Here is a 72,089-nt window from a genome sequence, read left to right as displayed (position 1 = left end):
CCAAGTAGCTGGAATTACAGGCGCCCACCACCACACCTGGCTAATTTTTGTATTTTTAGTAGAGATGGGGTTTCATTATCTTGGCCAGGCTGATCTCAAACTCCTGACTTCAGGTAATCTGCCTGCCTCGGCCTCCCAAAGTACTAGGATTACAGGTGTGAGCCACCATGCCTGGCCGACCTTCCTTCTTTTAAGTGGCTGCTTTACTTTATTGCTCCTTTATGTTCAGGTGCCAGAGTGCAAGTGTTGTTGAGTGCAAAGTGTTGTTGCTGTGGTCATTAGCTTCAGCATAGGAAATGGCATGTGCTCTTCCAGTAGCCCATGTTAGACTTTATCTAGAGAGAGATTTGACATTTATGAAACTGAAAAAAACGGTTAAATCTGTAAGAGATCCTTCAAATGTTTGCTCTGGGTCTCTCCTCCCCTTTCTCCCTCTTTCTCTTTCCCTCTCTTAATCTATAACTCTATCTACTAATGTCTCTGTCTTTCTTAGAATGGAGACCTCAAATACCTGCCATAATACTTTGCCCTGGGTAAGCTCAGAATCTGAAAAGAGTCTTTTTCATAGGTTATGACTCAAAACAGTATTATTTGTTATTATATGAATCAAAACCAAAGAACATGCCCATGTAGGGATATGCCTCAAATTCAAGTTATTAATTAATTAATTAGCTGGGTTAATGTTGTGTATTTTTAATTCTCAGTTTTTCATGCCTCTGTGCATGCCCACAGGATATGCTGCCTTTTCACTGGACTGTTCCTTGTGCAACCTCCTCCTCAATTTTTGGCTCATCTTATATCTATGTTTAGACGCCTGAGCTCATCACTATACTCTCCTTTCTCCAACTGTTGTTGGGTGCATTCCCATGCTCCTGACTGCAAGCTGGACAGTTACGGAGCTGGATTCTCACTAAATTAGGATGGTATCTAAATAGCAAAAGGGCTCTTCTCAGCCAGAACAAAATAATATCTTCTATTTTCAGCCATCATGAGGGAAGTTCTGGAGGATTGTAGCTAAATGTGAGATGATGCTTTATTAGGCTGATGGTCTAATACTATCTTCCATATATTATACTGTTCCCTTTTGAGATGTATTTTTTTTTCTGTATAACACTAAGTATCACATCTCAGCTTTCATATGCCATAACTTCAGGGGGCACATTCAAGCAGACTGCAATGAGAATGGTGCCCCCTGGAAGTTTGCAGGGCATACCCAAACAGCCATATGTGTGGCACATATTCCTAAAGTCATAGTACGTTAGCCCTAAAATGGGAAGTATAAATAATCTACTTCAAATTCTACCTTTCACGGATAGAAACTGAGGTCCAGCAATGGAGGTTCTTATATATTTTTATACAGTTATTTATCCAGTGGCTGTATGAGTTCATGTGTAGACCACACATTGCCTAACAGTTATTCACTTTTCACACATAATAGCATTTGATGGGGGCTAAACCTTTATTTACCATATAAAGTTATTCAAAAATATTTTCACTTTCATAAACTTATAAGATCTCCACTTCATCCGGGCGCAGTGGCTCACGCCTGTAATCCCAGCACTTTGGGAGGCCAAGGTGGGCGGATCACGAGGTCAAGAGACTGAGACCATCCTGGCCAACATGGTGAAACCCCATCTCTACTAAAAATACAAAAATTAGCTGGGTGTGGTGGCGTGTGCCTGTAGTCCCAGCTACGAGGCAGGCTGAGGCAGGAGAATCTCTTGAACCTGGCAGGCAGAGGTTGCAGTGAGCCGAGATCATGCCACTACACTCCAGCCTGGCGACAGAGCGAGACTCTGCCTCAAAAAAAAAAAAAAAAAAAAGATCCCCACTTCCAGCCCCACTAACACAGAAGTTTTCATACTTTAAAAGCCATTAATAATTGAAATAAAATCAAAATTTTATTCCAAAATTTTTTGCGTGAAAACATAAATACTCTTCCTGAGAAAGAGTTTGGGGTAGCATGAAATATACAAGTATAGACTTTAAAAAATTTCCTAAAAGAACACTCACGATTTTTTTTTTTTTTTAACAGAGGATGCACTCTTGGGCGAAACCTACTTTTTGGTCCCTGTCTACTAAACAGCATAAGCTTTATCTTTGATGCTTAGCTTATCCAGCAAAAGAGAGGCCCATAGCCCCCTGTGCTAGAAAGAGCATGGGCTGGGAATTAAAAGGCAGGTTTCCCTAGACTTGACTGTCTTGAGTTTCACTGTTTGACGCAGTCCATTTTATTTCCTTCCCTGGCCCATAGTTTACCAGTTTATAAAAACAGGCTAGACTAGCTGATCCCTAAGGGTTCTTTTCATCTTTAGTATCTTATAATTTATTTTTCTTGAATTAGGTAGAAGGTAAAGACAAATAATTATAATAGCACAGGATTCTGTGAAGATTAAATGATACCTACTGTAGGACGTCTAGTTTTCAACCTTGCTGCCTATATTTCCTTTCAATGGGATCATTTTGCTATACTATTCATAGCTAATATATGACTTCGTCTTTACAATCAACTAGCTTGATCTACAGTGAAATCTCCTGGTTCCACCCTATCACTACCACCCCCACTTTCTAAATCTTGGAACTTCTTAGCCTTGAAGCAGCTTCTTGACTCCGAGCTGGGTATTTGTTTACTTGGTGTTTTCTATCATCTTGGAATTCTCATTCAGGACCCTCTGTTCTGTATTCATCCTCTCTCTGGTCTCTGTGCTCTTGGCCTCCTCGCTGATTATTCTCTTGCATGGTTTCTTTCCCTTTATGGCTCCGTTTTTTTTTCATTTGTTTCATGTTGTTTGTGTCAGTATATTTAAGCTTGGGGTTGGTTTTTTTGGATCCTTTCTAACAAAACTTTGTTTATGTTTTCCTTTCTTTTTCTCCTTGCTAGATTATCTGTGCCTTTCCTGTAGTTTTATTCTATCAGCAACTGCAGAGAATTTGTTAGTGCAGTTGAAGGTTTTCCCATTTGTTTACTGGAAACTTCGTTCTCACTCCAAGTCTTCTTATTCTGAGGAGGTGTCACCTTCTATGTAATATCACTTGGATACTGAAACTTCTCCCTGAACTGGAAGAATGTATGCTTCAGTGTGGTAAGCAGAATTTCTAAAATGACCTCTTCCTTTCTGAGATATCCTGGCATAATCCCCTAAATTTGTAAATATGATGAAATATCATTCTTGTGATTTTGTGTTATGCTATATGGTACATGTATTAGTCAGGGGGTTCCAGAAAAAGGAACCTATAGGAGATATATATGTATATATATACACACCTATTCTTACACAGATAGGAAGAGAGAGAGAGAGAGAGAGACAGAGAGAGAGTCTTTATTGATTTCCTTGAAGCAAATAAGGAGGTTTTTCTAAACCACATGGAGTGTTGGATAAACAAACCACCTGAGGGAAGACAAAAAATATTATGCATACATGGGACAACCATACCTTAAAAGAGATGTTTTCCCAATGTATGCAATACATATGTTCCGTATTACAGTATTCATACCTAAGTTTATATCTCTAAATGAAAAACAGAAATATATATTTTTTTCAGTTGGAGATGGCTTAAAGATATACTTATTTAAAGGATTTCAAACTGACCACTCACAGACTAAATACTGTTTGGCCTATACAAACTTTTAAAAATAGGAAAATGTACAAAAAGCCTGCACATAAACCCTTTAATCTATAATACAAGTTGAAATTATTTTTTTAAAAAAGAGATATTGCTTACAGCAAAATTTACACTAAGAAATTTGGTGGTGTGGCATGGGTTAGGAGACTTGTCCTTGCTGTCTGAACATACTATTTAATCTCTCTGTTACTCAGCTTTCTTATCGGTAAAATGAGTTCGTTAAACAGGATCAAGGGGTGCCAGCCCAAAAGCCTTCAAGGAGCAGGCAAGTGACATGAGAGAGTGAATAGACCAGGTGCAACACAACACCTGGAACTACAACAATTGGAGACTGCACAAGCTGCTTCAAGGAGGCACCAGCCTGTTATTGTCATGGGGAGAAATGGGCACAGTGTTGCCGATCTTTTGACTTTTCAAAAGAAGTTGGTATCTGTTTATTATAAAGAATTTGCTGCTCAAGTAATTGCAGAGGCTGAGAAGTCCCACGATCTGCTGCCTGCAAGCTGGAAACACAGGGAATTGGTGCTGTTATTCTGAGAACTGGAGGGTCAATGGCATAATTTCTAGTCAAGGGCAGAGGAGTGATGTCTCAGCACAAGCTGTCAGGCAGAGAGAGAATAAATTCTCCCTTCCTCCACCTTTTTGTTCTATTCAGGCCCTCAGTGGATTGGATGAAGCTCACTCACACTGGGCAGGGTCACCTACTTTACCTAGTCCACCAATTTAAATTTTGGTATCATCTGGAAACACTCTCAAAGACACACACAGAAATAATGTTTAATCTGGGAACCGTGTTTCCCAGTTCAGTGGAAACCATCACAATACATTTGCTTTTATAAATAATGCGTTATCCAAGTGGGTCTGATATAATCATGTGAGTCCTTAACAGCAGAGAGCTTTATCCAGCTGGAGGCTGAAAGAGAAGTTGGAGGGATTTGAAGTGTGAGTTCTGAATAAACCCTGGCTGCTACAAAGATGAAGGGCCCTATAGAAAGCATGAAGGGGAATATGCGCAGCCTATAGGAGCAGAGAGAACCCCTGACTGGCAGCCAGCAGGGAAATGGGGACCTTATTCCAACAACCAGCAATCTAAAGTAACTAATTTGGCAACAACCTGGGTGAGTTTGGGAGTAATTTCTTCCCCAGAGTCCCTAGATGAGATCCCTGCCTGGCCAACAAGACCCACTTTCTCCCATGAGACCCTAAGCAGAGAACCTAGTTACAATGTACTAGGACTCCGACCTACAGACACTGCGAGATAACAGATTTGTTACTTAAACTTGTAAGTTTATGGTAATTCATTACACAACAACAGACAACTAATATTCCCTGCTGTTGTGCTTCTTTGGTGCCCCTGCCCTTCTCCAAGCACTGAGGGCAGCCAAAACTCCCAAGTAATCTATTAAAGTATTCTAATTTAGAATTGCAATGTTGCTTTACTTGAAGAGAATGGAGAAGAGTCTATCACAGAGTTTTCCATAATCAGTTACCAGTACCTGAACTCCCTAAATCAGCAAATTATGCCCTAAACTCACTCAATGACACAGTAGATTGTTGGGTTGATGGATAAATTCTGAAAATTTGATTCGAACTCACACCTTTCTGAGTTAAATTGTCCATTTCTTTTCTCTTAGGGTATCTTCAAAACAGCTTATTGAGATAAGCAAGGCAGGAGTTTATTACCCCAATATTAAAGATGAGGAAATTGAGGTCCTGAGGGAACCTGGAGGCTCTCCCACAGTCGATCACTGAGAATCTGACACAAGCTGCACTCAAAAATGCTGCTATGAAAGGTTACGAGTGCCAGTTACATGCCTTTTACAAATTGTTATGGATGTTTTTGTACATGTTAATTTGTTTCATTATCAGGTATTATTATTAAGATAATTTCTATTTGGAAATAAGGAAGCAATGTTAGAGAGTTTATATAATTTATCCAAAATCACAGCAGCTAGTAACTATGAGAGCTCACCTTAAAAATCTGTCCAACGCCTAGCCTTCCCTTTACCTGAAATAGCGAAAGACCTATTAGGGTGTTAGATCAGGCCCCAAATAATTTGTATCCTTCTTGAGTTAAGTTGGCCAGGCAGGCAAATCAAGACAGCTTAATTCTGTTTGATGGTAGGCTTCCTTCCCACTTTACCATGTCTGATATTAAAAGCAGCTTATGATTTTCACTGTGGCAAAGACCAAGTTATTCTCACATCTGTCTTATGTATATGTTTCAATGGTTGAACAGTCATGGGCCAATATTTGCTCATAGAATATCAAATCTACACGTACTTAGTGTGTCAAAAGACAGTTCTTTCAAAATTTTTAGGGTTAGGGAAGATAAAAGAAATGGGGGAAGGCTTGACAGATGATAGGAGAGGTGGGGGAGGGACAGAGTGGGATGATGGTTCCAGGAATATGGAGAAACTTGGAGAAATGCCCAGAATTGGGAGTGGGAGCTAGGGAATGAGACCCAGAGAAAATAAGGGAGGTGATAGAGACAGACTCAAAGTGTAAGGAGGCCTTGAATGTCAAGGCAGGAAGTTTGAAATTGATGATGGAGGGACAGAGGAGACAGACATGTAGGGAAGTGGGGAGTAGTGTTGTCACGGGAGCCCTGGGGGCCTGTCATGGGCATTGGGAGTCTGAGCAGGCTTGCAGGGGAAAGGAGAATTGGAAATTCTCCTGTTCCTCACAGATATATAAATAAAGCACAATAAGGACTGTAATGAGGAAATAAATGTCATAAAATGTTTGATAGCAGATGGAACATACAAACACAAAAAGATGCCAATAGCCTCCAGCCAAGAGAAATAAAGGAAGGAGCTCGGTCTAGGTGACCCTGAAGCTCTGTTTCAGGTTGCATATTCTGTAATTTCTATGCTTTGATTTATTGAATTTCACAGTGTTTGCCAGCTACTGCCTATGTAGAAAGCACTATGCTGCACAGTAGAGAGTGAGGAGTGAGAGGAAATGTGAGGTTGAATATAATCTAGTTCCCTGCTTGGAAGACGATTTCTGTATATTGAGGGAGAAGACCCTGCAAACTGTATCACATTTCAGAGTGAGCAAGTGCCCTAAGAGGATTATACATATAATGGAAACCTCAATGGGAGGATGGGTGGACTTCAAGTCATCTATGAAGGTGATGGTTTTAGACATAGGCAAACCCTATGTCTAGTAGTTCCCTACTAGACAGAGGAAAACCCATATCTAAAGGGGTAAGAAAAATGCTCTGGGTATAATAATTATGGTAAGCAGAATTCCAATTTGATCCCCAGTGAATCCCATCCTTGTATAAGCCCCCCCTCTTGACTGCAGTTGGAACTCTAGGCTTGCTTTGTCAGAGGTGATGGATGTCATTCACATAATTACGTTATGTTATATGGCAAAGGCACGGCAATATTCACTTCTGTGTTTGTGTTTCTTTATGTAAGACTCCATCTTAGCATAGTGGAGAGAGATTTCCTGCCACCTTTGAAGAAATCAGTTGCCATTTGTGAGAATTCCACTTGGCAAGGAAGTATGGGACCCTCTAGGAGTCGAGAGCATTCCCCAGCTGAAGACAACACAAAATAAAGACCTCAATCTTACAACTCCAAGGAACTACATTGTGGTTTTGTCATGAAAAGTATGTCAAAAACCGCAATAACTTTTTTTTTTTTTTTTTGAGACAGAGTCTTGCTCTGTCGCCCAGGCTGGAGTGCAGTGGCGTGATCTCAGCTCACTGCAAGCTCCGTCTCCCAGGTTCACGCCATTCTCCTGCCTCAGCCTCCCGAGTAGCTGGGACTACAGGAGTCCACCACCATGCCCGGCTAATTTTTTTGTGTTTTTAGTAGAGACAGGGTTTCACCGTGTTAGCCAGGATAGTCTCGATCTCCTGACCTCATGATCTGCCCGCCTTGGCCTCCCAAAGTGCTGGAATTACAGGCGTGAGCCACCCAAATCACAATTACTTTTGCACCAACCTAATACCAACAAGCAGATGAGCTTGGAAAACACCGCTGAACTCCAGAAAGGAAAGTAGCTCAGGGCATACCTAGAGTGTAGTCTTGCAAGACCCTGAGCAGAGGATCCAGCTAACACATGCCTGGACTCTAGACCAGTAGACAGTGAGATAGTAAAGGGTTGTTTCTCAAGCCACCAAATTTGTGGTAATTTGTTGCACAGCAATAGAAATATAATACTATAAGCTATCAGGTTAAGTTTGAGCTCTGAGTACATATTGGGGATTGGTGGGATGGAAGGCTGAAAAGATTGGGAAGAGACAATTTAGTCTAGTCCAAATTAGAATCTATGCACTGAATGTAGTCTTATTCAAATTAGAACTAAATGAAATTCAGTTTCATTTAGAAACTGAATGTTGGGAATGTTGGGAAACACCATGTGGACTACCATGTTCTGTGGTAATGGTCGTGGCATAGTTTGGGCAGTAAGAGGGAGACTGAATATTCACAAGCTGGTAGGAGTTGTCCCCATACTATCTTTCTGGCACTTGCCTGGCTTGTGCAAGTTTACAGCCATTGCCAGGATTTCCTATGGGGCTCCTCCACTTTCTTTGAAGCTGTTAAAAAGTCTCATAGCACAAGGTAGTGGAGAAGCACAAGGCAGGAATGAATTATGGCTAGACAGAAGTACCACAGAATTCTGGAAGTTTGAGGTGGGTAGAAGCCTTAAAGGCATTTCTCCTGTTTCTTTCTACAATGCATGGCCCTTCTCTATAAAGTTTCCCATACATGTATATCCTCCCAAATTACTAACCGATGGCTCACTGCTGTGGAAAGACGGGATTGTTAAAGCACGTCAATCATGAGAAGCTTTATTAATCTGAGCTGTAATTTAATTAAATGGCAATTGTCAGAGGTGAGAGGTGCCTTTAAGATGATCAATTTAAAAGAGGGGAAAACGGCCGGGCGCAGTGGCTCACGCTTGTAATCCCAGCACTTTGGGAGGCCGAGGCAGGCAGATCACGAGGTCAGGAGATCGAGACCACGGTGAAACCCCGTCTCTACTAAAAATACAAAAAAAAATTAGCCGGGCGTGGTGGCGGGCGCCTGTAGTCCCAGCTACTCGGAAAGGCTGAGGCAGGAGAATGGCGTGAACCCGGGAGGCAGAGCTTGCAGTGAGCCGAGATTGCTCCACTGCACTCCAGCCTGGGCGACAGAGCGAGACTCCGTCTCAAAAAAAAAAAAAAAGGGGGAAAACAAGACCCGTATAGGAGAAGGTAATTATACAGAGTCCCATAGTCACTTGATAACAGGGCCAGATATAACCAGCAGCCCCTCATGTATGGAACTGACAAATCAAGGAGGAAGGATTTATTTAGACATTCTATTAGGTACAAAATATGGCTGACTTTGCCTTTTGAAATTTATATCCAAACCCAACAATTATCCAAGCACTGCCATGACTTACTAGAGAGGGCACTGTCAAGTTTGTTATGAGTACATATCTTTTGGCCATCTGTTCTCCTTGACTATTTCTACTTCCCTTTCTTTGTTTAGTATATATTTACTGCATAAATGTGCATCTTTTCTTTTAGGAAAGCAAGGCTAGTAGTAGGTTCATGTTTACTTCCAGGGTTGTCCTCTTAATATTACGGGGTGACTGACGTCCCTTCTTATTTATAAGACATGCTTTTCTCTCTCTGGGCACAGTCCTCATCGGCTTCCTTTCAATTTCAAGTAGATGCTGAAAATAAAAATCTGCCAAGCACTTCAATTATAATTGCTCTCCAGAACCAGAGCAGCAGAATTGCACCACTAGAATGACACATGAATGTTGGAATGACAGTTGAGGAAATGATGCAGCTCAGAATCACCCAACATAGGCACCCTTAACCGCAAAGCAAGTTCTTTATTTCCTCTGAAATTCTCCCACAGGGAAGACAGACAGGAAGGGACAGGAAAGAGAAAAAGAGGAAAAAGGAGCATAGGAGGAAGGAAAATTGAGGAAGAGAGACACAGTAGAGTATTGAAAGAAGAGAAAAGAAAGGGAACATATAATGTTAGATTTTTTTTCCTGACTCAAAACATTAAAAGCAATTTATCAAGCTGTGTGCACCCAGACATACTTCCTTTGATTGGAATGCTGTAGCTACTTCAGTCTCACAACCAGCCACCCATTAAACACAGATTGATATCCTGGAAATTTGGGTGGAGGTTAGTGACTATCTTAAAATGAAGTGAAATTCCTGTAGCCAGGATGGCTGAGTGAAGCCCCTTGCATCCTGCTGTAGGGTCTGTCCAAGGCTTCATCTGATAGGAAATGACAAATAGCCACTCTCCAATAGCAGAATTGCCCCCCTGAGAAGCATTCCTGGGAAAGAGCATAAAACCACAATCAAATGACCATGCTGCTTCCCATATTAAGTACACAGTGAGTGGTTCATGTGTGGGCTTTGGACAGAAGTCTAAATCTCCAGACAGACACTTAGACGGCTGTTGTTCCTAATGACTCCACTGGCCTTGACATGTGAGCAAGCAGGACATGTACCCATTAGAGGCAAGTTTTTATTAGAGTGGCCATTCCAGGGATTATTAGGAACTTGTAAAGAATGTAATTACCACTTAAGCTGTATTCAGTTGAATATATTTTAACTATAATTGAAAACAAATGAATGCTTAACTGTATGGTTGGTTAAGCCTCCATAACCACTGTTATCTTATTATTTACATTAATTAAAACAACATGTGCTGGGATTTATTTGCAAGTGTGCAGTTACAATTCAATAAAGGCTTAAAACAGATTTCTTTATTTAGCGTTTGCTCTTGCAGCATTGGCTCAGTGTTGGCCAGTATGATTTTTGCCACAAACTCTTCTGATCCACTGAAATGAGAAAAGAGAGATGTGTATTTCTTTTCATTAAAATAAAATGAATCCTTTCAAAAAAGCATTTAAACTCATCAAGTTCTTTCTTTTCTTTAGTGTAACAGGAAGACTATGAATGTTTGTGGCCACCTGACCACTTTAATCTTGATGATTTTCAAAAGAAATCAGCTTTCAGCTTTTGTTGATCATTACAAGTATTTGGGGCTTTGAACTGCTGAGAGTATTGTATCTGTTTTTAAGCAAATGCAATCATCAAGAATCTCCTAGTATTTTTTGCCTCATATTTGATGTTTTTTCCCAACATACTAGGAAAAAGTAATTTTAGGGGAGTTTTCTGTAATAATTTAACTTGCCTTCTGAGGAAACCTCTAAGAGCCTATATTGGAAATACTGGAGCTGACTCTAGCTCCCTTGTTTAATGCAATATTGGGACATGACTTTGTGTCCCTGGACTTTAATTTTGCAATCTGTAAAAATGGGGATGAAAACGGTCTTATCTACCCTAGCAGGGTTATGTTGAGACTGCAGAAGATAGCACTGGAAGGGTGTTGAAATCTATCATGAATATCCCAGAGGTCAGGATCATGACCCATGGTCATCGCAGACCCATGAAGTTGGTCTTCATTGAAGGCAGCAAGAGTCTGACACTTAGCAAATGCTCAATTAGTGTTTCTTGAATGGTTTTTATGGTATGCATCTTTACTGGTTATCAAGATACATTTAGGACAGGCAGAAATGAACCTCAACCTCAGCTGTGAGGATTTAGTAGTTTGAAAGAAGAGTGCATGTGTTTGCCACAGTGAGCTACAGGAATGCCTCCTGAAGAGCATTCTGCAAGTGTCTTTTCCACTTGTTCTTCCACCAGTTTTCCTTGATCTTTTTGTCACAGCTAGCTAACTGATTCTTTGGAAGCATTGCCCTGTTTCATTTTGCTTGTGGTCATCAACCTTATTGTCAGTTTAAGGGACATCTTTGCTTTGCTAAATACAAACATCCATACATTATTACATCTTCCGGCGACCATACGATGTGGCAGTGAGAAATGTGAACCTGAGGGCAGTGCCTGGAAGAAGAAGATGTGCCACAGAGAGGACAGGAGCTCAGGATTTGAAATTCTTTAAAAGACTTTGTCATAAGATCCTGACAGAGATAGGGCAAAAGGGTATTTAATTTCAAGGAACCAAATTCTAGGAAATCAAAACTAGTTACAGATGAAGTTCTGGTAAATTATCCTTTATAAAACAACTACCAAATGGACATGGCAGACAAGATTTCATCAAACCCGATCCTTGTCTACTCTCCCACCTTGGTCAGTCATCACTCTCACCACCTCTTTACTCATGAGACACATAATCTACGTGTGAACAGGCAGCAATGTCCCCTTCTCTGAACATGTCATATTTTTATTCTTCTGTACCTTTGTACCTACTGTTATCTCTGCCTGGAATACCTAATTCCTGTCTCCCTTGGAAGCTCAGAGTTTTATGATGGTATTATTTCATGTCTGCCTCCTCCACAACCCATGAGCTTCTCGAGGGTAGAGTCTCATCTCAATCATGATTACACTTTCGAATCTCAGTCAAGTGCTGGCAGGGAATGTTTATTTACTGAAGGCATATATGTCATTGGTGTCTGATACAACTTTCTGTGAAGATGTGAATGTTCTAGATGTGTGCTGTCTGGTCCAACAGCCACTAGCCCTATGTGACTATTGAGCACTTGAAGTGTGGCTAGTGCAACTGAGGAGCTAAAGTTCTGATTTTAATAAATTAAATAGTCACGTGACTGGTGGCTGCTGCACTGGACAGCACAGCTATAGATAATGATAAAAGAATGGCCAAAAGAGATTCTAAGAAATGCTGCTCACGTTCTATGACAAGGGGACTGGCATAAACCCAAATGAGTGAGACCAGAGATCAGAAAGGGCATACTACTCAACTCCCACATTTCTCCCTCACGCGATGTTGATCATGTAGTTCTGCAGCTGGCTTGGAAGCCAGAAGATGCCGGTATGCATAGCTGTGCTTTCTGTCCCTGACTTGACTCCACTCCTGAATGGTCAACACACTCTGTTTGGTTGGTGCCTGTAAAAAGAATCCTTTCCATAAAGTATGAAGAGGGCTTTGGAAAGGGAATCAAATTCAGTGGCGAGGGAGGGAATGAACTTACAGTCCACTGAAGGAGCCCTTGTAATACAAGGCAGTGCTGTAAGACCCTTCTCAGAGTGGAGTTGCCTTGTCTTTGGCACACCATTCCTGAAAGGCTAGGAAGGGCCCAGCTCAGACAGGGAGACAGAGAATGTCTGGGTTGGGAAAGAGAAAGAGCACTGCAGGGTCACCAGTTGGAACAGACTGAAACCAAACTCAGCTGGAGGTCAGGCGACATGCTTTCCAGATGTCTCCCAGGGACTGGCTCCCATTACTTTCTGAAAAAGAGGTGCTTGAAATAAAAGTGAAATCACCACAGCTCCATAGTCATGTCCTTGACTCCCTAACACTGCCCCGTCCTTGCTGGGGAGCATTTAAATGTTCATCAGCTCGAGGGTTTCTGACCGTGGCTTCAGAAGATCCATGAGTCCCCAGAATGGTAGGTCAATTTTGTTTATATAAGTATTTTCCAGAAAAATGACTCAAAGCATTTGTAAAAAGTTCAAGATTTATAAATCAAAAGATTTAGAACTGCTGTTCTATTTTACATCCCACCTGCCATGTCTCATATGAAGAACCAAAGGCTAAGAGAGCAAAAATGACATTTCCCAGGCCATACGCTCAGTGGCAGAACAAGAATGGAAGAGGAGAGACCAAAGGGTACAGCTCATAGCTCCTCATCAGAGATCCCATCCTCTCTTCCCCAGCAATCATCAGCACTTTTGGAAGTAGTTAGTCTACCTAATATGCACCCATCATGTCAACGTCAGCCTTTATTTCTCCAGTCTTCATAATATATTGTGAGAAACTTAGTTGTGTTTGGGTGAAGTCCAGAGTGAAAGTCAGGTCTTCATGACTCCCAGTGGTCTCTGGGAACTGCAGAATTAACACAAATAATCTGTTCATTCTCAAAGCAACCAAATATTATCTGTAGTCTGAATAAACTACATTTTCCACATACAAATGAGTTCCTTAAAATGAATGCAGATGCTATTGAGATAAAACAAAATGCTAATTTATCTAAAGTTAATTTATTTCAAACAAAGCACTAAAAGTTAAACGACCACAATTGGAGCTACAAGCTTTGAAATATTTTGATACCATAAAGGAATCCTCACACTCACAAAAGTATGAACCATTAAAGTACGTCTACTACATTTTCCTGATTTGGCAATGAATAAATAAAGTAAGTTCAAGTTTATTTCTCTATAACTAGTGTTTCAAATGTTTTTTCTATTCATTAAATCAAAAAAAGCCGTTGACATATCTCAAGTGACGGTGCCGTATCTCATAACCAGGGTCCCTAATGCTGCCAGACATTCTCCATTTCATGGAGGCTGCTGCCACTTAGAAGAAGCACACAGGTTTCTTATTTTTAGGAATAGGATGTAGGTACCCCTAGGTATCATTCCTAGGGATATTGGCCTTATCTGTGTGTAGATGGGTTGAGATTATAATATCTTTTTCAAAATTGAGGACAAGTGGTACAGCTATGGATTGTAATGGGAAGGTGGCTCTGGGGTTGACTGGATCCCATTCTGCCAACTGCTTGATGGGCAGACTGTCTCATCCTAGGTCCTAGAAGGAAACAAATGGCCAGTGCAATCTTCCTGGTTTCTTTATAATAAAGACACCATTTATTATGCTCTCTGCTTTGTTTATTCTCACTGAGATTTTTCATAAATAAAAACAAACTTGTGGATTATACAGTTATGAATATGTAAAACATACTTGTTGGGACCCTCCAGTTGTCTCACATCATTGTTTTTTCCCGGAAGTCCTTAATTAAATTCTAGGCCAAATAAACCCAAAGGAATAAGACCACACATAGTACTTTAAACTGTGCTTTAGGAGATGATGGATTATGCCCTCACAGTAGCAGGTTCTTAAAGACATTTCAACTCAGGGTTATTTGTTTAGACATCTAGAGACAGGCACCCCATTCTGCAACTAGAGCACAGAGGACCTCCTTCTGCCTGAGTTTTTGGAAGTGGACAGACAAGTGGCCCTGGTCCTGCTATAGGAGGCACACATGATATCTCTCCAAGAAGGCCATTGGGTTGCTTGCCAAAAGGAAGTGAACACCAGCAGGGACTGCAGGAGCAGCAGGAATTCTGTTATAAGAAAGCAGGCTCACTAGGAAAACACATGCAGGTCTTGCTGAGTTTATTTATAGAACTGAGTGGCTCACATGCACCAGACCTACTCCTTGCCCAATGTTGGCAGACATGACTCTCTAGTGTTTTATGTCCTCCAGAGTTAGCATAGGCTTTGGTGCTCTATGTCCTTTTTTCCAGCCAATAGCCACCATCTTGTAATGTCACCGTTCCTTCCACTTAATGGTTTTTTCTCTACTATGATGCCACTACTCCTGTACCTCATGATGATTCCTTCAGTCATCTATTCCTCATCATAATGGATTTTCAGACTTTTTTCTCCAGAAAGTAGTTTTGACAGTGATCTGTGGGGCATAACCATGAATAGTTTGATTGCTAATGAGAAGGCCAAGAATATCACGTCATCAAGGTGAGTGAAGATGATGGGAGATGAAAAAACCTGCTCCTGAATGACTACTGGGTACATAATGAAATGAAGGCAGAAATAAAGATGTTCTTTGAAACCAACAAGAACAAAGACACAACATACCAGAATCTCTGGGACACATTCAAAGCAGTGTGTAGAGGGAAATTTATAGCACTAAATGCCCACAAGAGAAAGCAGGAAAGATCCAAAATTGACACCCTAACATCACAATTAAAAGAACTAGAAAAGCAAGAGCAAACACATTCAAAAGCTAGCAGAAGGCTAGAAAAAACTAAAATCAGAGCAGAACTGAAGGAAATAGAGACACAAAAAACCCTTCAAAAAATTAATGAATCCAGGAGCTGGTTTTTTGAAAAGATCAACAAAATTGATAGACTGCTAGCAAGATTAATAAAGAAGAAAAGAGAGAAGAATCAAATAGATGCAATAAAAAATGAAAAAGGGGATATCACCACCAATCCCACAGAAATACAATCTACCATCAGAGAATACTACAAACACCTCTACGCAAATAAACTAGAAAATCTAGAAGAAATGGATAAATTCCTCGACAAATACACCCTCCCAAGACTAAACCAGGAAGAAGTTGAATCTCTGAATAGACCAATAACAGGCTCTGAAATTGTGGCAATAATCAATAGCTTACCAACAAAAAGAGTTCAGGACCTGATGGATTCACAGCCGAATTCTACCAGAGGTACAAGAAGGAACTGGTACCATACCTTCTGAAACTATTCCAATCAATAGAAAAAGAGGGAATCCTCCCTAACACATTTTATGAGGCCAGTATCATCCTGATACCAAAGCCTGGTAGAGACACAACCAAAAAAGAGAATTTCAGACCAATATCCTTGATGAACATTGATGCAAAAATCCTCAATAAAATACTGGCAAACCGAATCCAGCAACACATCAAAAAGCTTATCCACCATGATCAAGTGGGCTTCATCCCTGGGATGCAAGGCTGGTTCAACATACGCAAATCAATAAATGTAATCCAGCATATAAACAGAACCAAAGACAAAAACCACATGATTATCTCAATAGATGCAGAAAAGGCCTTTGACAAAATTCAACAACCTTTCATGCTAAAAACTCTCAATAAATTAGGTATTGATGAGACGTATCTCAAAATAATAAGAGCTATCTTTGACAAACCCACAGCCAATATCATACTGAATGGGCAAAAACTGGAAGCATTCCCTTTGAAAACTGGCACAAGACAGGGATGCCCTCTCTCACCACTCCTATTCAACATAGTGCTGGAAGTTCTGGCCAGGGCAATCAGGCAGGAGAAGGAAATAAAGGGTATTCAATTAGGAAAAGAGGAAGTCAAATTGTCCCTGTTTGCAGAGGACATGATTGTATATCTAGAAAACCCCATTGTCTCAGCCCAAAATCTCCTTAAGCTGATTGGCAACTTCAGCAAAGTCTCAGGATACAAAATCAATGTACAAAAATCACAAGCATTCTTGTACACCAATCACAGACAAACAGAGAGCCAAATCATGAGTGAACTCCCATTCACAATTGCTTCAAAGAGAATAAAACACCTAGGAATCCATCTTACAAGGGATGTGAAGGACCTCTTCAAGGAGAACTACAAACCACTGCTCAATGAAATAAAAGAGGATACAAACAAATGGAAGAACATTCCATGCTCATGGGTTGGAAGAATCAATATTGTGAAAATGGCCATACTGCCCAAGGTAATTTATAGATTCAATGCCATCCCCATCAAGCTACCAATGACTTTCTTCACAGAATTGGAAAAAACTACTTTAAAGTTCATATGGAACCAAAAAAGAGCCCGCATCGCCAAGTCAATCCTAAGCCAAAAGAACAAAGCTGGAGGCATCACGCTACCTGACTTCAAACTATACTACAAGGCTAAAGTAACCAAAACAGCATGGTACTGGTACCACAACAGAGACATAGATCAATGGAACAGAACAGAGCCCTCAGAAATAATGCCGCATATCTACAACTATCTGATCTTTGGCAAACCTGACAAAAACAAGAAATGGGGAAAGGATTCCCTATTTAATAAATGGTGCTGGGAAAACTGGCTAGCCATATGTAGAAAGCTGAAACTGGATCCCTTCCCTACACCTTATACAAAAATTAATTCAAGATGGATTAAAGACTTACATGTTAGACCTAAAACCATAAAAACCCTAGAAGAAAACCTAGGCAATACCATTCAGGACATAGGCATGGGCAAGCACTTCATGTCTAAAACACCAAAAGCAATGGCAACAAAAGCCAAAATTGACAAATGGGATCTAATTAAACTAAAGAGCTTCTGCACAGCAAAAGAAACTACCATCACAGTGAACAGGCAACCTACAAAATGGGAGAAAATTTTTGCAACCTACTCATCTGACAAAGGGCTAATATCCAGAATCTACAATGAACTCAAGCAAATTTACAAGAAATAAACAAACAACCCCATCAAAAATTGGGCGAAGGACATGAACAGACACTTCTCAAAAGAAGACATTTATGCAGCCAAAAAACACATGCAAAAATGCTCATCATCACTGGCCATCAGAGAAATGCAAATCAAAACCACAATGAGATACCATCTCACACCAGTTAGAATGGCCATCATTAAAAAGTCAGGAAACAACAGGTGCTGGAGAGGATGTGGAGAAATAGGAACACTTTTACACTGTTGGAGGGACTGTAAACTAGTTCAGCCATGTGGAAGTCAGTGTGGCGATTCCTCAGGGACTTAGAACCTGAAATACCATTTGACCCGGCCATCCCATTACTGGGTATATACCCAAAGGACTATAAATCCTGCTGCTATAAAGACATGCACACGTATGTTTATTGCAGCACTATTCACAATAGCAAAGACTTGGAACCAACCCAAATGTCCAACAACGATAGACTGGATTAAGAAAATGTGGCACATATACACCATGGAATACTATGCAGCCATAAAAAATGATGAGTTCATGTCCTTTGTAGGGACATGGATGAAACTGGAAACGATCATTCTCAGTAAACTATCGCAAGGATAAAAAACCAAACACCGCATGTTCTCACTCATAGGTGGAAACTGAACAATGAGAACTCATGGACACAAGAAGGGGAACATTACACTCCAGGGACTGTTGTGGGGTGGGGGGAGGGGGGAGGGACAGCATTAGGAGATATACCTAATGCTAAATGACGAGTTAATGGGTGCAGCAAACCAACATAGCACATGGATACATATGTAATAAACCTGCACATTGTGCACATGTACCCTAAAACCTAAAGTATAACAATAAAAAAAATAGAAAAATAATTAGTGCCATATAAAAGACAGTCCTGTTAAGTGTAAGCTCATCCCTGCTGCCCTCCCTAGCTCCCAATACAATAAATGCAATGTATATTTCTGTTGGCTCCTAAAAAAAAAAAAAAAGAAAAAGGGAACTCTATATCAGCCTACTTTAATGGACCAAATACCTATATGTGTTTTGGGAGTTGAGTTCCAGGTGTAAGAAGTTACCAGGGCCATATATGATTAGAGTTGGAAATAAGTTCTTCAAAAAGCACTTCACATCATGGGCTTTTCTGCCAATTTATCTTGCTTTTTTCAACTACTAATCAAAGCCAGTAGGGATAGATAACTACTGACTCCGTCCCTATCCAAAGCAGGATTTCATAATACCTGATTACAAATATACCCTGTACTTGATATGCCCTTGGGATTTTTGCATTCCCAGAAATAGAGGAAAGAAGCTTACAATAGCCACCCAATTTACTAAGAAAGAGACTAGTTTTGGAGGTTTAGAATGATGTGATTTGGACCAAAAGATATGATTGGTAAGTGTCATAAAAGCCATGTAAATCTGGAAGATGGTACTTTTACAGATGCCCGAAATAGTCCCAGCCCAGCAAACGCGGTTGATAATGAGTATTTTTTTGTCAACAGAGGAGGCCTCCTGGAACTAATTCATAAAAAATAATTCACAGTGGACCAGATGCTTTCAACCACAGGATGTTGAGGATTTTTCACTACAGGTTGAACTTTTAGAAATAACATTTGTCAATGTTGTTTTTATAAGATGATTGATTATTTTAGTTAGCAAGTATTTAATGAACACCTACACTAGATGGATCAGTAACACAAACATGAAAACAGACTTAGTTTTGGGTATAAGGCCCACCCAGATTCATATGGCTTCTAGGGAGCAAACTTGGTCATTGGTTGAAAGTTAATCCAACACGAAAATATCTTTCTGAACAAAATTTCTGTAAATAAGAAAAAATATAAACCCAGAATTATAGCAATGGAAACACAAATTTCGGTTTCTACAAAAATAGTTTTTTAAAGATCATAGAAGATGAGAAAATAAAAAAATACTTGCATATTAGAATTGTATGGCTAGTTGTTCTTATTTTATATTTAAAGAAACTTAGGCTCAGATAGAGAAGGGACTTTTTTGAAGTAACAGAGTAAAAAATTGAGTAAAATTCCAACTTTTAAACTCCAAGTCTAGTATGTTGCTCCTTTCTCTCCTAATCTTCATTCTTTTCCTATTGCCTTCCTGAGCTACTGGTAACAGTTTTGAGTTTCTTTGTACTGAGGCACTGATGAGGCCAGGAGAAAGTGCACAGGAAGTTATCATTTGCCTGCACCAGAGCAACTAGGCTTTTTATTCCCTCAGTTGGAAATGCAGGCTGTTTTTTGGTTGGGTGACATAGCAATTAAAAAATTCTATATGACTAAACATTCTGGTCACCTCTACAGAGGGTTATATTTCCCACATGTACTTTCCCACAGAAGCCATCATAGAGCTGTGGTGTGATTCTTTCTTCCCTTCCCTCCAGGTGTCTGTGTCTTTCCCACACATTGTAAGGAACAGGACAGTCCCTCGATGTGCTGGTACCTGGCCGCCATGCAGATCATGAGGGGAGAGAAGCAGGCTGCTTCGGGGCATCCTGCCATAGAGGCTGGGTGGAAGAGAACAGGAGCTCAGATGTGAAGAACAGGGACAAGGGAGCAAGGTATAGCAGCACCAGCATTTTCAGAATCAAGGCAAGAAACTGTGAGAAGCCCATCTTAGAAACCCTCTTCTCTGAGCTATCCCAGTAATGCGATTTTATTATACTATTGGGCCCTAAGATAACATTCTTCTACCAGGAAGAGGGAGATTGACTATTTTATCAGTCATTAATTTTGGTAAGTATTTTTGAGTTTTATTCGTATAATAAAAACTAGATGGAAAAACAGCTGGCAAATTGTGTGTGTGTCTGTGTGTGTGTATGATTTATCATATATATCACACGTATGATATATATGTGATATATATTATATGTATGTATTATGTATATCAGCAGATTTATACATGCTTATTGGTTCTGTTCAGCTTTCTGTTCCCACATTAGTACAGAATTTATGTTGGGTTCTGCAAAAGACAAACCTCCTCACTCAAAGCTTTTGCTCATTCTGGGTTTCGAGAGAATTATAAACCACCAATGCAAGGCAAGGTTGGACAAATGGGCAAATGAAGAGTGCTGATAGAGACAGATCCTTGGGAGACTTTGCTATTGATGATTCCTGGACTGAGAGTCCCACCAGGGAACTCTTGCAGTGGCTGGTTTCAAACACCTCTGGTAGCTCCCACAATGACATGCACCTCTGTACTCTCACCCTGGTCTCAGCATTGAGGCCTGAAAATACTTGCATTTTCTTTTCCTTAAGAACAAAGATAATCAGTCCTGTTTTTATTCACGTGTTTCTTCTTATTTTATCCCTTGCCAGGACCCCCTGAGGCAGATCCCAGGTAATTCTGGCAGTTGCAGGCTACCTCGGAATAGGGCTGTTTTTTGTTTGCTGTCTGGGTCAGGTCCCAACCAGCTTTATGGAGGACCCTTTATATTCTCGTCCTGGGTTATCATGGAGTTCACAAAGGAAGAATACCTGGTGTTCTAACAAAGTTATTCAGGAAAAGAAAGAACAGCATTGGTATTCATTTGCCAGATATATATTTATTAAAATAGGGCTCAGTGTTGGAAATAGAAAGAAATAGATAATCTGTGGAGAAGCCCACATTGTGGTGGGAAAGTAGACATGGAAACAGGCAATCACAAAGTGGTGTGCTGCAAGCAGACAGGTATGCATGCAGTATAATAGTAGCATAGAGAATAAAATCATCTCCTATGTGAGAAGGAGTCATACAAGAGGTGAGAACTGAGTTGAGCTTTAAGGAATAATCTAGGGTTTACCAATCTAGGAAAGGGTAAAAAAAAATAAACAGACAAAAGACACAGCATATGCAATACTGCAGAATACATATTATAGTTAATCTATTACTCTAACTTAAGTGGGATAAGGTGTAGTTTATATTTCCCTCTGAAGCCATTGCAATTTTCCCTTCACCTATTGGATTTGTTGCTTGTTTTGAGAAATTAATAAATACATAAGGAGGAAAGAATTAAGGGCAGAGTGGGATAGGGAGATAAATAATAATAAAAGTAAATTTGCTAGACCCTTGCTTACATTATTACCACACTAAAAGACAGATGGGAAAAATCTCCTTCAAAGTCACTGATTCATTTGTGCCAACCCCTAGTAACACCTAGCAACTTCCTATTATTGAAATTGTGAAACTAAGCCTGGAATGGAACATTCTATATCAGCCTTAGTCATTGATCCCATTGATTCAGTATGGTGCTTCATGGGATCCAAGAGATTGCCTAGAGCAGGATTCATTCTTTCTGTTTCCTCCAAAGTGCCAGCAAAGCGTCTTCAAGTGGAGCCAGCTGATCTGAACAGCATTTGAGCATGCAGTGCTCCCATGAGTTACAAGTACGTGAATTATAGGCAAGATGTGCACACAGGGATAGACACCACTGACTCCAGGAGGCCCCCAAGGGAGGAAGACTTCTTGGTCCAGCAAGTTTGGTAATACACCTGGATCCTTCAGCAATGGTATACAAAAGAACTCTCCCTGAAGCATAGGATCCTGAATGCAACATTATTTATGGAAAGTGAAGCAGTACAACGAAGGACCTGGCCTCTTCCTTTCTCCTGGGCTCTGAGTAACTCCCTTGGGAAGGCTGTCCAATCATGGCAGTCAGAGGTTATGTCCAAGTGTTGTTTGAGGGGAGCAGCAAAGAGCCGACTGCAGGTGTGGGCATGCTCCCTCCTCCATCTTGGGCCTTCTGGAGAAGACTGCGCTTTCTGAGAAAGGCCTAATGAAAAGGATCAAGCTCACACAGAGGCCCTGCTGTGCAGGAAGATTGCTTCCAAGAAGCGATTCATTTTTAGTTTAACAACTGTGCGTTTGGTCCCCACACAATTTATCTTCATGCAAAATCACATACCTGTGTGCCAGATGTGCACAGCTGTATATGAGCAACTGCTGATCTATCTGTATCACATGCCAAGTGCCTGTTTCTTTAAATTAGGGTGGGTTGGGATTTGGGCCATGTGAAAATTTCATTTTGAAACCAGAAACCAAGCAAGCCCTGACTATGGAGGGGTGGGGGGTGGGGCGGGCGTTGAGCATAGCATGATGATGAACCAAGGTTGACTTAGTCTTTTCCAGGACCCCCCAGAAACTCCCCCTTTCTCGACCCCTAAAATTCAGCTGCATTCTAGGTCTGGAGAAGTTAGGCTATCTGGAGATTTAGTTCTGCCAAAGTGTGCGGCCCTTGTAAATGCCTGTGGTGAAACTGCAAAACCTCTGCCCAGCCCTCAGGAGCTCTTGAAGCAAAATAGAACTTGACATTTTTAGATGGTGTTTGAGTTTTTGCCCTCTGGATTCAGAAGAAGCAAGACCACAGTACACGAAATGAAGGCTACTACCCCAGTAGCGGGGCATTGCGATCCACCTAAGAGCAGGAAACTGAAGTGATGAGGGGACCGTTCCTCTGGAAACCCACATCTTTGCGTGCACTGAGGGATCCACAGCAGAACACGTGGACGTTTCTCCTCTGGTCTTGCCTATTTGCAGTTTCATAGCCAAAGAAAGCCAACAGGAAAAGGAAACTCATCCATCATTTTGTCAGTTTATGACTTATTTTTGAGTATCCACTAATGCTAGGTGTCCAGGTAGATATCAACAGGAGGTAAAGGAGTATAGTGCTTGACCCATAATAAATATTCAATATATGTTAATTGCTGATGAGGTGATTGCAGATGTACTTGTTTTTTTCAATTTTTGAGGACCTACCAGATGTCAGATACTATGCATAAAGTCCCCTGTTAATTCTTACATCACAACAAAGCAGGCAATATTACTCCTATTTCGCCAGTAGGAAAACTGAGGCTGAGAGGTTACAAAACTTAATTTAAAAAGTCATATATCTCATACATGGTGGAGTTAGGCTTAAGATTTAACTGTGTTTGATTTCAAATTCTGTCTTCGTTCCACCATGCTGCTGTTGTTTCTTCTCTAGCAGTTCTCAGAGCCTCAAGAGAAGGCTTTTCCCTCTGGGAGTGTACTGCATTTGCTCCTTCTGGCCTGGAGACCTGCCCCTTTAATAGGTAAGCTGGATGAAAGACCCCAGAGTGACCTCCCCACAGTTACACCTCCTATTTCCTTTCTGGTTCTCACATGGGCAGGCACTGATAAATCAGCTCACAGTACACAGGCTCAGTTTGAATTTCAACAAAATTTTCTAAAAACAGTAACCAGATGCAATTCAAATCACATTTTGTCCACATAAGGAATCCATTCCAAGAAAAGTCAGAGGATGCGTCTCAGTCAGATGAGTGGCTTCTAATCTTCCCTGGCCTTGTTTTAGAACTCCAAGAAGAAATAATATCCAGATTAATTTTAGAGTTCAGTCATTGAATTTGGTCTCAGGAAAATTGCATATATAATTTAGTCTTATAACGATAACCCCAAGATCAAAGATCACTCAAGGGTAGTGATCCCTCTAGACACCTGTCACACTCAAAACAATTTCCTCTTTTCAGTTTAAATAATTATTTCAGACTTTGTTTTCTCACAGGCTACTTTGAAGAAACAGGCCACCATCCTGGGAGTAAAACAGAGTTCTTCACGAATTACATCATTTATTTTTCAACAAATATTAATTTAATTTGGTTTAGTTTAACAAAAGCACATGATCACAGATTTGATAACCAAATGGATTCCTTGACGTAAACTTCAGTCCTGGTTTAGCTCTCTTCCAGGAAGAAAAACAAAGTCTCTCAAAGGTAATTGGTATATCACTCTTCCAAAGTGGAAAAAAAAGAAAGGGTAGGCTTTCAATTTTCTTAAACATAAAACTCAAAATCCACATATAATAATAAACAAATGGTTTAAGGCATTTTATGTCATAAATGTCCTGCCATTATTTAGTTATGAATTTTCAGGTTGAGGAATTATGCTAAAACCCAAGAGTCATTATGGAATGTCTGTATATTTGATTTCCAAAGCTCCAGATAGGTTTTAATGTGTTCAATATTATACCAGCGTACTCCCCAAACTATTTCTGTATCCTCAGAGACATGTCCTAATAGCAGGCCTCTGTGTCTTCTGCTTAGTGAAAAGTGTGAATAATAGCTCCAAAAAGAATATATATGTAATATACAGTATTTTTTTTTTTTTTACTTTAACATATGTTCCCACATAGCCAAATGATTCAACTCAGTACAGTTAACAACTTAGAAAGGGATTCATTGAATTTTCCAGGTCTCTTCATGGCCAGAGTTGCTTTGTAAGGAGACCCTAAATGTGGAATAATCAACATGTTAAAGTAATCTAGATGTTTATGATTTGATAACTCTTTAGTGCATTGTTTAACAACATGTTTTCAATTTACTTTTCCTTCAAATAGCTCCAAATAACCCTGTGATTTTGGATGATTGATTATGGGAATGCTGCTTTCACTGTACATCCAAGGTAATTTAAAAATTACATCTTCTTTTCATTGTTAAGGGGTAAAATCATTTGCAGGTCTTGACATGATTTATCAGAGACAGAGGGACAAAGGGTGAGTCCTGGTCTCACTCTATTAGGACATTATTATTATGTAATCCCAGAAGGAAAGCACGCAGCTCTGTGGAAGCTGGGTTCTAGTTCCAACATGTCAATAATCAGTTCTGTGGCCCTAGAAAAGTCATCAACTTACCGGGCCTCACTTTCCTTCCATTTGGAAACCAACAAAACAATTCAAATCAACACTTCTTCCCTAGAGATTGTGATTCATTGTAAGTGGAGATGGGCCCAGAAATCTGTATTTTCTGCTTAAGAACCTGTTGTTTATAACCAGACTGTTTGGAAAATACTAGATTAAATAGTTTCTAAGTCCAAGTCTAAAACTGTACAACTCTAGAACCAAGATTTTCTGTTCTCCATACATTTTTTCTTTCAATATAACTATTGGATTTTGTAAAATTATTTATCCATCTTAATGACAATCTTACTTCACAGTGACTGATGTCACAGTGTCTCTCAGACACTGTGCTCATGCTTGTATGGAAATAACCTGTTTAATCCTACTAAGAACTTCGCACTCTCAGTATGTTAGTATAATTATTAATCCTAGACGCTGCAACAGACAAACTCCCCAATCTCAGGGGCTTAACAAAGTAAAGACGTATTTCCTGCATATGTAAAATCCTCCTTCACCTTGTAACTATACCATCTCAAACACACGTTCTTTATGGGAAGAGAAAGACTGGGACACTCTGAATGATACCTATCTTGACACTTCTGTTCACAGTTCATTGCTTAAAATATCATATAACCTGATGTAATTGAAAGGCAGGGAAATATAAAGGAACATATACACATCTGGTAACCCAAATCATCCACAGTAGAGAAGCTAGATTTCACAGTTTAAGAAACTGCAGCTCAGGAGGGCCAATTAAGAGTAGGGTGGGACCGGCCGGGAGCGGTGGCTCACACCTGTAATCCCAGCACATTGGGAGGCTGAGGTGGGTGGATCAGGAGGTCAGGAGATCGAGACCAACCTGGCTAACACAGTGAAACCCCGTCTCTACTAAAAATACAAAAAATTAGTCAGGCATGGGGGGCAGGCACCTGTAGTCCCAGCTACTTTGGAGACTGAGGCAGAAGAATGGCGTGAACCCAGGAGGCGGAGCTTGCAGTGAGCCGAGATTGTGCCACTGCACTCAAGCCTGGACAACAGAGTGAGACTCAGTCTCAAAAAAAAAAAAAAAAAAAAAAAGTAGGGTGGGACCATACTTGAATGTCACCTGGCATTTCATACAAAAAAAGAAGGCAGAGTTTCCAAGAATAGAATGTATATTTTTCCTTAGAGAGAAGATTTATTTTCCAAATACGTAACTAGAGAAATGATATTGTTAAAGTTGTCCTTGCTACTGTGTCTTTGCATGCTGAAATCAAAAGACATCTCTCTCCTTCAAGTGGGCAGATATTCCTAATAAGGGGCCATGGGGTCTAAGGAGATTGACTTTGCTGTGGTCTACTGTGAGTGTGGCTCACTCATGACAATGAAATAGGGATCTCCAGATGTCAAAAATCATTCTTTCACCTTAGCTTTCTCAAATGGTTCTCATCACAGATCATTTCTTCACAACTGAACCTGTGAAATAACAGCTTTGCCCATTCAGAGCACACCTGTCATAAATAGATACTGTTTTCTTTCTGTCAATATTTTGATGCTGCGAAACCTCTCAATAATTCAATGATGAATTTTAAGGGTGTGGAGGGACCCCGAGATCTGTGGCAACAGAATTCGGGATGATAGGTCTTGTGTTGGAGGAGCCTCTAGTCTGCAGCAAAACAAAAATATCACAACAACAAAGACACAGGGTGGTGCCATCGTCAGTGTACGTCTGAATTAATGAGGCCTAGAGAAGGAAACAGGTACTTCCTCTGGCTTGAGGAGTCAGGAAGGGCAGGGGAGAGAGAGAGAAAGAGAGAGAGGATAATGATTGATAAAGGTCTGCATGGATGAGGCATCATCGGTCAGATATATGGAGTGGGGCAGGAGTTGGAATGCATTCCAGGGGAGGGGAGAACTTGAGCAGGAACGTTTAGGTAGCAGAGAGTCTTAGCATTTGGGAGAATGCAGTGGGCAAGTGATGGGTAGAAATATGGCTTGAGCTAAATGTTCAAAAATCTAAATGTCGTACAAACGAGTTTGGTCTTTACCCTATGTGCATTGGAGGCATCTGAGGTTTTTAACCAGGGGATAAAATATGTGCTGTGGAAAGATTGTTTGTGTGTTCTGGAGAGATGGAACACTGCACTTGCACAGCATCTCTGGATAAATCTAAACAACAGTGTAACACTGACAGATAGTTAACTATGCCCCAATATCTATGTTATTCTACTTATATATAATAATAGACATTTAAGCCAGGCATGTGACTATTCAGAAGGAAGATGAATTTCTCAGGTTTTCTTACAGTTGGTATGGCCATGAAACTAAATTCCAGCCAATGAGACTTCAGCTTAAAGATTGTGGCTGCTCCTGGATGTTTTTCTTAAAAGACCTCTGGCATGCGTGGAGGCATCTCTTGTCTTCTTGCTGCTACTTAGAATGCAAATGAGAGGTCTACCCATTTGGGCCACTTTTTGACAAGGCCAAGTTGAATTGAAAAGGCTAATTGATTTCTTCTTCATTGAATTGCTTTCCCACTTCTGTTAAAAGTCAGTTGGGCTTATATATGGGGGTCTATTTTTGAGTTCTCTATTCTGTTCCATTGATCAATGTGTCTATCTCTCTGCCAAGAACACATTGTGTTAAACACTGTGATTATATAGTCCGCTTTTATGTCAGGTAGAGTAATTCCTCCCAATTTATTATTCTATCTCAAAACTCATGATCCATTTGAAGAAACACATTTTACTTCATAACCTAAAATACACATACATGTGTATGCACATATATGTGAAACGTGTTTGATGAAAAACTTACATTGATTAGTTGTGATATGGCCTAATTTTTTTCTAACTATACTATTGTATTCTATTTCATTCTATTTTTTCATTCAAACATACTGGTCATGATACACTAAAATGACTTCAATATCATCTAATGGATCTCTCGATCCACAGTTTAAAAAACACTCCACTGGAAGGAGAGGGTAGTGCATATTGACCATAAATCCACCATATCCCCCATAGATGAAACCTATAGTGAAAGCCTCATTGGAGGTGGAACAAACAATGAAGTTGTCCCGCTGCACATCAGGTTTCTTTCCACTTGGGAGAAGGGCTTGTAGGGGACATAAAGCCCATTTTTTGAGGATGTTCTCACCAGGAAAAAAATCACCAGTCTCTAAATATGGGATTGGTTTTCTTTAAAAATAAAAAAAAATGCTCGATAAGAAACCTAAAAACTGTAAAATGATATTCATTTTCATGCTAATCAGAAGACCAATTTTTATTTACATATTGTCTTTTATCCTTATACTATACTGCTCTAGGAGTTATACATTATAATTTAAATTTTCCATATGATGAAAATATAGATGCATAGAAGTTTAGTGATTTGCCCAGATTTGCAGCACAATAGGCAGCACAGCTCAGACTCAAATATGTGCCATGACCCTGAATCTTATGAATGAAACTAAACTGAGACCCTCCATGTGGTCAAAAGTCAGGAGCCTGTAAAGGAGGGAGATGGACTCTTCCAGAGGGTTTGTAAGATTGTTCTGAAGATGACATAATAACTGCCGATATGGACCGTGAAGCTGAGGGTGACACCCTGAGCTGCTTTCTTTTGGGTCTCCGAGAAAGCCTTCATGGAGTGGAGCCACCACACTAGCCCAGGACAGCTACAGCTGTTCTTCTACATGAGCAGAAAGAAAAACTTTTATCAGGTTTAAGCCACTGTTATTTTGGGTTTATGTTATTCACAGTTGAATCTAATCCTAACTGATACAACCATTATCCTGCAAAAACGGTGGCAAAAAATATATATCACATATCCATCACATAAATCCACTTTTATAAGGAAATGAAGTCAAATTATTACCCCCAATAAAAAGGCGTTTCACAACATGACCCAGGAATTTAGAAGTACCATTTGTTGACTATTTCTCCCCGTCTCACAGCTCTCCTGGCCTCAGTGGATAAATATATGAGAGCACAGTTTTCCTGGTGTCAGGATATGAAGATCCAGAGAACAAAGAACCTCAAAGAACAACACCTGGATCGTCAAGGTTTGGCCAGCAGTGCACTTTCTCCAACCTTACAGTCATACGCAAGGTGAAAAACTCTCTTGTTTTCTCTTTTCCTAAGTTTTCTAAAAGAAGAAAGAAAAGGGACAAAGACAGATAAGTGGAATTTAAGAAAAATGAAATATAAACAAACTACACTTTTCACTGAACAGAAAAGCTCAATTAAGCAAAGACAGAGAGAAGAGACATGTAGGATGCTAATTTGAACCATAGCCCCATGTCTAATGCTTTTAGCCAAGGAAAGAAGAGAAAAGCAAAAAAGAAATCTGAGTCAGAGGGAAGATGTCATGGTGAGTTTCAATGGGAAGAATTCCTTATTAATTCTAAAGAACACGATGCAACATGGATTTAATTATACAAGTCAACCCACCCACATTCCTCCGCTGCCTTTCACACACATGGGCTTCTGAGGATGATGAAAGGTGGGTGGGGAGAAAGGGAAAAGGAGGCAGAGCACAGGATGGCTAGCGCCACTGAGAAGACAGCTCTACCCTAGAGCTCTGTGGCTGTGGCTTCACACTTTCTAAACATGAGCGCCTCATTGCCCAACTCCAGTTGCTGCAATAGCGCCTGACCATGGCCTAGCAAATTCATTCACCTTGGGTCCGGGACACTTCTCTGTTGTTCTATTTACTATGAGGGGAATTTCTTAAGCCTTTGAGAAATGGAGAGGAGGATAGATAGGAGCTTAAAAAAAATCTCTCAGCTGCTTTTAATTTCCTATGGGAAACACAATGCAATCTCACCAAGTTTTTCACTAAGAGCAAGTCTCCATTAAAACTCCAAAGGATTTAAATGTATTAGAAATTTGAAATACTGTTCAGGTTTTCCTAAAGTTTCCTTGGGACTTTTAACCTATACTATCATGAATACCCCAATCTCTGCAGCAGCAAAATCACTAAAAATGTCCCATAACCAAGACCCCATTGTTTCTTCCCGCTTTTTCTTTTACTTTCAGACAATACCTGTGAGGGTCCTAGCTGAGAGAGGCCCACTGACCATTCTGTGCTTTAGCTAACTATCTCTGGACAGTTTTAGACTTTTAAACTGAGGACATCCCACTTAAGATAGAAAGCTGTGATGGAACTATGAAGTAACAGGGCATCAGCATGAGGGTTCAGTTGCAGATAACAAAAACAAACACCCACTCTAGCTGTCTCAAGCAAAAGGAATGTGATGCAGGGAACTGTGTGCTTAGAAAACCTTTGAAAGGCTCTAGGCAGACTTCCATGAAAGACTCTCAGAACAGCACCATCGAACTGGTCTGTCAAAGTGGCTACTTCATCTCAACCAATTTTTGAAAGGTGATTTTCAAAAATTTTTCAATGACTCATTTGTAAAAACTAAAATTATTTTGAGATAATTTTAGATTTGCATGCAAGTAAGTATTAAGAAATAATATGGATTGCTGGCAAGATGGCTGAATAGGAACAGGTCCACTCTGCAGCTCCCAGTGCGATTGACACAGAAGGCAGGTGATTTCTGCATTTCCAACGGAGGTAACCAGTTCATCTCATTGGGACTGGTTGGACAGTGGGTGTAGCCCATGGAGGGTCAGCTAAAGCAGGGTGGGGCATCCCCTCACCTTGGAAGCACAAGGGGTTGGGGAGTTCTCTCCCCTACCCAAGGGAAGCTGTGATGGACTGTGCCTGAGGCATGGAGCACTCCAGCTCAGATACTGCACTTTTCCCACAGTCTTCACCACCTGCAGACCGGGAGATTCCCTCTGGTGTCTACACCACCAGAGTCCTGGGTTTCAAGCACAAAACTGGGCAACTGTTCCCAGCAGACACTGAACTAGCTGCAGGAGGTTTTTTTTTTGCCCCCCATACCCCAGTGGTGCCTGGAATGCCAGAGAGACAGAATAGTTCACTCCCCTGGAAAGGGGGCTGAAGCCAGGGAGCCAAGTGGTCTGGTTTGGCAGGTCCCACCCCCACAGAGCCCAGCAAACTAAGATCCACTGACTTGAAATTCTCGTAGCCAGCACAACAGTCTGAGCTTGACCTGGGACACTCCAGCTTGGTGTGGGGAGGGGTGTCTGCCATTGCTGAGGCTTGAGTAGGTGGTTTTACCCTCATAATGTAAACAAAGACAACTAGAAGTTTGAACCAGGCGGAGCCCACTGCAGCTCAGCAAGGCCACTGCGGCCAGACTGCCTCTCTGGGCAGGGCATCTCTGAAAAAACGGCAGCATCCCCAGACAGGGACTTATAGATAAAACCCCCATCTCCCTGGGATAGAGCTCCTGGGAGAAGGGGCGGCTATGGCTGCAGCTTCAGCAGACTTAAATGTTTCTGCCTGCCGGCTCTGAAGAGAGCAGTGGATCTCCCAGCACAGCTTTTGAGCTCTGCTAAGGGTCAGACTGCCTCCTCAAGTGGGTCCCTGACCCCCGTGTATCCTAACTGGGAGACAACTCCCAGTAGGGGCTGACAGACACCTCATACAGGAGAGCTCTGGCTGACATCTGGCAGGTGTGCCTCTGGGACAAAGCTTTCAGAGGAAAGAACAGGCAGCAATCTTTGCTATTCTGCAGCCTCTGCTTGTGACACCCAGGCAAACAGGGTTTGGAGTGGACCTCCAGAAAACTGTAGCAGACTTGCAGCAGAGGAGCCTGACTGTTAGAGACCCCATACGAAGGTCGCCAACATCAAAGACCAAAGGTAGATAAATCCACGACGATGGGGAGAAACCAGCACCAAAAGGCGGAAAATTCAAAAAACCAGCTTCTTCTCCAAAAGATCACAACTCCTTGCCAGCAAGGGAACAAAACTGGACAGAGAATGAGTTTGACGAATTGACAGAAGTGGGCTTCAGAAGATGGGTAATAACAAACTCCTCCGAGTTAAAGGAGCATGTTCTAACCCAATGCAATGAAGCTAAGAACTCTGAAAAAAGGTCAGACGAATTGCTAAGTAGAATAACCAGTTTAGAGAAGAACATAAATGACCTGATGGAGCTGAAAAACACAGAACAAGAACTTCGTGAAGCATTCACAAGTATCAGTAGCTAAATCGATCAGGCAGAAGAAAGGATAACAGAGATTGAAGATCAACAATGAAATAAAGCAAGAAGACAAGATTAGAGAAAAAAGAATGAAAAGGAATGAACAAAGACTCCAAGAAATATGGGACTATGTGAAAAGACCAAATCTACATTTGATTGGTGTACCTGAAAGTGACAGGGAGAATGGAACCAGGTCGGAAAACACTCTTCATGATATTATCCAGGAAAACTTCCCCAACCCAGCAGGATAGGCCAACATTCAAATTCAGGAAGCACAGAGAACACTACAAAGATAACTCCTCGATAAGAGCAACCCCAAGACACATAATTGTCAGATTCACAAAGGTTGAAATGAAGGAAAAAAATGTTAAGGGCAGCCAGAGAGAAACATCAGATTACCCACAAAGGGAAGCCCATCAGAATAACAGTGGATCTCTCAGCAGAAACCCTACAAGCCAAAAGAGAGTGGGGGCCAATATTCAACATTCTTAAAGAAAAGAATTTTCAAACCAGAATTTCATATCCAACCAAACTAAGCTTCATAAGCTAAAGAGAAATAAAATCCTTTACAGACAAGTGAATGCTGAGACTTTTGTCACTACCAGGCCTGCCTTACAAGAGCTCCTGAAGGAAGCACTAAACATAGAAAGGAACAACCGGTACCAACCACTGCAAAAACATACCAAATTGTAAAGAAACTGCATAACTAATGGACAAAATAACCAGCTAGCATAATAATGATAGGATCAAATTCAGACATAACAATATTAACATTAAATTTAAATGGGCTAAATGCCCCAATTAAAAGACACAGACTGGCAAATTGGATAATGAGCCAAGACCCATCGGTGTGCTGTATTCAGGAGGCCCATCTCACATGCAAAGATACACATAGGCTCAAAATAAAGGGATGGAGGAATATTTACCAAGCAAGTGGAAAGCAAAACAAGCAAACAAAACAAACAAACAAAAACAAAAACAGGAGTTGCAATCCTGCTCTCTGATAAAACAGACTTTAAACAAACAAAGATCAAAAGAGACAAAGAAGGGCATTATGTAATGGTAAAGGGATCAATGCAATAAGAAGAGCTAACTATCCTAAATATATATGCACCCAATACAGGAGCACCCAGATTCATAAAGCAAGTTATTAGAGACCTACAAAGAGACTTAGACTCCCACACAATAATAATGGGAGACCTTAACACTTACTGTCAATATTAGATAGATCAATGAGACAGGAAATTAACAAAGATATTCAGGACTTGAACTCAGCTCTGGATCAAGTGGACCTAATAGACATCTACAGAACTCTCCACCCCAAATCAACAGAACATACATTCTTCTCAGCACCTCATTGCACTTATTCTAAAATTGACCACATAATTGGAAATAAAACACTCCTCAGCAAATGCCAAAGAATGGAAATCATAACAAACAGTCTCTCAGACCACAGTGCAATCAAATTAGGACTCAGGGTTAAGAAACTCACTCAAAACTGCACAACTACACAGAAACTGAATAACGAGCTCCTGAATGAATACTGGGTAAATAATGAAATGAAGGCAGAAATAAAGATGTTCTTTGAAATCAGTGAGAACAAAGACACAATGTAACAGAATGTCTGGGACATATTTGAAGCAGTGTGTAGAGGGAAATTTATAGCACTAAATGCCCACAAGAGAAAGCAGGAAAGATCGAAAATCAACACCCTAACATCACAATTAAAAGAACTAGAGAAGCAAGAGCAAACAGATTCAAAAGCTAGCAGAAGACAAGAAATAACTAAGATCAGAGCAGAACTGAAGGAGATAGAGACACTAAAAAAGCCTTCAAAAAAATCAATTAATCCAAGAGCTGTTTTGAAAAGATCAACAAAATATAGACCACTAGCAAGACTAATAAAGAAGAAAAGAGAGAAGAATCAAATAGATGCAATAAAAAACGATGAAGGGGATATCACCACTGATCCCACAGAAATACAAACTACCAACAGAGAATACTATAAACACGTCTACACAAATAAACTAGAAAATCTAGAAGAAATGGGTAAATTCCAGGACACATACACCCTCCCAAGTCTAAACCATGAAGAAGTCTAATCCCTGAGTAGACCAATAAAAAGTTCTGAAATTGAGGCAGTAATTAGTAGCCTACCAACCATAAAAAGTCCAGGACTAGACGGATTCACAGATGAATTCTATCAGAGATACAAAGAGGAACTGGTACCATTCCTTCTGAAACTATTCCAAACAACGGCAAAAGAGGGACTCCGCCCTAACTCATTTTATGAGGCCAGCATCATCCTGATAGCAAAACATGGCAGAGACAAAACAAAAAAAGAAAATTTCAGGCCAATATCCCTCACGAACATCGATACAAAAATCCTTAATAAAATACTGGCAAAGAGAATCCAGCAGCATATCAAAAAGCTTATCCACCAGGATCCAGTCAGCTTCATCCCTGGGATGAAAGGCTGGTTCAGCATACACAAATCAATAAATATAATCCATCACATAAACAGAACCAATGACAAAAACCACATGATTATCTCAATAGATGCAGAAAAGTCCTTTGACAAAATTCAACAGCCCTTCATGCTAAAAACTCTCAAAAGACTAGGTATTGATGGAATGCATCTCAAAATGATAGGAGCTATTTATGAAAAATCCACAGCCAATATCATACTGAATAGGCAAAAGCTGTAGGGATTCCCTTTGAAAACCAGCACAAGACAAGGATGCCCTCTCTCACTACTCCTATTCAACATAGTATTGGAAGTTCTGGCCAGAGCAATTAGGCAAGAGAAAGAAATAAAGAGTATTCAAATAGGAAAAGAGGAAGTCAAATTGTCTCTGTTTGCAGATACATGATTGTATATCTAGAAAACCCCATTGTCTGAGCCCAAAATCTCCTTAAGCTGATAAGCAACTTCAGCAAAGTCTCAGGATACAAAATCAGTGTACAAAAATCACAAGCATTCCTATACACCAATAACAGACAAACAGAGAGCCAAATCATGAGTGAACTCCCATTCACAATTGCTACAAAGAGAATAAAATACCTAGGAATCCATCTTACAAGGGATGTGAAGGACTTCTTCAAGGAGAACTATACACAACTGCTCATCGAAATAAAAGAGGACACAAACAAATGGAAGAACATTCCATGCTCATGAATAGGAAGAATCAATATCATGAAAATGGCCATACTGCCCAAGGCAATTTACAGGTTCAACGCCATCCCCATCAAGCTACCAATGACTTTCTTCACAGAATTGGAAAAAACTATTTTAAACTTCACATGGAACCAAAAAATAGCCCGCATAGCCAAGACAATCCTAAGCAACAAGAACAAAGCTGGAGCCATCATGCTACCTGACTTCAAACTATACTACAAGGCTACAGTAACCAAAACAGCATGGTACTGGTACCAAAACAGATCTATAGACCAATGGAACAGAACAGAGGCCTCAGAAATAACACCACACATCTATAAGCATCTGATCTTTGACAAATCTGACAAAAACAGGCACTGGGGAAAGGATTCCCTATTCAATAAATGATGTTGGGAAAACTGGCTATCCATATGCAGAAAACTGAAACTGGACCCCTTCCTTACACCTTAAAGAAAAATTAACTCAAGATGGATTAAAGACTTAAACATAAGACCTAAAAGCACAAAAATCCTAGAAGAAAACCTAGGCAATGCCATTGAGGACATAGGCATGGGCAAAGACTTCATGTCTAAAACACCAAAAGCAATGGCAACAAAAGCCAAAATTGACAAATGGGATCTAATTAAACTGAAGAGCTTCTGCACAGCAAAAGAAACTATCATCAGAGTGAACAGGCAACCTACAGAATGGGAGAAAATTTTTGCAATCTATCCATCTGACAAAGGGCTAATATCCAGAATTTACCAAGAACTTAAACAAATTTACAAGAAAAAAACAAACAACCCCATCAAAAAGTGGGCAAAGGATATGAACAGACACTTCTGAAAAGAAGACATTTATGCAGCCAACAAACATAAGAAAAGAAGCTCATCATCACTAGTCATTAGAGAAATGCAAATCAAAACCACAGTGAGATATCATCTCATGCCAGTTAGAATGGCAATCATTAAAAATTCAGGAAATAACAGATGCTGGAGAGGATGTGGAGAAATAGGGATGCTTTTACACTGTTGATGAGAGTGTAAAGTAGTTCAACCATTGTGGAAGACAGTGTGGTGATTCCTTTAGGATCTAGAACTAGAAATACCATTTGGCCCAGCAATCTCATTACTGGGTATATACCCAAAGGATTATAAATCATGCTACTATAAAGACACATGTGCACATATGTTTATTGTGGCACTATTCACAATAGCAAAGACTTGGAACCAACCCAAATATCCGTCAATGATAGACTGGATAAAGAAAATGTGGCACATATACACCATGGAATACTACGCAGCCATAAAAAAGGATAAGTTCATGTCCTTTTCAGGGACATGGATGAAGCTGGAGAGCATCATTGTCAGCAAACTAACACAAGAACAGAAAATCAAGGACTGCATGTTCTCACTCATAAGTGGGAGCTGAACAATGAGAGAACACATGGACACAGGGAGGGGAACATCACACACTGGGGCCTCTCAGGGTGTGGGGTGTGGGGAGCTAGGGGAGGGATAGCATTAGGAAAAACCTAATGTAGGTGATGGGTTGATGGGTGCAGCAAACCACCATGGCACATGTATACCTATGTAACAAAACTGCACATTCTGCACATGCACCCCAGAACTTAAAGTATAATAAATAAAATAAAACAAAGAAATAATACAAGCTGGGTATGGTGGCTCACGCCTGTAATCCCAACATTTTGGGAGGCCGAGGCAGGCTGATCACCTGAAGTTGGGAGTTCGAGACCAGCCTGACCAACATGGAGAAACCCTGTCTCTACTAAAAATACAAAATTAGCCAGGCATGGTGGCGCATGCCTGTAATCCTAGCTACTCTGGAGGCAGAAGAATCGCTTGAACCTGGGAGGCGGAGGTTGCGGTGAGCCGAGATTGTGCCATTGCACTCCAGCCTGGGGGACAAGAGCGAAACTCTGTCTCATAAAAAAAAAAAAAAAAAAAAGAAAAAAGAAAAGAAAGAAAAAAAAGAATACAGAAATTCTAGGCACTTTTTACTCTGTTTTCCCCAATGACAATGTCTTACAAAACCATAATACACTATCACAACCAGGATATTGACATTGGTACGATCCACTTGTCTAATTCAAACTCCCCTGGTTTTATTTGTACTTATGTGCATGTGTGTGTGTGTGTGTGTGTGTGTGTTTAGTTATTTGTAATTTTATCACTTGTTACCACAGTCAAGACATAGACCAGGCACCACGTTGGGCTCAAAAGCCAGGGATGACTATAAAGAATGGTAGTTCATAAGATGGCTCGGGAGATGATTTCTACTGGAATCCTGAAAGAGTTTTTGCTGTGGCACTTTTTTTGTGATAATTATATAGCCGCCTTTCATAGCAATTTAGACTGAACTTCTGCCATGATTTTGGTGTCTGTATGTTTAAGATAAAGCTAATATTTAGTTATTTCTCCTGGTTTTATTTCATTTCTGGACTAAGAATTATTGGCCCTTGTGCTTGGGTGCCAAGGACTGTGACAGTGGAGACAGAGTTCCTGCTCTGAATGGCTCATAGTAGGAAGAATCATTGTCATAGAACCCACTTTCTTTTTATTTTTACCCCCATGAAAGTATCAAATTTTGCTCATCTTGGCTCTCACCTGCTCCCTTGCTCCAGCCTCCCCAGAGTCTTGGTCCCATTGAATCCTCTGGGCTCATTCCTTCTCCAACAGGTTTTCCATTCCCATCCACCTTCATGGAGCTTCAGAGTTCATTTTATTTTCATAAAGAAATAACATATTCCAGCCCCAGCCAATCTTATTTTCTACCTCTTTCCAAGAGTCATGTATGAAAACTGCAAACTCTGCTAAGAGTGTCCACGCCATGCCCTAAGAGTAGACATGACCATAGCAAGAGTGAGGAACATTGGAACAAAGAAGACACTGCAAAAGAACAACTACAATTACTATGCCTGCCGTAGAAAACTTCTCTCCCCCAGTCACCACTGTCTCTTAAATTCAGTTATATCTTTCTTCAAGAGTAAGGTCAAAACGGCATTATCTAAGAATCTTTATTTATCCCACCCAATTTAGACTCTTATTTCATCTTGGATAATCACTATTTTATAAAGTTCCCTTCTGATTCCTAGATTCCTCACATCACTGTCTTGCTGAAAACCTATTAAGTCCTCACTGCTGAAAAGACTCTACCTCATTATTATGGTACTCAAGGCCCTCTTCAATCTGTATTCAACTATTATTTGTAAGCTCATCTCAATAACTTTTCTGCAAACATCCTATGCTCCTTCATTACAAAAATACTTGCCATTTCCTATAATGTGCCATGCAATTTTGAATTATGGCTTTGTGCATTTTGATCCCTAAGGCTGAAAGTACCATCATACTTTTCTGGCCAATCAAATCTTACCCCAAGACTACTCAAATGGCTCCTGCTTAATGAGGACTTTCCTGATTTACGTTTTCCTTCTAGATCCCTGTTGAGAACCTATAATCAACTGTGCTTTGACACATGCAGTAAATCAATTGTAACGTAGTTGGTGAGTATTTGATGCATCCACTGAAGAGTGAGCATGGGAATGAGGCTTGAGTTCATGTTTCTATCTCTAGAACCTCACGCAGGTATGGAGGGGCACAGTGGCAAGGATTAGGAAATATTCTGTTTAAACCAGAGAAATTCTGGAACATACTGCATGCTACTAGAATTTTTATTAAGATTTAGGTGTCTGGAAGAAATGATTTAAAGGAGGTCTGGGAATTGAGTATTGGGACCCTAGGTCACTGGGGTTACAATCTTGAAACAAAAAAAGGCAAAAATCTGCTTTAGTGTCTGAGGAAGTCCTAGAAATTAGTAAACTCATTTTGAACTGGAAGAGAATTAAGTAAGGTTCAGAGGCCCTATTTTGAAATACTGGAATTTCAGAGAAAAAAATATGCTTGAGATGAAATACAGCAATTTCATTTGGCTATCCTTGAAGCAGATTCCTGATAACTCATTTCAAGTTTTTGTGTTGTAGGATAATACCTGAAAGCCCAGAAAGCCTTTTAAAAAATCTCATCAGCAACTATAATTCCTAGGATAACTATTCCAAGATTTGGGATACCTTTGAATGGTGGCAAAAACAAGAGTAATGGCAGTTCCAATGGCAAGAGCAGCTTTAGCGGTGGCAAAAGCAGCAGCACATGGTCTTAGGGGCCCACAGGGAAACTAGCAGCAATGATGATAACCACCATTGACTGAACACCTACTATGAGCATGAAAAGTTGCCAGATGCTTTATAGACATTATAGTTAACCTTCATAACTATAATTTAAAATATATATATATATATATATATAAAATCCACATTTTGCAAATATAGTCACTGTCTCAGAGTGAGGAGGTAACTTGCTTAGATTCATATTGTTAAGTAGTAGCAAAATTTGGATTCACTATTAAGCCAGTGGTCTTCCTGCCACATTTTAATTTCTCTTAAAAGTGGGAATACTTGAAAGGACATATGTCCCAAGAAGTTTTAGAGTATAAAGATGCTGAGTGAAACAGTTGCTGTTGTTATTCATGTAAGAATCATTAAGGCTGTCACAGTCTTGGGATACCAGTAGGTCTAAAATAAGTGGTCGAATTAAACTGAAAGGAGCTTATACTAGTGCCACAGTCTAATCCCACTCTTTTCACCCACAATGTGTTTAGGAATCCTCTCTGCCTCCTTTAAAATTTATTTCCAGCATTCTTCACTTGGTGGGAGAAGTTCCCAGAGTTACCTCTCAAGAAAGAAAGTACCCATTAAATGTGCCACTGATTTTTTGAGGGTTGGAGGGAGGCTAACTAGAACCCATCAATTGTTAACCTCAACAGGAAGAGGAAAGAATGATTGTAGTTATTAATGTGGTTTAGACAAGTCTGGCTCAGCAAACTGGGAATCTGAGGCTAAGAAAAACAACAACAAACACATGCCCAGTACTGCCATTTTGTCCTCCGTTTCTCTGGGATCACTCCTGAATCACCCACAACCATCTTCCCTATGTTTCTACCAATCTCAGCAAAGAACTCTTCAACTATTTCATGGATTTGGTCCACTCTATCATGACCTCTTTTGCCATAGTATTCTCTTGTTCACCTCCTCATCTATTCATGGGCTGTTGGGGTCACTTGACTTTAGCTCATCTTCTAGATTTTAGAACTATCCTTAATTGAAGATATATCAGATTCCATGGTCTAACTCTCAGGTATTTTCTAGAAGAAAGTCTCTAAGAGCAAGGTGGATTTTAAGCTTACAATACACATGTGGATCTAGAGCTTACTTAAAAAAATTTCTAAGCCTTTTCTAATATATATTTATGACCAAACTCCAGGACAAAATAAAGTGTAGAATTCTTATCATGAGTTGGTGCTAGTCATGGGAGCTGATAGCTTAAGTGGCCAACAGGTGGTCTCTTTTCACCAGCCATCATGCCGAACACATGCACTGAGGGTATAGTTGGAAAAAAATCCCAGCTGCAATCTCTTAGGCATTTCAGCATTCTGAGCACTAACAAAATAAGAGACTATAAAGATTCCTTGTGAACAATCCGTATTTTAGGGCTAAGGGTTTCTAGAATTTTGGACAAGAGATGTCACCTTCAGAAGCCCTGGTAAGTTTTTGGATCTTTGAAAGTGAATTTGATCCTCTTTTCTTGATTCTAAGCAGTATTGGGATACATGGTACAAACAGATGCTGCAGGAGACTTTTCAGAGGAACATGATCATACCAAGGTGACTTCTGTCCTGTCTTTACTGCCTGTCCTCCTCAGCCTCTCCAGTCCTTATTGTCTACTCCCCGTGGTGTAGTCTGCTACTAATGCATTCTCTGAGCTTTTATTTTCAACAATTTTATTTGTATTTCCAACAATTAGCTGTCTTTTAAACAATTTTCCAATATTCACTTTCTACTCTGTAACATGGGTCCTCTGTTGCCTGTAATCTTTGGCAGTTTGGGGGCATGTCTGGCTCTAGTGTTCTACCTTCCTCAGTCCAGCTTCAGTGAGTTAGCAGTTGATTATATTTTCGGAGGCCTGCCATGTCCCATGGACTTCAGTCCTGGTTCCAATTAAGCTTTGGTTTTCCAAATGGAAGATAACTCCTTATTTTAATATATCCTCCTGGCTACTTATGGGAGGGAGGTCGCAGAGAAGACATGGGAAGTTTTTAGGGGTAACGTAAACAGAGGAGGCTACTGAGCCTTCTCTATTTACTGAGTTTCTGCAGGTCATTCTCTTTTAGCTGGCAGCATCTGTGAACTGGCCTTGCCTGCCATACAGAAAGCTGACTTTTCTTGTACCAACCACACTTTTCTTCTTCATCTATTTACGGTTCACACACATTCTCAACCTAACCCTCCTGTTTTATATCATTTCACTCAGTCATCACTTCCACTCGTCCACTAAAAGACTTTCTGTTTACTTTTACCAAATCACATGATGTGAGATAAATGTTCAAATCCTTATTTATGGCCATTTAAAGATTGCAACACTCCTTTTACAAGGCAGCTATTTGATTCTAGTATGGATAAGCTACAAAGCTAGAGTTGGCCTCCATCGTGGCTTGCAAAATGAAGGGCACTGAAGTTATTTTTACTCATAAAAAGGTAAATAATGAGGCTCAGATCTGGAAACAAACAGAACCAGAGTGTACCCTGCAGAATGCCAGGATGGTCATTGGAGTGACATCACTATAGTGGTACAGTCACATTGGGAGAATCAGTATAGAGTCCCAAATTCTGCGAGCTGTTAGCCAATTGTATTGCCTAATCAAACTTGTCTACAGTAACAACAATTAAAACAAGTGCTAACATTTATTGAATGTTTAGGACAGTTCTAGCACTACACAGACATTTTTCATCTAATCCTTACAACTACCATTAGGAATAATTTCCATTCTACAGATAAGGACACTAAAGCCCAAAGCAGTTATACCACTTTCCCCAGATCACACAGTCAGAAAATGGCAGAGCTGGGTGTGTTAATCTGTTTTGAGTTGTTATAAATTAATACCTAAGACTGAGTAATTTATAAAGAAAAGAAGTTTATTTTGGCTCACAGTCTGCAGGCTGTACAGAAAGCATGGTGCCACCATCAGCTTCTAGTGAGGGCCTCAGAGAGCTTACAATCATGGTGGAAGGCAAAGAGGAAGCTAGAGTACCACATGGTGAAAGGGAGCAAGAGAGGAAGAGGAGGAAGTGCCAGGGTCCTTTAAACAAGCAGCTCTCCTGTGAACTGATTACTATGAGGATGGCACCAAGCCATTTATAAGGGGTCCACCCCCATGACCCAAACATCTCCTACTAGGCCCCACCTCCAATACTGGGGATCACATTTCAATATGAGATTTGGAGGCAACACAATACTCAAGCCATATTACTTGGGTTAAAACCCAACCCTCTGGCACCAGAGTCCCTGCCCTCAGCCACAGTGCTCTGCCACTTCTCCAAGGATAGGTCTCCATTCTGCTCCCCATACATGAGCCAGAGCTCACTGTCACTCAAGGGAGCCATTTCTATTGCTTCACAGAAATTTCAGGATGCCTTTCCTCATGTTGAACTAAAATCTGCCTGCCCGTAACTCTTCAGTTGGGTCTTTTTCTACCTTCAGATCCACCCAGAATATTTTGTTCTTGTTGTTTCTTATTTTCTTTTAACAACCTTTAGAGATTTGAAGATATAAATTGACTCTCCAATTCATACCTGAATATTATTTTTGTGGTTAGTGAAAACAATCTTATCCTGATAGAAAAACTGTTGCATCGAGTAATGAAACAGCTCTCTACCTTTCCAGCTAGTGGTTGGCAAAATAGGTCCACAATGGAGGGTAAAGTGCTTGAGGAGTAAGGCGATAAGCTTTGCTGATAAAAATTTATGTAGTTATCCACAGTGTTGTTTATATTAATCACAAATTACAAATAACCTGTGTCCAAAATAATGGAGTTTATAGATTATAATTTATCCATGTGATAAAATACACATTCATTAAAATTTATGTTTTCAAATTACATTTAAGGATGGGAAGTTCTCATAATAATGTTAATTTTGAAAAGTAGGATTTAAAACAATATTTAGAGTGTTGTCCCAGTTTTGAAAAAAACATGTGAAAAGAAAAAATACTAGTGAATACATACAAAAATACATAGAATGCCTAGAAAAAAAGAAAGAAAAAATGCACCATTCTAGTAATAATGAATTATCTTTTATCTATTTTAATAAATACTCTGTATATTTTCTAAATTTTCTAAAATGGCATCATTTACTTTTGAAGTGAAGGAATACATTGTTGGTGGTGGCGTTGGTGGCAGTAATGTGTGTAGGTGTATGTGTGTTTAAAGGTCACAGTGTGTCTAAGAATTACCCTCAGCTGAAGTTGGACTTGAAGATTTGGGAGAGGGGCAAATGACATTGGAATAGGGGCTTCTACCATCCATTATGATCCCAATGTTTGGCCCCCAAATTGCTTTGAACTCCCCTGTGCACTTAAGAACTCAGCAACCAGGATATAAGAGTGGCTGGGGCCTCTTCCCTCCTCCACACTCCATCTCTTGTACTGTGGTAGTGGACAATATCAGTTAAATTTAAAGCTTAGATAAACAACAAATCTTGCATAAGACATACTTATATTTAAAAATTACTGATTATTTATCTAAAAATCAGATGTAGCTGGGAGTCCTCCATTTTAGCTGCTATATCTAGCAACCCTACCTGTAGATCCCTTCAGATGCCTTTTCAACATTTTTGTAAATATAAAAATTTCCCTCCTCTCCTTTACTGGTCCACCCTGGGAACATTTCTTTATTAAATCACTCACCCAGGAGTCTTGCTTTAGGTGTTTCTGTGGAACTTGAATTCAGGAGAATCTTCTTCCCCTTTCCTGCCCCCATATCTCTTTTTCTATCTATTGAGCTCTCTTTCTTAGCATTTCTTTCTGGCCTTTCTTCCTGTAAGCATTTCTCAAAAATTGCCCTCATTTACTTTTCTATGGATTATCTAAAAAATAAACATCTGATCTGGCTCATGCCTGTAATCCCAGCACTTTGGGGGGTCAGGGCGGATGGATCACGAGGTCAGGAGATCGAGACCATCCTGGCTAACAAGGTGATACCCCGTCTCTACTAAAAATATAAAAAATTAGCCGGGTATGATGGCGGGCGCCTGTAGTCCCAGCTACTCAGGAGGCTGAGGCAGGAGAATGGCGTGAACCCGGGAGGCGGAGCTTGCAGTGAGCAGAGATGGCGCCACTGCACTCCAGCCTGGGCGACAGAGCGAGACTCTGTCTCAAAAAACAAAAACAAAAACAAAAACAAATCCACAGGATCTTCTCCAACATGTAAACATATTACCAGTACAAATAATAATCAAAACACAAAACTGACAAAGGATACAAATATAGAGTTGATAAAATCTGTTGATAAGAGAAGAATCAAGTAGGCTATGAAATACAACCCAGGAAAATTGGCTATAATGGAAATAGTAACCACAAAAAAATCCATGATTTTAGAAATGATACATGATGTTTGTTATTGACAAAAAATAGATACACCCTAATGATATTACTTAGAGACAATTAACTGACCAGTTGAAAATAATTTAAAATGCAGATAAAAATGGAATATACAGATTAATAATTTAGTTAGCTTGGAGTTCACTCAAGAAAATGTTTCTTCAATGGAAATTCAACAGTGTTGACAAAATTCGGAAGGAAATAATTTTATTCGAAGACCTCAGGGTCAAAGTCAAGAGATAAAAATGTTACGCTCAAAGTGTTCTGTGTTGATGGACAGTCTTGGCAAAGTTGTCGGCATAAACATAAAGAAGTACGTGGAATCTGATTCTGCTGCCCAGGGAGGGATGCTGAGGGAAAGGTGGGTGTGAGAGGGGGTTACGTCATGCCATGGAGCCATAATGAAAGCTGATTTGTATTGGCCAGCAATGGAGTAATACATACTTTTGATCAATAGGAAAATTGTGGAACACTTACTAAGGTGTTGGACCCTATGCTAGACATGAGATCACCATCATCTCTGTGATCACATGAACTGTTTTTCCCACTTGACATATGAATATTGAGACTTAATGAGGTTAAATAGTATTAAATTCACACAGCCAGAGACATCTGACTCCAAAGCTGAGCTCTTAACACCTGTGCTTTGTGTCAGGCAATGTGTCTTCCCCATTCGTAGAGCGCCTGACTTTGGGTGGACTTCAGTGTCAGATGAAGGAGATTGAAATTAAATCTGTGGATGCAGGAGAGTGTTATGCAGAGTTCTGGAACCATATCATTCCTTTCTTAAGTTATTCTGGAAATACGTGCAGGGTCAGGGGAAGACTAGAAGCAAAGAGACCAATTTAAAATATTTTAATATTAAGAAATGACAAAAGGCTTGACCCAAATGAGTGACAGTAGGGATGAAGTAGACAGGAAGTATAGAAATATACTGTGTGGGTGAAATTACCAGGGTTTCGTGGTTAACTAATGTAGGTCATGGAGGAATGGGGTCAAAAATGAATCCAGACTTAAATTTGAGTGGTTGGGAAGTTTTGCTGCAGAGAAAGGAGATTCACTGTAAGAATTTCATACCCATACTGGTTGTCCCACCTAAACTTCCATTTGTATGTAAAATATATGAACTTCATAATTACAAGTTTAAGTGTGCAAACTATTGCCATCGTTACATTCTACAAGTTGTCAATATAATTTTGAATTTTTTGTCCACAATTTGACTTCTTCAGTAAAACATAAACCTCTACATTACAGAAGAAACTTGATCAAATTCAGTTTTTTATTGTTGTTGTTTTGGTTAGGGGGAGCACTTCAGGTTGAAAATTTATTCCTCAGCAAGACTATTTTTTCCTTCATTATCATTCTCCCTAGCGTTGAGATGAAATGGTAGCTCTGGTGTGAGATGCAGAGCAGTGCACGGGGGAGGGTGGGAATAAGTGGGAAAGTCTGAGACTTATGCAACTACAACCTTGTCTTGGTGGTGGAAGAGGTCGACTCATCTCCATCTTGGTCTAGGTCCTGTGGTACCGTATTGGAATACTGTTGCCTTATCATTGTTAGATGCATGCACCTTCCTAATATTGGCCCACAGAGAGGGGGCCTGAGCTCCTATCAGTGGCAGAAAGGCCAGCCCACATGTTTGGCTATGTGACCAGCCATCTAATCTATGTCGCTGGAGCACATGGCCCTTGGCTCCCACTCCCTCTCGGAACACAGAAAATTAGCTCCTAGCTCCTCTCTCCATGCCAACCAGGACCCGCAGGGCCTGGGGAGGCTGCTTGCTGACTTGTGTGCCTCACAGAGCTGCTGTGTCTGCTCAGGCATCATATGCTATCCGAAGCTTCTCTCCAACCCTTGCTTTCTTTTCAGCTATGCACCATTTTTTTTCGGGGAGGAAGGTGAAGATGGCCACGAAATGCTCAGACTGATGTGGGGAGTTTCTGTGTCTCTCTTTTCCCAGGAGCTTACTCAGGGTGGAAGGCAGGTCATCGGCCAATATCTAATCCAGTGACTTTCTCTAATCCTTCTTTTCCTCCCCAGTTTGTGGGTGTCCAGATTGTCTGGGGTTAAGTGGAGAGGACAGGAGATCTGAATTCTTACAAACACATTTGCTTTGTACACCTCTCTGTCTTTTAACATCAGTGTTTTAAAATTTAACATCACAATTAAAAGAACTAGAGAAGCAAGAGCAAACACATTCAAAAGCTAGCAGAAGGCAAGAAATAACTAAAATCAGAGCAGAACTGAAGGAAATAGAGACACAAAAAAACCCTTCAAAAAATTAATGAATCCAGGAGCTGGTTTTTTGAAAAGAACAACAAAATTGATAGACTGCTAGCAAGACTAATAAGAAAAGAGAGAAGAATCAAATAGACGCAATAAAAAATGATAAAGGGGATATCACCACCGATCCTACAGGAACACAATCTACCATCAGAGAATACTACAAACACCTCTACGCAAATAAACTAGAAAATCTAGAAGAAATTGATAAATTTCTCTACAAATACACCCTCCCAAGACTAAGCCAGGAAGAAGTTGAATCTCTGAATAGACCAATAACAGGCTCTGAAATTGTGGCAATAATCAATAGCTTACCAACCAAAAAGAGTTCAGGACCTGATGGATTCATAGCCGAATTCTACCAGAGGTACAAGGAGGAACTGGTACCATTCCTTCTGAAACTATTCCAATCAGTAGAAAAAGAGGGAATCCTCCCTAACACATTTTATGAGGCCAGCATCATCCTGATACCAAAGCCTGGCAGAGACACAACCAAAAAAAGAGAATTTCAGACCAATATCCTTGATGAACATTGATGCAAAAATCCTCCATAAAATACTGGCAAACCGAATCTAGCAGCACATCAAAAAGCTTATCCACCATGATCAAGTGGGCTTCATCACTGGGATGCAAGGCTGGTTCAACGTATGCAAATGAATAAATGTAATCCAGCATATAAATAGAACCAAAGACAAAAACCACATGATTATCTCAATAGATGCAGAAAAGGCCTTGGACAAAATTCAACAACGCTTCATGCTAAAAACTCTCAATAAATTAGGTATTGATGGGACGTATCTCAAAATCATAAGAGCTATCTTTGACAAACCCACAGCCAATATCATACTGAATGGGCAAAAACTGGAAGCATTCCCTTTGAAAACTTACACAAGACAGGGATGCCCTCTCTCACCACTCCTATTCAACATAGTGTTAGAAGTTCTGGCCAGGGCAATCAGGCAGGAGAAGGAAATAAAGGGTATTCAATTAGGAAAAGAGGAAGTCAAATTGTCCCTGTTTGCAGAGGACATGATTGTATATCTAGAAAACCCCATTGTCTCAGCCCAAAATCTCCTTAAGCTGATTGGCAACTTCAGCAAAGTCTCAGGATACAAAATCAATGTACAAAAATCATAAGCATTCTTGTACACCAATCACAGACAAACAGAGAGCCAAATCATGAGTGAACTCCCATTCACAATTGCTTCAAAGAGAATAAAATACCTAGGAATCCAACTTACAAGGGATGTGAAGGACCTCTTCAAGGAGAACTACAAACCACTGCTCAATGAAATAAAAGAGGACACAAACAAATGGAAGAACATTCCATGCTCATGGGTTGGAAGAATCAATATCGTGAAAATGGCCATACTGCCCAAGGTAATTTATAGATCCAATGCCATCCCCATCAAGCTACCAAAGACTTTCTTAACAGAATTGGAAAAAATTACTTTAAATTTCATATGGAACCAAAAAAGAGCCCGCATTGCCAAGTCAATCCTAAGCCAAAAGAACAAAGCTGGAGGCATCATGCTACCTGACTTCAAACTGTACTATGAGGCTACAGTAACCAAAACAGCATGGTACTGGTACCAAAACAGAGACATAGATCAATGCAACAGAACAGAGCCCTCAGAAATAATGCCACATATGTACAACTATCTGATCTTTGACAAACCTGACAAAAACAAACAATGGGGAAAGGATTCCCTATTTAATAAATGGTGCTGGGAAAACTGGCTAGCCATATGTAGAAAGCTGAAACTGGATCCCTTCCTTACACCTTATACAAAGATTAATTCAAGATGGATTAAAGACTTACATGTTAGACCTAAAACCATAAAAACCCTAGAAGAAAACCTAGGCAATACCATTCAGGACATAGGCATGGACAAGGACTTCATGTCTAAAACATCAAAAGCAATGGCAACAAAAGCCAAAATTGACAAATGGGATCTAATTAAACTAAAGAGCTTCTGCACAGCAAAAGAAACTACCACCAGAGTGAACAGGCAACCTACAAAATGGGAGAAAATTTTCACAACCTACTCACCTGACAAAGGGTTAATATCCAGAATCTACAATGAACTCAAACAAATTTACAAGAAAAAAAACAAACAACCCCATCAAAAAGTGGGTGAAGGACATGAACAGACACTTCTCAAAAGAAGACATTTATGCAGCCAAAAGCACATGAAAAAATGCTCATCATCACTGGCCATCAGAGAAGTGCAAATCAAAACCAAAATGAGATACCATCTTCACACCAGTTAGAATGGCGATCATTAAAAAGTCAGGAAACAACAGGTGCTGGAGAGGATGTGGAGAAATAGGAACACTTTTACACTGTTGGTAGGACTGTAAACTAGTTCAACCATTGTGGAAGTCAGTGTGGCAATTCCTCAGGGATCTAGAACTAGAAATGCCATTTGACCCAGCCATCTAATTACTGAGTATATACCCAAAGGACTATAAATCATGCTGCTATAAAGACACATGCACACGTATGTTTATTGCGGCACTATTCACAATAGCAAAGACTTGGAACCAACCCAAATGTCCAACAATGATAGACTGGATTAAGAAAATGTGGCACATATACACCATGGAACACTATGCAGCCATAAAAAATGATGAGTTCATGTCCTTCATAGGGACATGGATGAAACTTGAAACCATCATTCTCAGTAAACTATCGCAAGGACAAAAAGCCAAACACCGCATATTCTCACTCATAGGTGGGAATTGAACAATGAGGACACATGGACACAGGAAGGGGAACATCACACTCCGGGGACTGTTGTGGGGTGGGGGGAGGGGCGAGGGACAGCTTTAGGAGATATACCTAATGCTAAATGACGAGTTAATGGGTGCAGCACACCAACATGGCACATGGGTACACATGTAACAAACCTGCACATTGTGCACATGTACCCTAAAACTTAAAATATAATAATAATAATAATAATAATAATAATAATAAAAATAAATAAATATTAAACACACACAAAAAAATTTAACAAATAAGAATTGTCTCCTCTGCTCTCTGATCGCACCATGAGAAATAGTCCCTGTGATGAGTGGTCTTAACTGTACAAGTTGATGAGGGGTAAATAGAAGGAGAAAAAAAAATGTTGCTTAATATCTTACATTATGACATTTAACCACACAGTAGGTCAGCATGTATAACAGGAACATCATAACAAGAATCTAGCTAGAACTCGATCAAAACTAAACCAAATCCAATGCAAACTTTTTTTTTCTTGGCACACCTTCTGAATGTTGCTGTAGGCCAGAGGACAGAATAATGTAGAAAAACACCTTCTTCTTCCAATCTTAAGCTGATCATAATTTAGTTGGAAATAAATCTGAGATCCTAAATGGCAACAAAAAAAACAAAAACAGCTGAAGCAAACAGGCAGTATTCACTAATCATGACTTTGGTGACATAGAGAAAAGGAATTGTCAGGAAAAAGAAGGGAGGCCATGGAAAGTGAATGTCCCTTTGCAGCCATCATTTTTCTAGGGTTGCAGCAGGGATAGAAAGGCAGGGCAAAAATTCCCTTTCAGACATGACATGCTGGGGAGTGGGAATTAATGAAGAGGAGATAACACCCTATTTAAAAGTTTAGTTGTCTTCCAGTTTCTTCGGGTCACTCATGTCTCCACTGAATTGCTTGCTGTAAATAGAAAGATTTTTCTAGTTACACTTAAATGATAAAAATCTGGTTCAGCTGGCTGGATGACTATAAAAAATGTCATAGCAAACCATTTTAGGGCAAGCTTGAGAAGATGAAATAGTGCAGATGCATGAAATGCAAATATCCATACATTCATTTATTTAATTTAGCAAACAGCTTTAGAGCACCTACTATATTCCAGGCCTATGTTAAGCAGTAAAATACAGAAACCAATAAAAAGGAGTATGCACTATCTAGATGCTCACTGTGAGGTAAAAGGACACACAGCAACCAGCTATGTTATATAAGATTATTCTATGGCCAAGGTATGTCATGGAAAGAGACCAGCTCTACCTAGCTGGGGATAGGGAAGGCATCACAAAGATAGCAGGGAATAATCAAATGTATCCTTTGAAGGGAAGAACATCTGGGAGTTAAAAAGACTTTGATAAGGACCAGAGGCCAGAGAAAGCACAGCATATTTAAGGAAATGCCTAGACTTTACCGTAAGAGGACCGCAGAGAGCTTCGCAGGAAGCAAATGGAAGTGAGCGTGGAAAGAAGGCAGGGGTTGGATCATTAGGGACTCTTAGCCCATCATATAAAATCAGGACATTATCCTTTGATGGAGGAGCACCACTGGCTGGTTTTTAGCGGGGAAAGCATGACCAAATCTCATATTTTAGAGAGAACACTTTAGTGCTATTGCGTTAATTACAAGGAATCCACAGTGGAAACTGGAACGCTATCGTATACTATAGGAGAACTAAAATGGAGTCCAACCTAAACCAATAGGAGTGGGTATGGAAGAAAGCGCAGGTTCAAGAGGCGGTGTGGTGTAGATCTAAGGAGTTAGGAGGTGTGCTAAGGCAAGGGGCGAATAAAGACGATGTCCAGGTTTTTGGCTCGAATGGGGAATAATAGAGTATACAGGATAGAGACAAAGAGCATACAGGAGAGAGGAGGTTTCTGGAGGATTAGAGGATGGAAGTTCAGTTTTAGACATGCCAAATTTGAGATGCCTGTGGGACATCAAAATGAGATGTCTTACAGCTGTTTGATGTACAGGTCCGCAGCTCAGTAAAGAGGTCTGGGCAGATTTATATTTGGGAGTCATGTCTCTGAGACTGTGAATCAGTCCTGTCCAGAATGCTGATATTTATGAACTAAGAGAGAAGAAGGGTAGCCAGTGAAAGAGACTAAAAAGAATCAGAGGTATAGAATATGGAGCCTGATTACCAGGACACAAGGAAGGAGAGAGCATTAGGAAGAAGGGAATGGTTAGCATCGTCAAATTCTATAGCAAAGTCACAGCGGGCCATTGTAGTAAAGTCGGAGGGTGAAATGACTACTAGCGAGGGAGAGGAGCTCCAGCATGTGGGAGAGCTTTCTAGCCATCAATCCTTCTAGTCCCCTGCATATAGCAAGCAATTGGTAAATATTTGCTTGAAATAAGGGTTATTTAATGATGAAATTATTTGTCTGATGAGGACCACACAGGAGTTCATTAAGCAAAGGTGAGCTGCCCAAGTGACAGGGGTGGTGTAAAAGGGATCCCTGCAATGGTTGGAGAGCTGTATAAACACAGCCCTTTGAACAGTTTGGATGGCAAATGTTTGGTGTGAGTGTAGTGGTTTTGTTTTTGTTTTTCATTTTGAAATAAAATTACTTTGGCCAAATTAAGAGTGAAACCCAGGCCACTCCTTACTCATCATGCCATTTGATGTAATTCTTGTAACCCTTGTGTCATAATTTCCTCACCCATAAACTTGGGACATATCATCTCTCCTATCTACTCCCTCAGAGAATAAATGTGCTTGTTAAGTGTTTAGGAACATGAAGAAAAAAAAGAAGGGTAATGACACAGGACAGGTCTGGGAGGTCTAAGCTTGGCTTTGCTACTATTTTCCTAGGTTGACTTAGACAAACTAGTTTTTGCATTTATAAAATGAAGGGGCTAGGCAAGATGTCGAAGATCTCTTCTGCCCCCAGTTTCTTTCAGGCTGTGATGTTCATTTATTTGGCATAATCACCATTACCATCATTCCCAGGTTCACAGCACATGCAGGTGGAAAGGACTTTTTAAATGCACACTGGCTCAGGTGACCCCCAGTGCAGTCGAGTGATGAGGGTAGGGAGGAATCTCATTATTGTGTCCACTTTCCAGATGACATTGTGGCTCAATAAGGTCAACCATGACAGGCCTGGAGTCACAGAACTGACAAAGGCTGGAATGGAACCTTCAGCTCTGTTCTTTTCTCTCCAAAAACCATGCTCTGTCCACCTCCCTACAGCATTGTGTACTGATGTTGGGCATTATTATTACTCAACAGAAACCCTGGATTGATAAGGAAGGGGTCAATCCTGCCTTCAGAAGGCCCGAATTAGAGTCTAGTCTTAAGCCCTTGTTTCGTATTCAACATGGAGAAGGTCATTTCTCCATTGTTGAGATGCTCAATTTTTGCATATACAAAGAAGAGAGTCATTGCATCCTGCAGCTTCTGAAGGTCGTGAAGAGGGTGAAATGAGATGAGGGAGGCAGACCGGGAATCACTGTGCACATTGCAGGGCCTGTGTTTCTGCAAGGTTTGCAGGCACATGGTACAGCTGATTGCACAGTGATTACAGTGCTTTTCAATGCTGTGGGGCTCAGCATGCCTGCGTTGGGAGCTGGTTCTCTCCTGATGGCTTGGGTAAAATACCCCTCAGAGGGGCTGCATTCTCCCTCCCTTTCAATCCAAATATTTAGCTTCAAGCCTGCTTCAGCTGTGCTTTGGCAAGAAGTGTTTTGGAGGAGGAGGCTGCTCTGAGGGGCCCTCCTTTGAAGCCCTGGATGTCCTACAGTGATATGGGGCCTTGGCCAAGCAAGTTGAGCTTTGAGGCCAGCAGCAGGTTTGAGACACTCCGGGGGCTGCTGACTTCAGCTGAAGGGGCTCAAAGCCCAGATCCCCACACAGCTGTGGACTCTCAAGGATCTCTCTCTCTCTCTTTCTTTGTTGGGCAGAGCTTCATGTGCATCTCAGCCAGCCCTGCAGCAGCCCTCAGCAGCTCTTCTCTGGGGCTGGGGCATCTGTATGCCCAGGAAATCACTGGGCTGAGGGTACAAGATGGGATCTTGGCTTTCTCAAAAGAAGAATGAATTATTATTATTGATTCCTCTGGTGGAACTCTTGGGGCTGGACTTACCATTACTCCCAGTGACCTACTTGGGAGATTTCTGTTTCTTGTTCCTGAAACCTTAGATTCTGAGGGCTGTTTCTACCAGGAGATATAGGACTCATTAACTTAAAGCTATGACCACTGCTGATCAATTTGGGCCCACTGTACCCGTAGACCAGCTGGCAAAGAAAATAGTTCATGCACTGGCAGTTGTAATATACCCTGATTATAAGGAGAAAGCATGGTTATTTCACAAAGAGGGTAGGGAAGGGTAGGAAGAATATTTACTTTTTCCTCAGGAGATGCCCTGCTCCCTAAATAACTGAATTCCTATTGAATGTATTCAGAGAAGTTGGCACTTAGGTATTGAGAATGCTGCCACCTATATTAGAATCAAGGGTAAGAAATAAATGGAGAGCAATGGAAGTTGAAGAATAAGATCAATTGTACCTATATGGAAGAGGAGTGTCTCCCCTTTAGGTCCAGGTGTGGCCTTGGCATTGTAGAAGGGCAGGAGGCAGAGGAAGGTGGATGTCCTTCTCTCCAATGGCTCTGCACTCCCTCATCTTTCTCAGAATAATTGGTTGTGAGGACAAAAATGATGTCACTATACCACACCATCTCCTTATTTGAGGCAATAAGGATTTAGGTGAATTTCAACTTACCTTTATGCTTGAGAGAAAGTGGAGAATCATTTGGGGAAACAAACTAAAAAAGCAGAAGTTTGTTGACTCAATGATTCATAGAATGGTCACTGCTTTATTTTCTATAGCTGGACATTTTCTCCTATCTTTCTGTAAGATGCGTGCCTTGAACAGATTGATGTTCTTGGGGAAGAGTACCCATCTCAGAGGTGAAATCATTGATTAATGTTTTCCGGGGATATGTTTATCAATGAATCTGCAATGGCTAGAGAAATTCCTGGCAACATGAGTACTCAGAAAATATTTGATGAGTAAATAGATGGCAGGAAGGGAGAAAGGAAGGCAGGAAAGAAGAAAAGGTAGGGAAGTAAAGGTAGGGAAGAAGAGGTGAGAGGAGGGGAAGAGAGGGAAGCAAGGAGGCAGCAGAGTGGTAGGGAGAGAGAGAAGGGAGGGACGGAGGGGAAGGAAGGAAGGAAGGAAGGAAGGAAGGAAGGAAGGAAAGGAGGGAGGGAAGGAAGGAAGGAATGAAGGAAGGAAAAGACGGAGGGAGGGAGGGAAGGAAGGAAGGAAGGAAAGAAGGAAGGAAAGGAAGGAGGGAGGGAAGGAAGGAAAGAAGGAAGGAAAGGAAGGAGGGAGGGAAGGAAGGAAGGAAAGGAGGGAGGGAGGGAAGGAAGGAGGGAGGGAGGGAAGGAAGGAAGGAAAGAAAGAAGAAAGGAAAGGGAGGGAGGGAGGAAGGAAGGGAGGGAGGGAGGAAGGAAGGGAGGAAGGGAGGGAGGAAGGAAGGAAGGGAGGGAGGGAGGGAGGAAGCATGGAAGGAAGGGAGGAAGCATGGAAGGAAGGGAGGGAGGGAGGGAGGAAGCATGGAAGGAAGGAAGGAAGGAAGGAAGGAAGGAAGGAAGGAAGGAAGGAAGGAGTTTCCTACTTCTGGCTCATCAGATTTAGAGGTCACACTTGTGATACTATTCTGTGATAATGTACTTGGTATCCTGGAGGTGGGAAAAATTCATTTTTGTCTCATTAAATTTATAAAACCCATGGCTTTTGCCTAAGGGAAGAATTGTGTTTATAGAACGGTGAAGTGTTTCTAAGTAAATTGATCCTGTATGCAAAAGTGTATAACAGTTTTGTTGACATCAGATTTTTACTATGGTAAGTTCAGAAAGTTGATGTTCCTTGACTGTCCCTCTTGGTCTGTTAGAGGCTTCTTTCTGTCACTCCTGTATCATAAGTGAATCACTTTGTATTATCGCTCCTCCTCGCCTAAGACAGTTTACTTCTGCCTGCTCCTAAACAGCAAGAATTGAAAGAAAATGTGTAGACTTACAAAACGGATATACCCCACAGCCACCTTTAAATGCATTTTTCCAAGGCATATCAAAATATCCTTGGAATTTGTTGTGAAAATTTGACCACATCCTAGTTAGCATGAGGTTAAAATTAAGAGTAACATGTGTTTCAGGGATCTCAATTTGCAAAATATTAATAGAGTTCATGGGCAGTTGACTGCAATAAAGGGAGGAAATGAAGTTTATAGTGCAAGGCCCTGGGGATTACAGCTTTCCCTACCCCTAAGCACTTTCATATCCCAGAACTCACGTAAAGTGAGGAAGGCCATAAAAGGAACAAAGAAGGAAAGCTCAAGGTTGATGCCATAGGTCTCTTTCTCTTCCCTCCTGGGAGGACTTCCAGTGATTCCAGAGGTAGCCTCACTTAGCTTCGGTTTCCTCCTGCCCATTCAGAAATCCATGATTCACCCAGAGGTGCAAAAACAGGCACCTTCAGTGAGACTCATAGCATGCTGAAACATCAGAAAGGAGCCCTGACCGATGTCTTATCACTTCTGTGGAAATGTGACTCTTAATTGTATTTTCATCTCAAGTTAAACTACTTAGGCATAAAAAAAAATTTAAAAAAATGCATGGAAGACATTCCAGATTGAGTCAGTAGACATGGATTTATGCATTCTCTGCTTTTGACTCTCTTGTAACTTTAAGGAAATCACTACTTCCTTCTACATTTTTGCCTGCTCACCTAAACAGAAATAATAGGGCTAGAGGATCTCTAGGGGCTCTTCCTGCTCTTTAGTCTGTAGTTTAATGTGAATCTGACTTTTGTCCAGTGGACTTTCTTAGGAAAACCTACTAAAGAATGATTATTGAATACAAGATTCAGATATTAAAGCCAGGAAAAGTCACTGCCAGCTAAAGTAATCACAATAGCAAGAAAGGTAGGCTTTATTTCAAAGGTGGAATGGAAATTGAATGATGAGAGAGGAAAGAGGTCATTCCAGGCAAAGAGAAGGCTTAGGATAAAGGCCTGAGGTGTGAAGATACAAGGCCTAATTTGAAATTCAATGGGAGAGCAAGGTAATTGGAGCAAGTTGAAGAAGGAAACAAAAGAGGAGGACTTCCATGGCCTTCCCAGGACTTCATCTGGGCCATTTCTGGGGCCACCTTCAGGGACACACTTCAGTGTAGTATATAGGAACATTTTTGGACTCAAAATGTCAAAATAGGTGGCTGATCTGGACCATTTCTGACGAGGGGCCCTACTGGTCTCACCTGCCCAGATAGTGCTCTTATAGCTGAGACCTGACTTTCTCACTCCAGTTGGTAGCTGTCCTCATGTCAGTCCTTTTACACTAGCTCCTCCACAGGCCTTTGCCATACTCACCTTCTGCTTCTAGAATGGGGGTCATTCTGCTTTCGAGAGAGCCTTCATGGAAAGAATCTAGGAGTGATGACTTTCCAGGGTGTTAACATACGAAATCTTCCACCCTTTCATATTCTTTTTTTTTTTTTTTTTTTTTTTTTTTTTTTGAGGTGGAGTCTTGCTCTGTTGCCCAGGCTGGAGTGCAGTGGTGCAATCTCAGCTCACTGCAACCTCCGCCTCCAGGGTTCAAGCGATTCTCTTGCCTCAGCCTCCTGAGTAGCTGGGACAACAGGCGCGTGCCACCACTCCTGGCTAATTTTTGTATTTTTAGTAGAGACAGGGTTTCACCATGTTGGTCAGGCTGGTCTTGAACTCCTGATCTCGTTATCTGCCCACTTCAGCTCCCAAAGTGTTGGGATTACAGGCATGAGCCACGGTGCCTGGCCCCCTCTTCATATTCTATTTTTTTTTTTTTTTGAGGCGGAGTCTCGCTCTGTTGCCCAGGCTGGAGTGCAGTGGCGCGATCTCGGCTCACTGCAAGCTCTGCCTCCCGGGTTCACGCCATTCTCCTCTTCATATTCTTAAGGCTCAATCCTCTGAGCTTCCAGGAGGCCTAAGGGTACCCAGGACTCACACCACTTCTGCTCTTGGCAAAGTTATCAGGAGCTTTCCACCACTTCAATCTTTGGGACAGTGAAGTTCAGTGGAACTCAGACTATCATGAACACTTGTTAGTATCCATTGACTGGGTTTGATACCCAGGCACTCTCATTAGATTCTAATCACTTTTTGCCACAGTGAGGTCTGAGGCTTAGTACACTCCAGGTCACTCTGCTGACATCTCCACTCTCCCTGACCTTGTCACTAGAACTAGGATCTGGCCTTGTATTTTTCTTAGTCATGAGCCCCTACTTTGTTAAGTGTCTCAGGCCCCCCAGGACCACAGTTCTCAGCTCATTTATCTGGGAGTATTAATATCCTGCCTTGCGCTTGCCTGGATTCTTTATCTGACTGGCAGGTGCTCTGGGGTAGATCACCTTCTGAACTATGACCTAGGTTGCAACAGCCTCTCACACCTGTATCCTTAGGCTCATTTGTGTTGCATGCTTCAATTCCCCAAACATTCATCACATCTTCTTCTTACTTAAACTTGATTTCTCATCCTTGGTTTGTGAGCAGTTAGAGCAATACCCCCCAGAGAAATATCAAAAGCTGTTTGTTATTACAAAGACCTCACTCTATTCTCATTAAAGATATTGGGAAAGAATCTCATGATGCTAGCTCATATTCTTGATGGGAATTATTTGATAACTACCTGATAAAATTTTTTAGCCTCACAATCATTTGCTCTGAATCTCCAGAACACTGAGAAATTGAAGGAAATATGTAAGCGTTGTTTGTTCCTTTATTTGCTTATTTTAATTAAAGTCAGCATTTTCACAAAAGTTGTGGTCTTTTTAATTGTGCACACTTTGTGCCTTAGTTTATCTGTGTTCAGTTCCTGGCCAGAGAGCATTTGTTTTCATAAGAATGTACATGTGTCTGAAGCATCAGAGCTACAGGCGCTGCTCCCACCCCTGCAGACTTCATCCTGCTCAGTCCAAGGCAAGGGAACTATCCACTGGCTCAGACCCATTATGAGAGAAATCTAGAATTGTCTTGCCTACTAGTCCTGGGCCAAAAGGAAACTGAGGTAGCTCTTCAGTACACAAGAGTCTAATGGATGGCAGGTCTCTCAACCCCCACAAGCATGCCCACCACAGGCAGAAGATGCCCGCTGCTATTCCTCACCAAGCCGATTGAACACTCACAATCTCATAGGACTGGTCAGTGCTGAGTTAATGGAACCCTTTTGCAGCCTATCAACTGGATTCCTCAATACATCCAACAAAGGCTTTTACACTTTTTCCTCACTCAAGACATATTGAGCTTTTATCCCTCAAATAAGCCCATGCAATTGGTGCCTGTATGGTAGACACATCTGACAGCAATAACTTAAGTCTACCCTGAGAATGACCCTGTACAGCAGATGGACATGACAGCAATTATTTAAGAAATGAGGGTGCTCATGTGGAGGCTGCTGAGGAGAGGGTGCTAAGTGAGGATGTTATATAAACTGCATGTTTTTTTTTGCCAGCAGTTGTGGCTCTCCTGTCCAGCCTGCCACCACTGGACCATCCCTGTATGTAAGTTCGCCCAAATAAAACCATAGGCCTCTTTTGCTGGCTCTAGGTCTCTTCTCTAGCCTCTTGAACCCAGTGCCATCCCTACTGAGGTTAACAGCGGTCTGGCATGACAGTGTCACAGCATGCTTCAATGCCTGCAAAATAGACTGAGTCTTATGGTTTTGGCTCTGTTGAGTTTATTCTGATGAAGGCAAGTTTCTTATCCTTTTCATTCATCCATAGTCAATGAGAAAGGCCATCCACGGGAGCTGATGCCCCAAGGGGAGATCACCTATTACCTTAAATAAGTCAGGTCTGGTCTCCCCAGCACAAGTGTCAATATGGGCAAAATTCCTTCTGACTCAAATCCCAAAGTCCTCCATATTTCTTGCTTTTCCAGAAGATTCCCTTAAGCAGCCCAAAATCCTCTGAAGGGCTTGACATGTGCTGAGCTCCTGAAGGCTGTGGGTAAAGCCAACCATGGAGCTTCAGGGGATGTTTGCATGCTGAGCAGGCTTAGCAGAGACACCGTACCAAGCAGTGTTTTTAGAGTGAAGAGGAATTTGAGTTTTTCTCATCTGGGACCAGGAAAGATTCTGATATGACTCAGAGGATTACAGTAAGAGAGCCTTTTCAATAATGGGGTAAAGAGGAAATCAGACTAAGTTTGCAGGAGGCATGTTGGGGTTTTAATCCCTGCTCAACAACTTACCAACTCAGGGGCTATAAGCCATTTATTTCTCTTAGCCTTGATATCTTTATCAATTAAATAGAGATAATAATATGCATCTTGAGGAGTTACCCTGCGATTTACATGTGGCCATGGTTATAAAATATCTAAACAACATTTGGTACACAGTATGCGCTCAATACATATAAGCTATTTACTACAATAAAGGAGAGTTAAGGCAGGTTACTGGAATGACTTTATCATTTTCTCTAGATCTGAGAGATTCCAAAGGAGCTGATATAACCAGATATATGGCCTAGTTAGTTCTAGACAAATCTATAACAAAACTCACTTTTCTTATAAGCTTCAGCAGAACTAAGAGAAATCACTGCCCCAAAGTTTGGAGAAGAGCAAAAGGCTGAATTCAGGACCTATTTGTCTTACAGACAAGTAGAAGCTCCCTACCGCATACCCAACACTGCATATGTGCACAGAGGTGCACAAACACAAAGGTGCAGAAACACATGCATACGTGCACATATTCACATACGGAGCTCCCACTCCAAGGCTGAGCTACCTCCCTTGCCCACTGTTCTTAAGCTCCTATGCTGTATCAAGGGAGAAGAAACTGATGTTTCAAGCTCGTTGAATTCTAACTCATCAAAATAGTTTGGGTTACCCCCTGTGCTACTTTACAAGGCACTTAGGCATTTTTTCATGGGGTTGGGAAATCATGTTTCATTAGTAATAAACAGGATCAACCCCCAAAGACTGAAGCTCCATTTCAATCTCAGAACCCAGGAGGTCAGAGTGGATTCTATCACAGAAAATCACAAACTCCCTTTCCTCAGCAAAGCAAAACATATTCTGGGAGGAAGAGAAGAGGCTTAAAGTCAGGCACAGCAGTTTCTAATATTTTTCCACTTGACTTTTCTTAATTAGTGTTGACTAGCTTAACGAAGCAATTAAGGGGCTTATTTGCTTTTTAAAATCACATGTGAAATTTAAGAAACCTTGAAATAGAAGAAATATTTGTCCCCAAGATCTTACCCCACAAGGGATATCAGTTTGAATATTCTCCAACCACTAGAAAGTGAGAACAACTGGCCCTGTTCTCCAAATGAGGCCCAAGCAAAACAGAAATCGCAGTAGCCGACTCTGCATGTAGAAATCCTCAGTAAGTGAATGGCTGCTTTTCAGATGTTATTTCTGAGACTTCCATGAAAACAACAATGATAATTAGTTTTTGATAATAAAGACATCCACCACTTATTGATTAATTATGAACTAAAAATTGTGTTGCAGACACAATTAGATTATTTTAATATTTTCATATATTATTTCAATTTAAATCTGTAAATTTTCCCTCCTCTTTTTACTAGAGTAAGAAAATAAGGATTCACAGAGGGTGAATGGCATGCCCAGGGTCACACACCTGTCAGGACCTCAACTGAAACTTTTCTCATTCAGACACATGGTTTTCCCATGACATCTCACTTTCTTCCCTTGTGATAATTCTAAACCAGGAGAACTGTGGCTTAAGCACACCAAAGATCATTAAATAACTAAATTCGTGTGTGCATGTTTACACCTATATTTATATAAATAGCATATATAATAGTAAAAATTACATTATTTTAAATAATTCTATCTGCATGATAATCTAATAAGCCCCTAATAGATAGTATATTAATCATATGTTTATAGTTTTTTAAGTTATTTACATGTGATAAGCCTACATATCACAATTTGTAATTGATATAAATTGATAATAGTACAAATATATATTAAATGTGATATGTATGTGACATATACATGAGGCATACAAATCCATAATATGTAATATAAGCCATAATATAACATGACATATAAAACATATAATACATAATATTGTGATATATGTAATGTGTTTGTATAAAATACACAATACATGATATATAATACATGGAAATGTCTTTAATAATTGTGTATAATTACAGAATTATCAGAAATTTTGATAGAGGGTTAACAATTAGATTATTTTAATAAATATATCCTTAGAGGACAATATTCTATATTACAATATAACTCAACAAATAAATTTGATTATTAACTAATAATATTATGGAGTAATTAACTGGACTATCCAGAGTTTATGTGTGCATCTGGCCATACGTAAGTTCACATTTATTGCCTACCATGTGCTAGAAACAGTGCAAAGCACTTTACATATCACCTTTGTAAACCTTGCCACAAACCAGCAAGGTAGGTACCATTCACTGAAAAGAAATTGAGGCTTATATCAGTTAAATATTCTTTTTTTGTTTTTCCTTTAGGGGCACAGAGCTAGCAAAAGAGCCAGGAATCAACCCTTATTTTGTCTTATTCCAAATGATACAGTGTTTGTATTCTACCAAGACAGATAAGTAGGTGGAGAAAAGACAAAGTGACAAAACACAGGAGGGACAAAGAGATTATGCCTTCATGCTTCCCTGCTCCTTGAAAATGTAGTATATGCCAAGTTTTCATTGATTCAGTGGGGAAGGCAAGGGATGCTGGCCTGGTGCCAGTTCAACCACTCTCTCAGTCTCTTGTTTATTCAACAAGCTGTTCCTCTGGGTCCTGGGGAAGAGGAAATTATTTGGGGTGGCAGCCCACGGCATATGTCCTGATGCAGCCCATGGCATATGTCCAAGCCCCTCCCAGTGTGACACTCTTGTGACCAGGATCCATATGCTCATGGCACTCCCTTGGACTTGGCTATTTTTTCGTTGCCTCTGGGACTGCAGGCTAAATAGTTGGCACTGAAAACATTGCCAGCAGCAGGACAGTTTGGGAGTACATCCCACATGGACACTGAGTCAACAGTGCCAACAGGAGGAAAACATATGAGCCCGGGGAGATTTCTTAACTATTTACCCAGTGGGGGAAATTGTTTATTTTCTACATATCTCCCAAAGAACCCATTTATGAGCTCCACTTATGACTTCAAACAGGTAAGTTGGCAGAGACATGGCAGTGAAGATAAGATGATGACTAATTAATAGTCTTGCAACAGGTTTCAACACCCAGATCTACAACTACCATTATTTTTTTTCTTAACCACTAACATTTATTTTCAAATACAAACATGCTTTTAAGTATTTTTCCTAATACAGATAATAGTTTTATCTTGTTCCTGGCACCATTTCCTCTTCCCAATAGGGTTATAAATAGGGTATTCCATTTGGCAAGGGTCTTGTCCGTGGCATTGGAGAGACGGTTCTATAGTTACTGTAACAAAACAGCACATAGTTGGCATATTTCTCCCCAAACTTTCCTAACATTTACACTGCCATCTGCATACTTTTCACTTGACTTCACTCTGAAAATTGACTGTTCCTCTGATACATACCAGAGACTTGGCTACTTGGACATTTGGAAAAAAAATAAAAGGAGCAAAACATGAAAAAAGGAAGCATTCTTCCCATTTCTGATCCCAGGCATTCAATACTTGTAATAGTACAGTAGTTTGTAAGAATGGTTTAAGCTTCCTTTAAGGTCAATTTTAAGATTTTAGGATTCCGTGAATGAAGGGATAATTCATTAATATACTAATATCGATAACTGCTTTATTTTCCTGAGTTTATATGGCTAATTGCCTATATTCAAATATATATGTAGAAAAATGTGGGAGCAGTATGTGTGTGTAAGAAAACTCAAAAATGAGTCTTAAAAACACAATAAAGTTAAAATGGAAGATCCAGACCTAAAACCTTTCCAAAGTTCTGCTCCCAACATTTCAAATAAGTGTTAGATAATGCAAATGAGTTTTTAAGAGGATTAAGATGCTAGAACATAATATCTCTGGAAGTTCAAGGATTTCCATTTTTGTGAGACAAAAAATGCATAAGAATACAAATCTCCATAGTTTCTTCTTCCAGACAACCCGATAACCCCCACCAGCTGGGCTTCACTTTCTTTTCAGGTTTAAAAAAAGGAGGGGGAAGGTTTTGGCAATAGCTGCAGGAGTTATTGATGAATTGAGGATTCTCCAAAATGAGACTTTTAGAGAGACAGAATACGCATAGCCCTTGCCTGAAGAACTGGATAAATCCACTCTGTATTCATCAAACATGGTTAGTCCAGGCATCATTTGAATGAATGTGAAGGAAAAACTAACTTCTTGATGTTTTTTTCCTGAAACTCTGCCTGTGCATTTGCTCATGTCATATGAGCATGTAGAAGAGAAGCCAGGCCACTGAGTGAATATTGGCCCATAACACATTTTATGGAAGGCTATTTGGTGCCTAGTCACCCCCAGAATGTCTTCATATGAGGATTTACTGAGCCAAAAACAATTTAAGATTTATTTGAGAAGTCACCCAAGTGATGAGTCCATTTGTGGATACAAAGATATTAGTGATTAGAATGGTTGCGTTGGAGATGAGAAGTTGCATTGCTGTTGCTGCTGTTGTTTTATTCTTTTTCTTTGCTCTTATGCAAAATACTGTAGGAAAATAATTTTTTTAACCAAGTTTAATGTGAGATTTTACTTGTGATTTTGATATTTTGATCCCAAGCCTTTGGGTAATCAACTCCTTACAGTTGGAGAAGTCAAATTTTCTGTTTTTGTTTTAACAATCGTTTTAGCTTATAGAATGAAGGAGTGGACACTGGCTAACTTTACAGAATATTTTATCCATAATTAAGAAATGAAGCTGAAATAAGAACATTGTTTCTCATGGGCTTAAAATAATACAGGTAATATATTTTAATTCCTAGTGCTTTGGAGATAAAAATTTGAGGGAGAATAAACCAGTACACACCTGCACACACACACACACACTCACACACATGTTTACACACATATAGAAAAAAACACATTTTTAAAGCTTATCTGCTTACATATATTGTGTTTAAATGAATATTCACTACATCCAACTCTCGTGGCTTTCATCCATCTTAGATATTTAATTTAACTATAACATTAACAGAGAGCTATGGTTGAGTTTGTAAGAAAATATCACATGCACAACATATGTTTGTGTAAGGCATGATGCTGGGTTCTGGATGTTGACTGAGAGATGAAAGAATGGACATCATTTTGACATTGGAAAAATTCATAAATTTGGTGAACAAACATCTGTCATACAAGCTAAATGAGCGTAAGTTGCATTTTAAACTCAGCAGTTCACAAGTTTATCAGTTACAACCTTGACATCTTCTTTGATCCCAACTTCCAATTCATCTATCTTATACTTTTCTCACCTTGGCCTTTCCAAATTATCTCAGTTCCTCTCTCCAGTCAGTCAGTGTCTGCTTCCTGTGGGTAGATCTACAATTCTATACTAACCTGTCACTCTATAATTCAAGTCTCTCTTGATTGGCACTGTCCAAAATGGTAGCCCCTAGCCACATCTGGCTTTTACATTAATATTAAAATTAAATTAAACTTTCAGTTTTTTATTCAAACCAGTCACCTTTCAAGTGCCCAATAGCCACATATGACCCATGGCTGCTATTGGTGGATGATGCTGGTATTTCTACTGGCTCAGAAAGCTCTGAGATAGATCTGCTCTAAAGCGTAGTTCAAAGCTCACTTGCCAGGCTCTTCTCCCCATGGTTTCCTCAGGCAAGTGAGCCTCCAATAAGTTAAATATTCAATGTTCTCTGCATATATTCTGAGCTTCACTGACTTGGGGGCTTTGCTATTTCCAAAGCTTCAAGAGTTCTTTTGAAATCCTGTTGTCATTCAAGGCCTAGAATAAAGAATTGTTTCCCCTTCTTTTAAGAAGCCTTTTCTAATCTTCCCAGTGAGAGCTTAGACTCCTCTGGAATCTGAGAGCACACTTTGTGCCTCATCTGTGCTTCACTCAGAGCTCTGCTTCAGTGACAAGAGCTGGATGCAATGAATGTCCAGTCATTCGAACACAGCATAGTGAGCAGTTAAGCCTTAAAAAATTGTGAACTGCTGAGTTCAAAATGTAAGTCTTCAGAGGAATTTTTTTTTTTTTTTTTTTTTTTTTTGCTCCAGTAGCTGGTTATGCTATTTTTTTGAGGTCAGGGGAAGCATGAAATTTTCATATTTCATGACCTCTGGTTTTTCTTCTTTGTTTGTGTGTTTTATTTTACTTATTTTTTTTTTAAGTTTTGAGGACATTAAAGAGAAAATAAAAGAATAAAAAGGGGAGAAGGACACAATTGGTGACAAAATCTGAAGGTGAAAAGGAAGAAATAGAGTTACGTCAACCATATATGAGGGAAGGATGGGGTTGCTGCACACTGTAGAATAAAGTCCTATAATTAAATTCTTTTTCTGCCAAATTGTTTTCTGGATCTACATGAGTTAATTATTGTCACTAAACCTGTCATTTGTTTTTGTTTTATTTTATCTATAGAATAAAAATAGTAATGCTCACCAAATAGGTTGTTGTAAATATCCCTTAAGGTAATATACGTAAAAGTGCCTCTTAAAAAAAACAAAACAAAATGTCTCATACAAATGTGAGTGGTTGTTTACAGCAAGCTTCCAGAAAAGGAGGGTTTGGAATGGGGAGAAACACATGTTCTCCTGTCCCTTCACAAACCCACTTTCTTCTGACAAAGCCGTGCCGACTGATAAAGTTCCAGTAGGCTCTTTGTGAGTTATCCAGGGGGTTCTCTTTTTATCTCACAGAAATATTTATATATCTATAAATTTCTATAATATTTTTTATTCCACCTTCCTTGGGATGTAGTTATGACTGTTGAATATTTACTTTTCAGACATTCCTTCTCCCTTTGAAGAAATCCACAAAAGAAAAAGCAAAATACTGACAAGTTTTCAAAGCCATGATTTACAGGAATGAATTCTGAAAAGCAAGTGGCTAACATCTGAGTTCATCATCAAATAATATTTCTAAAGCACCCTCTAGTGTCTGGCCCCAAGCCAGATGATTCAACGCCTGGAGAAGCTACAGACTTTTTAAAAGTAAAATAGACTCATTTCTGCTCATGAGAAGCAAGTCGGCATCATTTAGGATGCCTTAGGAATGTCTCTCTAAATAAGGATTAAAAATGGATTGCTGTAGAAAAAGTAATACAAGTACAAACACTGATAATATTGAATGCAATTTAAATTCCATTTTAAAATAGACAATAGGTTTTAAAATAACACGTTGAAAAATACACTGGAATTAGCAAAATTTAAAATCTTAGGAAGAAAAATCCTGATTTGTATGTGAAATGGTTTTGAACTGAGGAAAATTAAGACTAGCAAGAGTAGATAGGGGTTGTCCAGTAGGAATGTTAGACCCATCAGCCATCTGATTATGCTGTGCCTGATACTAGCCTGTAGTTTTCACCCAGTAAATTATCAAGTGGTGCAGTAGAAAGAGCATGGTATGTAGAATCGTAAGACTCAAAGTCTGGAGTCAGCTCTACTACTCACTTGGCCATGTGGTTTGGAATACATCACAAAAGATTTATGAACCTTCGCTTCTTCACATGTAAAATCGTGATGATTTTGCCAACTTAATGGAATTGTTTAGACTTTAGAGGATTACATAGGATACAAAGGACTAGTTCCTTGAACAAAGTACTTGCCCCCAAAATGTTACTATTTTTCTAGTTGTGTGATTGATTTTGCAATCAGCAATTTAATAATAATGCATTCAATAGGTTTATAATATGCATTCAATGTGACTCTTGCATGTATCTCATAAAAACAAATTTGAATATTTTTCTCATTTTATCATTCACATATCTTTGAGAATGGGATCATAGTTTTATTTTGATAATGAAGTAATAGAGTCAATTCCTGAATAGGCTAGTTGACTTTAATGAGAAATAACCATTTATTCATTCATTCATTTCATTTTCAACTCTTAAATCCATAATGCCCCTTCACTAACTGGGGTTCTTATATTAATAAGACGGACCAGATACTTTCATCACCTCCAAAAAATCTTTTTAGGCAGAGCAATAAAGAGTACTGAATCATTTTAAGAAGTCACATAGAAAAATGACTTTTGAACATGGAAGGACTGGGCTTGATCAAGCAAATTCTATTTCAAAGTTTTACTTGCAAGGTTATTTATTACTGTGTGGAATCTCACTCCTGTGGCTGGGGTCAAGAAAAATGGGGACACAGGTGTCTGCCTATTTGCACAGGCATTAAAAAGTATTGTAAAATGAGCTTCAGCCTTTTAAGTTACTGTCTTCTTCTTTATAATAATAATCTTTTCCATTTTACAAGGTCTATATTATTTTTAGGTAAGAAAACACTGTAGAGTTCATGTTTTATTGTTCCTTGCAGTTATATAAATTATATTTGGCCAAAACAAATGTAATTCCTACTGTGTGAACTGGGAACCCAAAATGTTGATTTTCCTCAAGTTATAAACAATGTGAAGATATGTTATACTGGGTCACAATTTTCCAGAGCAGAGCAAAATATATAACTCAGTTTTAATAACAAAACTGCATATATCATTAAAGTTTCCTACTTCACACAGAATGTATTATATTACTCTGCCCAGCAAGAGACATCCTTTGTGTAGACCACAATTTCTAAAATACCATTTGATTGAATAGAAAACAGGTTAGCCATTTGTTAGTTTAAAAGAAAATATAATGGTTAAATGATCATGGACATTCTGCTTTGTCTTTGCTAGTGAATATTAAATTTCTTCTCACTAAATTTAAATGTCACAGATTTTGTAAACAACAAGGTCTGGGGGAAAACCATTATGACCCTTTTCTGACTATTAGATGAATCTTCATATTTTTAGCAACTTAGAAGCAGATGTCCTCTCCTTTGCAGTACCAATAAACCTTATTTATACATGCACTATATCAACTTCAAGCCTTATTGTAATTATTTACATACAAGTCTGCCTCCCCAAATAGACTTGCAACTTAACAAGGCAAAATCAAGACTGCATTATGTTTGTATTCTGGGCCCCTGGTTCAATGCCTACCACAAAGTTGGAGCTCTGGAAATATTAAGTAAAAGAATATATGCTGAGAAATCACCACCAAATCGTTAATTTACCCACCCGCCTGTTCCTTTCAGAATAATTCCAAAATTTAGGAGATTGTAAGTACTATCTTTACAACACTGATAGCAATCAGGAAATATTTCCTTTATTAAAAACTCACAGATGGGATTATTAGCTAGTCTGTCCTCCTTATTTCACAGATGGGGATTTGAGGGACCAGAAGAAGGAAGCTTCTTTACTCTTGCTATATCATAAAACTGATACCAATTATGTTTATAGGGTATAAAAGTAGTACATGTTAATTCTAAACATTTTGACAAGTTCAAACATACATAAAGGAGCCAACAACCACATGAAAAGATAACTTGAAGAATCATTAAATGTAAATCAAAACCACAATGAGGTATTACCTCAAACTTATGAGGACAGCTAATATAAAGCAAAGCAGAAACCAGAAACTACCGAATGCCGAGTATGTGGAGAAACTGGAACCCTTGTGTGCTGTTAGTGGGCTTGTAAAATGGTGCAACTGCTATGGAATAACATGACAGTTCTTCCAAAAATTAAAAATAGAATCATGGCATGATCTAGCCATTTTACTTCTGGGTATATATCCAAGAGAACTGAAAGCAGGGTCTGGAAGAGGTATCTGCATGCCCTTGTTTATAGATGCAAAACCCAAATGTCCATCAGGGTATTAATGGACAAACAAAATAAGAAATGGAATCTTACCCAATCTTAAAACAGGAATGCAATCTGTCACATTCTACAACATGGATGAACCTCGAGGACATTATTTTTAGTAAAACATTCCAGTCACAAAAAATCAAATGCTGTATGATTTCACTAATATGAGCTATCCAGATTAGTCAAATTCATAGAGACCAAAAATAAAATGTGATTTTTCAGGGGCTACAGGGAGGCAGTACCAGGGAGTTGTTCAATGCATGTAGAGTCTCAGTTTTGCAAAATAAAAATTTCTGGAAATACATTGCACCATAATGTGAATATACTCAACACTACTGAATATACACTTAAAAATGGTTAAGATAGTATTTTATTTTATATTATTCTTTCTACACTTAAAAATGTATAAAAATACACATAAAGAAAAAGTTTTAAAAATATATAAAATAACATCAGAAAAGGTATATTAATATATTTAGTTATTTTATGCCATATTTATATATTTGAGATCACATTATATAATAATATGCCTATTTTTATAACAAACATAAGACAAAAACATTTTTAACTATCGAAATACCAACTTAAAAGGTTCAATGAGGGCTCATAATATGAATAAACCATAGATTACTTAACCACATCCCAATATTTAAGTTATCGTACTTAAAAAAAAATTTATTTATTTATTTATTTATTTATTTATTTATTTTTGAGATGGAGTCTCACTTTGTTGCCCAGGCTGGAGTGCAATGGTGCAATCTTGGCTAACTGCAACCTCCATCTCCTGAGTTCAAGCGATTCTCCTGCCTCAGCCTCCTGAGTAGCTGAGACTACAGGTGTATGCCACCATGCCCGTCTAATTTTCATATTTTTAGTAGAAATGGGGTTTCACCATGTTGGCCAGGCTGGCCTCAAATTCCTGACCTTAGGTGACCCGCCCACCCCAGCCTCCCAAACTGCAGGGATTACAGGTGTGAGCAAATTATTGGCGCTCAGACTAAATTCTTGTACTTTTTTAAGTAATGTTTTATTTCCTATTTTTGTACATTTGTTGTCTATGTTTCTGATTAAGATAGAGTCTCAGAAGTGAAATTAACAGCATGAACATTTAAAACTACCTGCCATATATTGTGATATTTAATATTGCTTTACTATTCATTCATAGAAGTAGGAGATGAATGGCTCTGTGCTATCACACCATCTTCTGCAGAGTCTTCTTTGCTTTCTTATCATCATCATCATGATCATCATTATCATCAATAAATTTGTAAGGAAGGAAACAGGACTGCTTATTGATTTTCATTTCTATGCTTGTTAGTAAAACTGATACAACTGAACTTTCCAGTCACTTGTGTATTTTTTTACATTCAGATATAGCATAAATTGATCAATATTTGAGACCATCATGAAGAAACTTAATTTTTTATCTATCATATTGGGCTGCAAATATTTTTCCTAGCTTCACATCTATTTTTAAATTCTGTTTTGTAAGTATATGATTATAAATCTCTGTACAGAGATGTATTTAATTTATTTTTATTTAAATTTTTATTATTTGATTTTCAACTATTGTATAGACAATGATTTTGAGATTTAAGTGAACATCTCATGAAATATTTAGTAAAATTTTCAGTACTATATCTTGAAAAGTCTTGTAGGAGTTTTGCATAGGAAAGTTGAGGACCTACACGTGAAGTCGGGAATAACTGGTGCAACAACATCAATGGCAATCATAACAACAAAAACAAGAAAAAAAAAACCCTGTAGCTACATCTCTTTGAGTGTCTGCTTTGTGCCAGGCACTGAGTTGACTGACGTAACTCATCAGCTTAAATCATACAACAGCCTTATGAGGCACGTGCTATTATTATCACCATTTTTTGCGGAGAATCCAAGAGGCATAGATACGTTACGTAATTTGCTACCATCACTCAGTATTTAGTTGGAACTGAGTTTTGACTTTGGTCCACCTATCTTCAGAAATCTGGGGCTCTGTCACCACTGAGATATGTTGCCTCTGAAAGTTACTAAGCTGCCTCAAAATCTTTGCAAGGTTCATTTAAGGACTTACTAAAATTGCCTTTATGTTTCTAGATGTTTTAGTTTTTTCCTTAATATTCTGGATTTTGCAATGTTTTTACTGTTTTTGGATGGCTTTTAATTTTTTCTCATTATATTTTCTTGTTGATTACTTTTAGTATCCACACATTCTACTGAATTCTTACTAATGTTAAGTGGTTACAGTTAATTTTCTTGAGTTTTCTAGTTG

The 72,089-nt window shown here is 39.7% G+C and overlaps 2 long non-coding RNA genes across 2 annotated transcripts in view; both read left to right on the top strand.

Moving 5' to 3' along the window:
* Nucleotides 1–3,121, top strand: part of LOC115831533 — a 7,251-nt gene extending 4,130 nt beyond the window's left edge. Inside the window, exon 3 of the long non-coding RNA XR_004027034.1 lies at nucleotides 2,882–3,121. This is a non-coding gene — a long non-coding RNA (uncharacterized LOC115831533). The remainder of the gene's footprint in view (nucleotides 1–2,881) is intronic.
* Nucleotides 3,122–22,566: 19,445 nt separating this feature from the next.
* LOC100601115 lies at nucleotides 22,567–69,031 on the top strand. The gene is made up of 6 exons (XR_179854.2): nucleotides 22,567–23,631; nucleotides 24,102–24,309; nucleotides 24,933–24,997; nucleotides 29,149–29,302; nucleotides 59,497–59,542; nucleotides 66,918–69,031. It is a non-coding gene; the product is annotated as an uncharacterized LOC100601115 (long non-coding RNA).
* The last annotated feature ends 3,058 nt before the right edge of the window (nucleotides 69,032–72,089 follow it).

This window comes from Nomascus leucogenys, chromosome 19 (assembly GCF_006542625.1).
Source record: "Nomascus leucogenys isolate Asia chromosome 19, Asia_NLE_v1, whole genome shotgun sequence".
Lineage (NCBI taxonomy): Eukaryota > Metazoa > Chordata > Mammalia > Primates > Hylobatidae > Nomascus > Nomascus leucogenys.
Note: the sequence above shows the minus strand (reverse complement) of the source record. Positions and strands in the feature narration are given on the sequence as shown.